Source organism: Aquarana catesbeiana, linkage group LG08, assembly GCF_042186555.1.
Source record: "Aquarana catesbeiana isolate 2022-GZ linkage group LG08, ASM4218655v1, whole genome shotgun sequence".
Classification (NCBI taxonomy): Eukaryota; Metazoa; Chordata; class Amphibia; order Anura; family Ranidae; genus Aquarana; species Aquarana catesbeiana.
The window spans coordinates 305368934-305441022 of NC_133331.1; the positions used below are offsets into that span (position 1 = coordinate 305368934).

At 47.9% G+C, this 72089-nt stretch overlaps 3 protein-coding genes across 5 annotated transcripts; all 3 read right to left on the minus strand.

The window, feature by feature from the left end:
* Window positions 1–8568: 8568 nt before the first annotated feature.
* LOC141106893 (uncharacterized) lies at window positions 8569–14030 on the minus strand. The gene is made up of 7 exons (XM_073597822.1): window positions 13342–14030; window positions 12967–13072; window positions 12753–12850; window positions 12488–12637; window positions 12131–12369; window positions 11265–11320; window positions 8569–11091 (listed from the first exon to the last, which is right to left on the minus strand). The coding sequence occupies exons 2-7, from the start codon at window positions 13049–13051 to the stop codon at window positions 9464–9466; spliced, it is 2256 nt and encodes a 751-aa protein (XP_073453923.1). The 5' UTR covers window positions 13052–13072; window positions 13342–14030; the 3' UTR covers window positions 8569–9463.
* A 6236-nt stretch (window positions 14031–20266) lies between these two features.
* On the minus strand, window positions 20267–42519 carry LOC141105177 (uncharacterized). The gene is made up of 9 exons (XM_073595068.1): window positions 42449–42519; window positions 41862–41967; window positions 41648–41745; window positions 41381–41519; window positions 41049–41146; window positions 40785–40934; window positions 40518–40659; window positions 38314–39885; window positions 20267–22172 (listed from the first exon to the last, which is right to left on the minus strand). Exons 2-9 carry the CDS (start codon window positions 41944–41946, stop codon window positions 20977–20979), a joined length of 3480 nt encoding a protein of 1159 aa, XP_073451169.1. The 5' UTR covers window positions 41947–41967; window positions 42449–42519; the 3' UTR covers window positions 20267–20976.
* Window positions 42520–50355: 7836 nt separating this feature from the next.
* Window positions 50356–55480, minus strand: LOC141105094 (uncharacterized). Of its 3 annotated transcripts, none has more exons than XM_073594945.1 (5): window positions 55334–55480; window positions 54689–54786; window positions 54427–54576; window positions 54160–54301; window positions 50356–52085 (listed from the first exon to the last, which is right to left on the minus strand). In XM_073594945.1, the coding sequence occupies exons 3-5, from the start codon at window positions 54496–54498 to the stop codon at window positions 50518–50520; spliced, it is 1782 nt and encodes a 593-aa protein (XP_073451046.1). In that variant the 5' UTR covers window positions 54499–54576; window positions 54689–54786; window positions 55334–55480; the 3' UTR covers window positions 50356–50517. The 3 variants fall into 3 exon arrangements, with proteins under 3 accessions (XP_073451046.1, XP_073451044.1, XP_073451043.1); XM_073594943.1 differs by having other exon boundaries at window positions 54520–54576; window positions 54903–55408; XM_073594942.1 differs by having other exon boundaries at window positions 54903–55408.
* Window positions 55481–72089: the final 16609 nt, after the last annotated feature.

Below are 72089 nucleotides of genomic sequence, written 5' to 3' on the forward strand. Positions count from 1 at the left end.
CATACGTCAAACAGTAAGAGATGGTTTTCCATCCGCAGAACCCTTGGGAGTAGTAGGTGGCTGGGAGGAGGCAGTTCCGGATACTATAATCCTCAGTGACCCCGAGGAGTCTGCTTCTCATGATGCCTCTGCAAATTTGCAGTGCATGGGCTCCCTCATGCTTCAAATCCTACGAAAGGACCCAAGAATACGTGCAGTAAAAGAGAAGGATCACTATTGGTTGGCAACCCTCCTTGACCACCGTTACAAGGGAAAAGTCTCAGAATTCATCCTGTCCCCAGATCTTTTGAGGACACCTTAAAGAGGAGTTTATCTAATGCTTTTCCTAAATCTGGTAGGTTACAGTGTTGTGGAAAACGTAGGTTTTAGGCTTCTGTTGGTCAAGAAAGGAGCGGTGGAGAAGGCGGCCGCCTAAGTGATGCATTTCACAATTTTTTTTTTAGTCCTCACCACCCAAGGCTGTCAGCTTTCACATCCCATCGGCAGCATCTACATCACGTGGTGGACGGTTATCTAGGGACGAAAACAGAGATGGAGAGCTTTCCAGTCGATTATCCACTGGCTTACTGGGTCATTAGAATAGACCACTGGCCAGAACTTGCCCAGTATGCAATTGAGCTTCTGGGCTGCCTTGCATCCAGCGTGCTTTCCGACTGGGCATTCAGTGCTGCCGGAGGTTTTGTTACTGATAATAGAACGCGTCTGTCCACAGACTCGGTGGACCGTCTGACATTTATCAAATGATTTAGTCCTTGATTACCAGCAGCTATGAAGCCTCTGATGTCGATGTTGTTGATTAAGTGTTTTTGGGATGTGAAACCTCTGCAGGACTTCTAGGCTGCTTAGCGTTGTGGGTGTCGATTTCATCTGGAAGAATTTTGTTGGTATAGGTTTCATAGGCACAATTAACACCCAAAGAAAGACCAATTTTTCTGCACCTGTTTGACAGGTGCATATTATTTTAATTTTTGACAGCAAGGCCAATTCTTGCTTTCATCAAGAGTACCTCTATAGGGTTACGGTGTGAAGGCACCAATGACACCCAAAGACCAATTTTTCCGCCACTGTTACTTCTATCCAAAGTCCGTGGAAGAGACACCAGAATTTATCCAAAAAAAATCTGTATTCTTGTTCCCAGTGCACTCCATTGTAGCCTCATCATACAGATTGGCTCTGCAAGCTGTTGCTTACAAAATAAAGAAAGCTTGCATGGAACATGTCATTTTTTGGGCTTTATAAATGCAATTATTGCTGCAGCAGCTTCTATACACAGTACAGATGTGCCACTTTACAGGTAGACTAAGGGGACCCCCCAGGCACTATATTGAAAGGAATTTTTCATTTTTATGCTTTCACTTTAAGCATCAATAAATCGCTGCTCATTTAAAAATGAAATTTTTTACAAACTTTTTTTTCATTGATACATGTCCTCCAGAGCAGTACCAGGACCCTTATGCCCAACTACCTGCATATGAGCCTTCAAAATGGGCACTTTTGATTTTTCAAGTTTGGGTCCCATAGACTTCCATGGGGTTCATTCTTCAGTTCCGAAATTTCACAATGTTTGAAAGTTCTGGTGCGAACCAAACTGGGGGTCGTTCTGCCCATCCCTAGTCCTTAACAACCATAACTCAATTGCTGACAGCAGGATACCCCACCCGGGAACACCCATGTTTATCTGGCATTCGGCAAGTGACGGGACATGAGACAGGTTGTGTTTTTCGTACAGGTCGGCGTTCATTGTGATTGACATTGGAGGGGCATTTGTTTTTTGGAGGTTTTTTAAAAAAGGACTTGTCGAAAACTGTCTGTTTTTTTTTTCCACTTTGCGTATTTTTTTTCTCATATTCATTCACAAGGGGGGGGGGGGCTTGTTATAGGGGGCTTACAGATTCTGATAAGTAACTCCCACAACCACTGGGGCAGAGTTGTGGGAAGAGGCCCTTGTTCTCATCAACTTGGGGACAAGGTGCTTCCCCAAAGCACCTCCCCTTGTTGAGGGCATGTGGCCTAGTATGGTTCAGGAGGGGGGCACTTGCTCACCCCACCATCTTTTCTGGCCTGCATTCTTGAATAAAGGGTCTGGTATGGATTTTGGGGGGATCCCACTAAATTTTTTTAAAAAATGGGGGCTTGGGTTTCCCCTTAAAATACATACCAGAGATAAGGGTCTGGTATGGAGTTTGGGGAGGACCCCGCGCCATTTTTTTCACACATTTTGGTGTTGGGGTTCTTCTCAAAATCCATACCAAACCTATAGGGCCTGGTACCCCCCCCCCCCACCCCTGGTGTTTTGCTCAAAGCCTGCTGACAGCGGGGTAACCCACTGACAGAAAATGAGTCATGTTGTTAAGGAGCAGCACAGATATACGGAGGGCACCCACACATATGACATCCTGAGGACACATCCACTGGGAGATGGTTGGATATTCATCCGCCTGTTGTACAGCCTTTATCATACAGGCTCCAACGACCGCCTGCCCTGAGTAGATCCGCCCAATACAGATTGGATCTGGCGTCCATGAAATATTTTATTTGACCCTGGTGCCTTGAGTGCTGCTTGAACACAGAGTCATTCCACTGGAACCTATACATTTGTAAAACATCTTCAACTCTCAAATCCCTGATGAAGGTATCAGAATACTGGAAACGCGTCAGATATTGGGGTACATCACCCCTTGGAGAGTATTTATAACACGATCATTATTCATCTGTATGTCTTTGGTTCTGTTTCTGTATGGAATGTATATTTTTACATGTTGTAGACATTTGTACGTCTTTTTTACTGTATACCATTAAAAATATATTTTTTAACTCAAGAGTTGGTGGTCTGTCAAAGTCCCAATAAGGGGGGTATCTTTCTCTGGTTTATCCAAATGAAACAAATGCATTCATTATAACTGTTTGTTGGATTCATTGCCATTTGTTTCTATGTCCATTTGGAAATTTAGACACAAATACAAATACATTTTCGCCCGAAGAACGAATCTGAACAAACCGAATCGCACATATCTACAGTGTATACAATTTATTCTTGATTTTTACAATGTATATGGTTTTCATTTTTTTCATTTATAAAGTATAATAAAAGTATAATATGTTTTCTTTTACATTTTTATTCGGACATGTCATATATTTTATTGGTTTCTTGTTTCTTTTCTTGTACAAGGGGTTGGTAGTCAAAGTCTGCTTTTCTTTCTTTTTGGTTTATAACCACGGATAATGACCATAAAATGATGGAGCCTATGAATGTGATCACGAGCAGGATAGCCAAGATGGCAGCACTGAGAATATTATACAATGCTTTGAAAAAGTATTCATATCCCCTGAAATTTTCTACATTTTGTCATGTTACAACCAAAAACGTAAATTTATTTTATTGGGATTTTATGTGATAGACCAACACCAAGTAGTACATAATTGTTAAGTGGAAGAAAAATTATAAAGGGTTTTCAGCATTTGTTACAAATAAATATGTGAAAAGTGTGGCGTGCATTTGTATTCAGCCCCCCTGAGTCAATACCTTGTAGAATCTCCTTTCGCTGCAAGTCTTTTTGGGGATGTCTCTATCAGCTTTGCACATCTAGAGAGGGACATTTTTGCCCATTCTTCCTCACAAAATATCTCAAGCTCTGTCAGATTGGATGGAGAGCGTCTGTGAACAGCAATTTTCAAGGCCTGTCACAGATTCTCAATTGGATTCAGGTCTGGACAGTGACTGGGCCATTCTAACACATGAATATGCTTTGATGTAAACCATTCCATTGTAGCTCTGGCTGTATGTTTGGGGTCGTTGTCCTGCTGGAAGGTGAACCTCCACCCCAGTCTCACGTCTTTTGCAGACTCTAACAGTTTTTCTTCTAAGATTGCCCTGTATTTGGCTCCATCCATCTTCCCATCAACTCTGACCAGCTTCCCTGTCCCTGCTAAAAAAAAGCATCCCCACAACATGATGCTGCCACCACCATGTTTCACAGTAGGGATGCTGTGTTCAGGGTGATGTGCAGTGTTACTTTTTCGCCACACATAGCGTTTTGCTTTTAGGCCAAAAGGTTCAATGTTGGTCTCCTCTGACCAGAGCACCCTCTTCCACGTTTGCTGTGTCCCCCACATGGCTTCTCACGGCTTTCTTTCAACAATGGCTTCCATAAAGGGCAGATTTGTGGAGAGCACGTCCAATAGTTGTCCTGTGGACAGATTCTCCCACCTGAGATGTAGATCTCTGCAGCTCCTCCAGAGTTACCATGGGCCTCTTGGCTGCTTCTCTGATGAATGCTCTCCTTGCCCGGCCGGTCAGTTTAGGTGGACGGCCATGTCTTGGTAGGTTTGCAGTTGTGTCATACTCTTTCCATTTTCGGATGATGGATTGAACAGTGCTCAGTGAGATGTTTAAAACTTGGGATTCTTTTTTGTAATCTAACCCTGCTTAAAACTTCTCCACAACTTTATCCCTGACCTGTCTGGTGCGTTCCTTGGCCTTCATGATGCTGTTTGTACACTAAGGTTCTCCAACAAATTTGCGAGGGCTTCACAGAACAGCTGTATTTATACTGAAATTAAATTACGCACAGGTGGACTCTATTTACTAATTAGGTGACTTCTGGAGGCAATTGGATACCCCTAACTAGATTTTAGTTAGGGGTATCAGAGTAAAGGGGGGTGAATACAAATGCCCCCCCCCCCCACTTTTCACATTTTTGTAAAATATTTTGAAAACCATTTATCATTTTCCTTTCACTTCAATTATGTGCCATTTTGTGTTGGTCTATCACATAAAATCCCAATAAAATACATTTACGTTTTTGGTTGTAAGATGACAAAATTCGGAATATTTCAAGGGGTATGAATACTTTTTCAAGGCACTGTATATGGCATTTGCAGTGGCTCCGTGTATACTTCCCCGCTGACACATGTGTAGAACTGGAACTTCTGGACTCTCCATCTCAATAATAAAACACCAATGGGTGAATCTCTATGAACTTATCACATTCCGATCATCTAAGAATTATGATCATTTCTAAAAAAAAATTGGACTGAGAACAAAACATGGAGCTTTCTTGTTTATTTTAAAAACTCATGATAAATGAATAACGTACAATAAAATTAAGCTCTAGGGGTCTATTTATCAATGATTTCACCCAAGATTCACCCAACTTACACCAACAATTTACACACTTTTAAACATAATTGAAGCGGAACTAAACCCTCCTATCGTTTTCAGCCAAGGAAGCCGCCATCTTGGCCTTTGATCTTTAACTACCACCATGGTGCTGCCTATGTGATCAGTTAGGACACCAGAACTTTGATGGTTTGACATATGGTTGAGAAAACAACCAATGTGACAGTTAGCACTCCTGGCACTACCTGGAAATGGAACTGTTTTTGCAACCGTTAAATAGATGGGTTTAGTTCCACTTTAATATTAATTAATTTACAAAGTCATTTACAACTCACAAATATCACCCTAAACATCCATTTTGCTCCTCCCAAGACCTCCTTCTCTCTAATTCCCTTGTCATCTCCTCCCGTGTTCTTCTCTAGGACTTCTCCCATCCTCTGGAACACCCTACCCCCCCAACCTTTACACGCACATGAACTTTAATGGCATCCCAGTCTTAGTCTGTAGGGTTCAATATTGAGTTGGCCTACCCTTTGCAGCTATAACAGCTTCAACTCTTCTGGGAAGGTGGTCCACAAGGTTTAGGAGTGTGTCTATGGGAATGTTTGACCATTCTTCCAGAAGCCCATTTGAAAGGTCAGGCACTGATGTTGGAAGACAAAAAACAGAAAAGAGAGGGCGCACCGGCCTTGTGCATTATCTTTAAAAAGGTTTATTAAAACAGAAAACGTAAAAGTACTACTCACAAGGGTAGATAAAAATCACGCATAACAGTCAAATGATGGTAGCAGTCTCCAGACCTATGGACAAGACGTGCAGACCGCTGCTGGCTGACACGTTTCTAAGGTAGTACCTTCTTCTTCAGAGCCTCATTGATGTTGGAAGAGAGAGAAGGCCTGGCTCGCAGTCTCCGCTCTATTTCATCCCAAAGGTGTTCTATCTGGTTGAGGTCAGGACTCTGCGCAGGTCATTCAAGTTCATCCAACCCAAACTCGCTCCTCCGTGTCTTTATGGACCTTAGTTCCAGTGAAGGGAACTCTTAAGGTGTCAGCATACCAAAACATTTTGGACAATTTCATGCTCTCAACTTTGTGGGAACAGTTTGGGGATGTCCCATTCCTGTTCCAACATGACTGCGCACCAGTGCAAAAAGCAAGGTCCATAAAGACATGGATGAGCGAGTTTTGGGTGGAGGAACTTGACTGGACTTGGACGAGAAGGCCTGACTCGCAGTCTCTGCTCTAATTCATCGCAAAAGTGTTCTATTGGGTTGAGGTCAGGACTCTGTGCAGGCCAGTCAAGTTCCTCCACCCCAAACTCGCTCATCCATGTCTTTATGGACCTTGATTTGTGCACTGATCCAAATAATTTGGTGGAGGGGGGATTATGGTGTGGGGGCTTGGCCCCTTAGTTCCAGTGAAGATAACTCTTAAGGCGTCAGCATACCAAGACATTTTGGACAATTTCATGCTCACAACTTAGTGGGAACAGTTTGGGGATGGCCCCTTCCTGTTCCAACATGACTGCCCACCAGTGCACAAGGCAAGGTCCATAAAGACATAAATGGGTGAGTTTGGGGTGGCTGAAATTGATTGGCCTGAGTCCCGAGTCCAGACCTCAACCCGTTGAAACACCTTTGGGACGAATTAGAGCGGAGACTGCGAGCCAGGCCCAGCTCAGAAATGCGCTTCTGGAAGAATGGTCAAACATTCCCATAGACACACTCCTAAACCTTGGGGACAGCCTTCCCAGAAGAGTTGAAGCTGTTATAGCTGCAATGGGTGGGCCAACTCAATATTGAACCCTACGGACTAAGACTAGGATGCCATTAAAGTTCACGTGCGTGTAAAGGCAGGCGTCCCAATACTTTTGACAACATAGTGTACAGTTGCAATAAAACGTATGTGAACCCTTTTGGAATGATATGGATTTCTGCACAAATTGGTCATAAAATGTGATCTGATCTTCATCTAAGTCACAACAACAGACAATCACAGTCTGCTTAAACTAATAACACACAAAGAATTAAATGTTACCATGTTTTTATTGAACACACCATGTAAACATTCACAGTGCAGGTGGAAAAAGTATGTGAACCCTTGGATTTAATAACTGGTTGAACCTCCTTTGGCAGCAATAACTTCAACCAAACGTTTCCTGTAGTTGCAGATCAGACGTGCACAACGGTCAGGAGTAATTCTTGACCATTCCTCTTTACAGGACTGTTTCAGTTCAGCAATATTTTTGGGATGTCTGGTGTGAATCGCTTTCTTGAGGTCATGCCACAGCATCTCAATCGGGTTGAGGTCAGGACTCTGACTGGGCCACTCCAGAAGGCGTATTTTCTTCTGTTTAAGCCATTCTGTTGTTGATTTACTTCTATGCTTTGGGTCGTTGTCCTGTTGCAACACCCATCTTCTATCGAGCCTCAGCTGGGGGACAGATGGCCTTAAGTTCTCCTGCAAAATGTCTTGATAAACTTGGGAATTCATTTTTCCTTCGATGATAGCAATCCGTCCAGGCCCTGACGCAGCAAAGCAGCCCCAAACCATGATGCCCCCACCACCATACTTCACAGTTGGGATGAGGTTTTGATGTTGGTGTGCTGTGCCTCTTTTTCTCCACACATAGTGTTGTGTGTTTCTTCCAAACAACTCAACTTTGGTTTAATCTGTCCACAGAATATGTTGCCAGTACTGCTGTGGAACATCCAGGTGCTCTTGTGCAAACTGTAAACGTGCAGCAATGTTTTTTTGGACAACAGTGGCTTCCTCTGTGGTATCCTCCGATGAAATCCATTCTTGTTTAGTGTTTTATGTATCATAGATGATGTTAGCATATGCCATAGACTTTTGTAAGTCTTTAGCTGACACTCTAGGATTCTTCTTCACCTCATTGAGCAGTCTGCGCTGTGCTCTTGCAGTCATCTTTACAGGACGCCCACTCCTAGGGAGAGCAGCAGCAGTGCTGAACTTTCTCCATTTATAGACAATTTGTCTTACTGTGGACTGATGAACAGCAAGGCTTTTGGAGATACTTTTATAACCCTTTCCAGCTTTATGCAAGTCAACAATTCCTAATCGTAGGTCTTCTGAGAGCCCTTTTGTGCGAGGCATCATTCACATCAGGCAATGCTTCTTGTGAAAAGCAAACCCAGAACTGGTGTGTGTTTTTATAGGGCAGGGCAGCTGTAACCAACACCTCCAATCTCATCTCATTGATTGGACTTCAGTTGGCTGACACCTCACTCCAATTAGCTCTTGGAGATCTCATTAGTCTAGGGGTTCACATACTTTTTCCACCTGCACTGTGAATGTTTACACGGTGTGTTCAAAAAAAACATGGTAACATTTAAATTCTTTGTGTGTTATTAGTTTAAGCAGACTGTGATTGTCTATTGTTGTGACTTAGATGTAGATCAGATCACATTTTATGACCAATTTGTGCAGAAATCCATATCATTCCAAAAGGGTTCACATGCTTTTTATTGCAACTGTATATTTCCATCCCCCTTGGTGGGAGTGGAGATGAGAGCACAAAGCCGTGTTCTCAGTCTGAGATGTTTCTCGGGGCTGCAGTTCTTCTGAGATCCACAAGGTGGTGATCTCACTTCTACCAAGACAGGAAGTCTCTATGGAAGACAGGAAGTGAAGGCAGGAGACCCAATACTTTTGGTGATATAGTGTGTGTGAGCTTTTTTCCAACCGACCACCAATAGGCAATTTTCATGGTGCTGTCGGTGTAAATATTGGACTAGCTCAGTACTATTTCATATGAGATCCGTGTTCCTATAATTTATTCCTTATGGGTTTATACCGATCACACCGCACCCCTAAAAACTAAAACATTCTTACTATACCCCCCAATGTACTGTGATGTGCTTTGTACACCACTTGGGACTATCTGACCCCCTCCCTAGGAGAATCTGAGGCTCGTAGGGTAACATTTGTTCTCTTGGTATGTCCCATCATCAGAGTCTCCAAGAAATAGAAGACAAGGGAAGACTCGCTCCATCAAACTCCACCTAGAAATGAAATATCACTTTTCCCGGGATGTGCCCCTTTGAAGAACAATTTCTTGTCCTCCAGATGTTCTATGAACTCAACAGTTCCACCTGGAAAAGTCATCGTCCATTTGTCATAAGAATCAGCAGGTGGGTTCTCTCTGATGTCTCAGATTTTTTTTATCTGTATACCATTTCCCGCACTCTAAATGCCATGAGGCCGCTCTGCGGTGTGTCTTCTCTGGTGTTTCTGAAGGTTTCCTTTATGATTGAAAAATTTCCTGAACATGAATACGGACGCTCACCCGTGTGAATTCTCTGGTGTTGCACGAGGTGTCCTTTCACACTGAAACATTTCCCGCACTCTGATCATGAATAGGGACGCTCACCAGTGTGAATTCTCCGGTGTTCAACAAGGCCTCCTGTATAAGAGAAAGATTTCCCGCACTCTGGACATGCATAAGGGCGTTCACCTGTGTGACTTCTCCGGTGTTCAACAATTGCTCCTTCCTGAGCGAAAGATCCGGACCTGTGTGAATTTTCTTGTGTGTAACAAGGCTTCTTTTATGAATGAAGGATTTCCCGCACTCTGAACATAGATAAGGACGCTCACCCGTGTGAATTCTCTGATGTTCAACAAGTGCTACTTCCTGAGCGAAAGATTTCCCGCACTCTGAACATGGATAAGGACGCTCGCCCGTGTGATTTCTCTGGTGTACAATAAGTCTTTCTTTTTTAAAGAAACCTTTCCCGCACTCCAAACAAGGGAAAGGACGCTCGCTGCTGTGAGTTTTTTGGTGTTCAGTAAGGTTTCCTTTTTTAAGGAAACGTTTCCCGCACTCTGAGCAAGAGAAAGGACGCTCACCCGTGTGAATTTTCAGGTGTTCAACCAGTTCTCCTTTACGAGTAAAACTTTTCCCGCACTCTGAACATGAAAAAGGACGCTCACCCGTGTGAATTACCTGATGTCTAAGAAGGGTTTTTTTTGCAATGAAACATTTTCCGCACTCTGAACATAAATAAGGACGCTCACCTGTGTGAGTTCTCTGGTGTATAATAAGGATTTCTTTTTTAAGAAAACCTTTCCCGCACTCAGAACAAGAGAAAGGACACTTACCTGTGTGAATTCTATCATGTACATTAAGTGCTTCTTTTTTAAGGAAACTTTTCTCGCACTCTAAACAAGAGAAAGGACGCTCCCCTGTGTGAGTTCTCTGGTGTATAATAAGGGTTTCTTTTTTAAGGAAACCTTTCCCGCACTCTGAACAAGAGAAAGGACGCTCACCCGTGTGAATTCTTTGATGGGAAACCAGGACTGATTTCCGAATGAAACTTTTCTTGCACTCTGGACATGAAAACGGACGCTCGCCTGTGTGAATTTTCTGGTGTACAATAAAATGTTGTTTCTGAGTGAAACATTTCCCGCACTCTGAACATGAATAGGGACGCTCACCAGTGTGAATTCTCTGGTGTCTAAGAAGGTTTTCTTTTTTAGGGAAACCTTTCCCGCACTCCGAACAAGAGAAAGGACGCTCACCCGTGTGAATTTTCTGGTGCCTGCGAAGGTTTTTGTGTTCAGTGAAAGATTTCCCGCACTCTGAACATGAAAATGAACGCTCTCCTGTGTGAACCCTATTATGGCTTGAAGATGATTCCTGGAGATTGGATGGATCTGTTGGTCTGTCAGCACTGTGAGAACTTGGATGGACATCTGAAGTCATAGTATGGGATTTATCAGAAGGTTCCTCAGGATTAGAAGGACCCATTGATCTTAGATGGACATCTGAAGTCATAGTATGGGATTTCTCAGAAGGTTCCTCAGGATTAGAAGGATCTGTGGATCTTGTCAACCAGTAAGTGTTCACTTTCGGAGAATATTGTGGAATGTCAGTATCTTCTGCCTTACAATCTGGAGATATAATAAGATGTCCCTCCGATGTATTTATATTCCAGAAACACCGTCCATCTGCTGGAAAGCAATATTTAATATAAGTCATATCTGTTCTCATACATCCTGTATTCAGAAGTCATATGTATACACTGGGCAAGATGGTCAGAAGAGAGAAAACAAACTACAAGGGTGAAAAGAAAATGTGAAAAAACTAATTAAACCATTTAACCAACAAATGCCAGTTCGATTGCCTGAGTAATCTTTTAGGTAAGGAAAACTCCAACTACGACGGCCCATGTTTGAGAGCCTCTCAATAAGTACAACAGGGTCACATGCAGCCCTCAAGTTCTACATTGTCTCTGATACATCAGTTGGATAAAGATAAGAGATTGTAGATAAAGTCTTTACATGGTGTACAGTATCTCCTCCTCATTTGTTGGGAACATGACGTTATATTGAGGAATGGAGATGGACCTTTCATATGGTGTACAGTATCTCCTCCTCATTTGTTGGGAACATGACGTTATATTGAGGAATGGAGATGGACCTTTCATATGGTGTACAGTATCTCCTCCTCATTTGTTGGGAACGTGATGTTATATTGAGGAATGGAGATGGACCTTTCATATGGTGTACAGTATCTCCTCCTCATTTGTTGGGAACATGACATTATATTGAGGAATGGAGATGGACCTTTCATATGGTGTACAGTATCTCCTCCTCATTTGTTGGGAACATGACGTTATATTGAGGAACGGAGATGGACCTTTCATATGGTGTACAGTATCTCCTCCTCATTTGTTGGGAACATGACGTTATATTGAGGAATGGAGATGGACCTTTCATATGGTGTACAGTATCTCCTCCTCATTTGTTGGGAACATGACGTCATATTGAGGAATGGAGATGGACCTTTCATAGTCTTCCACAGGAACTTGTTCTAGCAGACTGGAAGAGCTTCTAAAGTTTGTAAGAATCATTGTAGAATGTTGATCTGGGGAATTATCTGCCTTTTGGAACAAAGAAGGAACTCTTAACTTAATGAATTATGGAAACACTTTATGTGGCTTTTCTGTCCTCCTCTGGATCAACTGTCACTTTGGATTTTATTTTTTACTCAGTGGACATATGGTATATTTCAATCCATGTAACTACATGTCTTATGCTTAGATAAGTAGAATGTGAACTTTCTGCATTTAGTGTTTGTGACTTACTTGTGTCCATATTTAGAGAAGATTCCTCCTGTTTACTTCCCATAATCATCTCCCCCTCCTCCATAGACTGCTGATCTCCACTCACCAACCTCTCTTCTTCTTCCTCTTTATGCTCAACTTTGATGTCTTTCCGTTCTTCATTCTAAATTCCAGAGATGATAAAATATAACATCTTGAAAAACTGCTGCCAATAATAAGAGAGGTCATAGAAGAATGTCCACTTATAGAATTATTTTTTAGTTTTTTCCATTCCCATCTACCTGATCATTCTCTGTATAGTGGTGACCTTCCCATGTAGAATTCTGGGAATACAGAGGACAACCCTCCTCCATAGACCTCTGATGTCTGGTCACCAACGTCTCTTCTTCTTCCTTTTTAACTTCAACTTTAATATCTTTTAGCTTTTCACCCTAAACCCCAAAAATGAAAGAATACATTTGTAATAAAGGAGCAAGAGATGACATATAGGAATGTTACCCCATACTGCAAATCTACTTTTAGTTCTACATGCTCAGTCCCACCTACCTGATCATGCTGGGGGATGGTGTGACCTTCCTGTGTGAAATCCCGGGAATACAGAGGACGGGGACATCTCTCTGGTGGGTTCCCATTACTGGATCCATCTGTAGGAAACACACACACTTACTGAATACATTGTTTCTATGTGTTTATCAGATGATGGGGGATCTAGGTGGACCCTCCGTCCTGCTCTCTCCTTTACAATAAAGTCTCCTCTTACCCGGTGATGTGAGGGGCGGCTGATTCTCCATCATGACGTCCTTGTAGAGATCCTTGTGTCCTTCTAAATACTCCCACTCCTCCATGGAGAAATAGACAGTGACCTCCTGACACCTCAGAAAAATCAGGAGATATAATTAGGATGTATCAGTTCTATAAACCAGAGGCTCTGGATGGACAGTTGGATAAATGGTTCTATATTTAGGATGTATCTGGTCTATAAACCAGAGGCTCTGGATGGACAGTTGGATAAATGGTTCTATATTTAGGATGTATCTGGTCTATAAAGCGTAACAGACGTCACAATCACTATGAAGGAAGAGGAGGGACATGACGGAGGGTTACTGGGTGTAAATATAAAATAATATCTTATTACCTCCTCTGTTGCCAGTTCCAGGAATGTCTCCTCTCTACTTCCCTCCAATTCCGCTTTTACTGGGAATGTCCTGTTTACTCTTCAAAAATACTTCCTGTCCGTAGATTATGTAACTTCCTGTCTGTACCTTACATCACTTCCTGTCTGTAGTTACCTCACTTCCTGTCTGTGTGATCCAAGTGAGATCACCACCTTGTGTTGAATATAAATACTGCAGTCTACGTTACGTTTCATCATTGTACCCGCTGCCTACTGGTCCATTCCTCTATCATGTTGCTGTGTTTAATGAAGAGCCACAGGTTTTCAGAGAAGAAAATGTTCCGGTGTTTAGTGCAGAGCAACAGGATCACAGTAAAAAGAACATGGAAATGCAACTGTGATGTCTATGGATGTGATATCATAGAATGTGTTTCATTTTCATCCACCAGATATTTAGGTGTCTCCGGCGTCGGATGAGGTGGCACTGCGGAGCACCTTTGATCGGAGCACAGATAAAATAGGTTTGGGATGGTTTGGCAAAAAACGTTTATTCATACCTCCCAACATTTTGAGATGGGAATGAGGTTTTTTTTTTTTTTTTTTTTTTATGTCATACTGTAGAGTATACTATTTGCTATCATTTGAGCCCAGTCTTGCCACACAGAGTTAATCCATCTCTGAGCAATCCTCTTTTATTGTTCAGTGAGAAAATTCTTGACAAAATGAGGAAAACTTTGTCAAATACGTCCCCTTGCTGTGAGTGACAGGTGATTTACATATCTCATGCACCAGCCTAAGTAAAACACAGGCAGTATTTTATAATTCCCTCCCCCCACTCCTTTCTTCTGCTGCTCTGCCAGGATTGGCTGTTCCACATAATCTCAGCCCTGGCTGCAGACATTCCACTGGTCTGATGGGGGGGGGGGGGGTTGCTGACATTACCGACCTTTCTTCCGCTCTCCATCCTGACAGAGCCCGCTGGAATGGAGGGGAGTCGGCTGCGGGGGATGAGGGGGGTGGGGGAGGAAGACGCAACGGGCGGATAAGGACAGGAGGGGGGCCAGAGAAGAAGGGGAGGTGGTGGTGGTGGAGAGAACAGGACACAAGGGACAGTCGGGGGTGATCAGTGCAGCGGAGGGACAGCCGTGAGCACCGATCTCCCTGCACGGCGTTTGATCAGCTGCTTCTCCTTCTCTGCCTCCTTAGGGGGATCCGTGCTCACAGCTGTCCCCGCCGCACCGATCATCCCTGACTGTCACTGGACATGAGCGCGCTCCTCATCTCCTGTGCGCGCACTTTTCACTCCGGCCAGGCGTGAGTGGAGAGGTGGGCGGGGAGTCTGGTGATGTCATGACTCCGCCCGCGGAGCGCCGTACAACGGACCCGCCCACTGAATCCGGCATTTTTGGGGGCTGCAAACAGACAGATGGGAGACATTTGAAAGGTAAGGATACATGCAGGAGGCAAAAGATGGTAGTGAGTTTACATCCACTTTAACTAAAAAAAGGTTAATTAAATCCACAAGGGCTTTTTTTTAACCACAACTATTACTTTATATTGGCTTTTAAAACTTACAAATGCAGCAATTTAGAAATTGGATGAAAGGTTTAGCACTGGGGAACACTTTTTGAAAGATAAAAAGTGCATTTTATATACAACTATATAGATCAGACCAAAATGAGGGACAGTGTTCTAAATCAGGGACAGTTGGGAGCTATGCAGAGGCCCCTCCACACTACAGAGCCCCCTCCACAGTACAGATCCCCCTCCACAGTACAGATCCCCCTCCACAGTACAGATCCCCTCCACAGTACAGATCTCCCCTCCACAGTAAAGAGCCCCCCTCCACAGTACAGATCCCCCTCCACAGTACAGACCCCCCCTCCACAGTAAAGAGCCCCCCTCCACAGTACAGATCCCCCTCCATAGTAAAGACCCCCCTCCACAGTACAGATCCCCCCTCCACAGTACAGAGCCCCCTCCACAGTACAGATCCCCCCTCCACGGTAGAGATTCCCCTCCACAGTAGAGATTCCCCCTCCACAGTACAGATCCCCCCTCCACAGTACAGATCCCCCCCTCCACAGTACAGATCCCCCCTCCACAGTACAGATCCCCCCTCCACAGTAAAGATCCCCCTCCACAGTACAGAGCCCCCTCCACAGTATAGAGCTCCCCTCCACAGTACAGAGCCCCCCTCCACAGCAGAGAGCCCCCCTCCACAGAACAGATCCCCCTCCACAGCACAGATCCCCCTCCACAGTACAGACCCCCCCTCCACAGTACAGATCCCCCTTCCACAGCACAGATCCCCCTCCACAGTACAGAGCCCCCTCCACAGTACAGAGACCCCTTTCACAGTACAGAGCCCCCTCCACAGTATAGATCCCCCCTCCACAGTACAGAGCCCCCTCCACAGTACAGAGACCCTTTCCACAGTACAGAGCCCCCCTCCACAGTACAGAGCCCCCTTCACAGTACAGAGCCCCCCTCCATAGTACAGATCCATCCCTCCACAGTACTGAGCCCCCTCTACAGTACAGAGCCCCCCTCCACAGTACAGAGCCCCCTCCACAGTACAGAGACCCTTTCCACAGTACAGAGCCCCCCTCCACAGTACAGAGCCCCCTTCACAGTACAGAGCCCCCCTCCACAGTACAGGGCCCCCTCCACAGTACAGAGCCCCCTCCACAGTACAGATCCCCCTTCCACAGTACAGAGCCCCCCTCCACAGTACAGAGCCCCCTCCACAGTACAGAGCCCCCCTCCACAGTACAGATCCCCCTTCCACAGTACAGGGCCCCCTCCACAGTACAGAGCCCCCCTCCACAGTACAGAGCCCCCCTCCACAGTACAGAACCCCCTCCACAGTACCGAGCCCCCCTCCACAGTACAGAGCCCCCTCCACAGTACAGATCCCCCTTCCACAGTACAGATCTCCCCTCCACAGTACAGAGCCCCCTCCACAGTACAGATCCCCCTTCCACAGTACAGAGCCCCCCTCCACAGTACAGAGCCCCCCTCCACAGTACAGAGCCCCCCTCCACAGTACAGAGCCCCCCTCCACAGTACAGAGCCCCCTCCACAGTACAGAGCCCCCCTCCACAGTACAGATCCCCCTTCCACAGTACAGGGCCCCCTCCACAGTACAGAGCCCCCCTCCACAGTACAGAGCCCCCCTCCACAGTACAGAACCCCCTCCACAGTACCGAGCCCCCCTCCACAGTACAGAGCCCCCTCCACAGTACAGATCCCCCTTCCACAGTACAGATCTCCCCTCCACAGTACAGAGCCCCCTCCACAGTACAGATCCCCCTTCCACAGTACAGAGCCCCCCTCCACAGTACAGAGCCCCCCTCCACAGTACAGAGCCCCCCTCCACAGTACAGAGCCCCCCTCCACAGTACAGATCCCCCTTCCACAGTACAGAGCCCCCTCCACAGTACAGATCCCCCTTCCACAGTACAGAGCCCCCCTCCACAGTACAGATCCCCCTCCACAGTACAGAGCCCCCCTCCACAGTACAAAGCCCCCTCCACAGTACAGAGCCCCCCTCCACAGTACAGATCCCCCCTCCACAGTACCGAGCCCCCTCCACAGTACAGAGCCCCCCCCACAGTACCGAGCCCCCTCCACAGTACAGAGCCCCCTCCACAGTACAGAGCCCCCCTCCACAGTACAGAGCCCCCCTCCAGAGTACAAGCCCCCCTCCACAGTACAGAGCCCCCTCCACAGAACAGAGCCCCCCTCCACAGTACAGAGCCCCCCTCCACAGTACAGAGCCCCCCTCCACAGTACAGAGCCCCCCCTCCACAGTACAGAGCCCCCCAATGGGGGTGGACAGAGAGCTCAGGAGAGAAAGCATTAACAGTGCAATTCAGATTGAGACACACACAGATCACTTCCCATTCTCAGCACACACTGTCCTTATCTCCCGCTGCAGAGTCCTGTACAGATGAAGCAGACAGAAGGAGTGGTGCTCTGTGTCAGGGACAATGTAAAAAAAATAAAATAAATATGACATTTTTTTAAAGCACCCTCATCCCTCTGTGCTCGCGCACAGAAGCGAATGCATATTTAGGTCCCGCTCGCCTTAAGTAAACTGTGTTTGCACCACACATGTGAGGTCTTGCTGCGAAGGTCAGAGCGAGATCAATAATTCTAGCACCAGACCTCCTCTGTAACTCTAAACTGGTAACCTGTACACATTCTTAAAGGATCGCCTATGGAGACTTTTAAGTACCGTAATTTGTCACCATTCTATGAGCGTGCCCAATTTTAAACCGTGACGTGTCAGGTATCCATTTACTCAGCGTAACTTCCAAAAAAAATTTGGTATTATATTGTGTTTTTCTTTCTTTTTTCAATTCAGTTTATTATTTTCCCCAAAAATTGAGTTTAAAAAACCGTGTGACATAAAAAATTGCAACGATAGCCATTTTATTCTCTAGGGGAGGGGCGCCCAACCTTTTGAGGAGCGAGGGAAACTTTAGCGACTTGGTAATCGGTCGCGGGCCATAATGAGCAGAGCGGACAAGTGACAGGTCCATGTCCACTCTGCATATGCAGAGCAGACACAGCCCGCACTACTCTGTGTGCCCTCCGATCCGATCCCCCCAGACAGAAGGGGACAGATCCCCTAGGTGGGTGTAAATGGACACAAGTCTGTTTACATCTGGTGCTCTATTGCGGTGAAGGTAGGTTCTATTTGGGTCCACCTGAAAAACAGACAAGCGGACCCCGATCGGGCTGATTGCGTGAAAGGGGCCTAAGGCTGCTGTCACACTGATGCACTGCGATTTATCTGCACCTCAAATGATCTCAATCTTCACTTCTTATGGGGCGTACACGCGGTCGACTTTTCGGCTGCAAAAGTCCGACGGACACTGACGGACCAAATCCGGCGGACAATCCGATCATGTGTGGGCTTCCCCGGACTTTCAGCGGACTTTTCCAGTCGCAAATATGATGGACTTTAGATTTGGAACTTGCTTCAAATCTTTACGTCGTAACTCCGCTGGACCCAGAAATCCGCTCGTCTGTGTGCTAGTCTGACAGGCAAAAACCCACGCTAGGGCAGCTATTGGCTACCGGCTATCAACTTCCTTATTTGAGTCCGGTGTATGTCATCACGTATGAATCTGTCGGACTTTGGTGAGATCGTATGTAGGCAAGTCCGTTCATTAGAAAGTCTGCCGCAAGTCCGCCAAAAGTCCTTCGAAAGTTTGTCGGACGGGCTGTCGGACTTTTGTAGCTGAAAAGTCCAACCGTGTGTAAGCCCCATTACTCTGGATTCCTGCAAGTAACACTGGCTGCTGCTGTCCCCCAGGCGGGTATGGCTGGTGGCTGTTGCTAGCTGTTCTCCAGGGCTGGTACTGCTGGTGGGTACTGCTGGTGGGTCCTGCTGGCTGGTACCACTGGTGGGTACTGTTGGCGGGTACTACTAGTGGGTACTGCAGGTGGGTCCTGCTGGCTGGTACTGCTGGTGGGTACTGTTGGTGGGTACTGCTAGTGGGTACTGCTGGTGGGTTCTGCTGGCTGGTACCGCTGGTGGGTACTGTTGGTGGGTACTACTAGTGGGTACTGCAGGTGGGTCCTGCTGGCTGGTACTGCTGGTGGGTACTTCTAGTGGGTACTGCTGGTGGGTCCTGCTGACTGGTACTGCAGGTGGATCCTGCTGGCTGGTACCGCTGGTGGGTACTGTTTGTGGGTACTACTAGTGGGTACTGCTGGTAGGTCCTGCTGACTGGTACTGCAGGTGGCTCTTGCTGGCTGATACTGCTGGTGGGTACTGTTGGCGGGTACTACTAGTGGGTACTGCTGGTAGGTCCTGCTCACTGGTACTGCAGGTGGCTCTTGCTGGCTGATACTGCTGGTGGGTACTGTTGGCGGGTACTACTAGTGGGTACTGCTGGTAGGTCCTGCTCACTGGTACTGCAGGTGGGTCCTGCTGGCTGGTACTGCTGGTGGGTACTGTTGGCGGGTACTGTTAGTGGGTACTGTTTATGGGTACTACTAGTGGGTACTGCTGGTAGGTCCTGCTGACTGGTACTGCAGGTGGGTCCTGCTGGCTGGTACTGCTGGTGGGTACTGTTGGCGTGTACTGCTGGTTGGTACTGTTGGCGGGTACTACTAGTGGGTACTGCTGTTGGGTCCTGCTGGCTGGTACTGCTGGTGGGTCTTTATGGCTGATACTGCAGGTGGGTCCTGCTGGCTGGTACTGCTGGTGGGTACTGTTGGCGGGTACTGCTGGCTGGTTTCCAACCCACCATTCCCGAGCATCAATGTGACAGGAGCCAGCACTGGAGGAAGCATGCAGCTGCAGTAGAGAGCAGAGCCGATGCTTCCTGTATCGCTCCTGTCACAGGCAGAGTACATTTGGTATCACCCTGTCTGTGACAGGAGCCGGCGCTATACTGGAAGCATCGGCTCTGATCCCTCTAGTGCCGGCTTCTTTCGTTATACTGATGCTCGGGGATGGCGGGTTGGGGACCCGCGATCTGGGCTTGCCGACCCGCCATAGCAAAGCAGGAGGTGGCGGGCCAGATCAGAGGGCGCCGTGGGCAAGCGGTCGGGCGCCCCTGCAATAGGGTCTCTGCCTTAAAAAAAAAAAAATATATATATATATATATATATCTATATATATAGATATATATATATCTATATATAATTTTTGGGGGTTATAGGTCATTTTCTAGGAAAAAATACTGATTTAAACACAAAAAGTGGCAGAAAAGGCCTGGTCTTCAAGTGGCTAATACATGTAATAATACAGTATTGTATGTGAAACTGCAACTACTCCATTTTACCTCCTATATTTTTATTTTAAGATTAATATCATTTTTTTATTTACAAAGGACTCATTTTCTTTATTATCGCACACTGATTATATTTCATGTCGAATACAAGAGGTGAAAAACTATAATGGAAAAAAGCAACACAAGGACAGCGTTTTAAAATGTATATTTTTCACAAAAGTATGAAAAGACGAACTGAAAACTGATGCATAAAATAATTAAGTAAGTATAGTAACTCTTTAAATATATTTGGATTTGCTTTCAAATGATTAGTAATATATACACAGGACCCATTGATTAAATATCCGTCATGTTGTGTGGGTGTTATTAGGCACACCAAGGAACATGTCCCATTCTAGTAAATTTATAGACATCATCGTAAATTATTCTTGCAAGAAAATCCATGAAATAAAGTAACAAATCTCCCTATTTGTATCATTTAGGGATCGAAACTTCCTCTTCTCACCGGGGATTCCGCACTTGTGCCCGGTAAGTGCTCAGTGTATAAAGTAGAGCCCAGATCTGAGTCCTCAGCCCTGACCAGCCGATCACAGCACAGATTTATACCACAGACTGGAACTTTCACTTTCACTTTCACTGACTGAGGATTCTACCACCAGGAATGAATGTACTAGGAGAGGATATTAGGAAATCATCGGATCCAGTCTCTTTCGGAGTTTTACACTGCGATGCTGAAAAGTCCCCACCACACATTGTTCCCTCAATAATAACCACATTCTGGATGAGACGTTCTTCTATGATCAGGGTCTACATCCCCACCACACATTGTTCCCTCAATAATAACCACATCCTGGATGAGGCATTCTTCTATGATCAGAGTGTTGCACAAGGTGTCCTTTCACACTGAAACATTTTCCGCACTCTGAACATGAATAGGGACGCTCACCAGTGTGATTTCTCCGGTGTTTAACAAGGCCTCCTGTATAAGAGAAAGATTTCCCGCACTCTGGACATGCATAAGGGCGTTCACCTGTGTGACTTCTCCGATGTTCAACAATTGCTCCTTCTTGAGCGAAAGATCCGGACCTGTGTGAAGTCTCTGGTGTTGCACAAGGTGTTCTTTCGCATTGAAACATTTCCCGCACTCTGAACATGAATTAGGACGCTCACCCGTGTGAATTTTCTGGTGTTTAACAAGGTCTCTTTTATGAATGTAGAATTTCCCGCACTCTGAACATGGATAAGGACGCTCCCCTGTGTGAATTTTCTGATGTATAAGAAGTGCTCCTTCCTGAGCGAAAGATTTCTCGCACTCTGAACATGGATAAGGGCGCTCGCCCGTGTGATTTCTCTGGTGTACAATAAGTCTTTCTTTTTTAAAGAAACCTTTCCCGCACTCCAAACAAGGGAAAGGACGCTCACTGCTGTGAGTTCTCTGGTGTTCAGTAAGATTTCCTTTTTTAAGGAAACGTTTCCCGCACTCTGGGCAAGAGAAAGGACGCTCACCCGTGTGAATTTTTAGGTGTACAGCAAGTTCTCCTTTACGAGTAAAACTTTTCCCACACTCTGAACATGAAAAAGGACGCTCACCCGTGTGAATTATCTGATGTCTAAGAAGGTTTTTTTTTTCGATGAAACATTTCCCGCACTCTGAACATAAATAAGGATGCTCACCTGTGTGAGTTCTGTGGTGTATAATAAGGGTTGCTTTTTTAAGGAAACCTTTCCCGCACTCTGAACAAGAGAAAGGACGCTCGCCCGTGTGAATTCTCTGATGTGAAACCAGGACTGCTTTCCGAATGAAACTTTTCTTGCACTCTGGACATGAAAACGGACGCTCGCCTGTGTGAATTCTCTGGTGTACAATAAGTTGTTGTTTCTGACTGAAACATTTCCCACACTCTGAACATGGATAGGGACGCTCACCAGTGTGAATTCTCTGGTGCCTAAGAAGGTTATTGTTAGCAGTGAAACATTTCCCGCACTCTGAACATGGATAGGGACGCTCTCCAGTGTGAATTCTTTGGTGCATAAGAAGGTTTTTTTTTTTAGTGAAAGATTTCCCGCACTTTGAACATGACAATGAACGCTCTCCTGTGTGAACCCCCTTATGGCTTGAAGAAGATATCTGGGGATTGGATGGATCTGGTGATCTGTGAGAACTTGGATGGACATCTGAAGTCATAGTATGGGATTTATCAGAAGGTTCCTCAAGATTTGAAGGACCCATTGATCTTAGATGGACATCTGAAGTCATAGTATGGGATTTCTCAAAAGGTTCCTCAGGATTTGAAGGACCCATTGATCTTAGATGGACATCTGAAGTCATAGTATGGGATTTCTCAAAAGGTTCCTCAGGATTTGAAGGACCCATTGATCTTAGATGGACATCTGAAGTCATAGTATGGGATTTTTCAGAAGGTTCCTCTGGATTAGAAGGATCTGTGGATCTTGTCAACCAGTAAGTGTTCACTTTCGGAGAATATTTTGGAATGTCCGTATCTTCTGCCTTACAATCTGGAGATATAATAAGATGTCCCTCCGATGTATTTATATTCCAAAAAAAAGGTCCATCTGCTGGAAAGCAATATTTAATATAAGTCATATCTGTTCTCATACATCTTGTATTCAGAAGTCATATGTATACACTGGGCAAGATGGTCAGAGAGCAAAAACATACTACAAGGGTGAAAAGAAAATGTGAAAAAAAACTAAACTAAATAATGTAACCAACAAATGCCAGTTCGATTGCCTGAGTAATCATCTAGGTAAGGAAAACTCCAACTATGTTGGCCCATGTTTGAGAGCCACACAATAAGTACAACAGGGCCACATGCAGCCCTCAAGTTCTACATTGTCTCTGATACATCAGTTGGATAAAGATAAGGAATTGTAGATAAAGTCTTTACGTGGTGTACAGTATCTCCTCCTCATTTGTTGGGAACATGACATTATATTGAGGAATAGAGATGGACCTTTCATATGGTGTACAGTATCTCCTCCTCATTTGTTGGGAACATGACGTTATATTGAGGAATAGAGATTGACCTTTCATATGGTGTACAGTATCTCCTCCTCATTTGTTGGGAACATGACGTTATGTTGAGGAATGGAGATGAACCTTTCATATGGTGTACAGTATCTGCATCTCATTTGTTGGGAACATGACGTTATATTGAGGAATGGAGATAGACCTTTCATATGGTGTACAGTATCTCCTCCTCATTTGTTGGGAACGTGACATTATATTGAGGAATGGAGATGGACCTTTCATATGGTGTACAGTATCTCCTCCTCATTTGTTGGGAACATGACATTATATTGAGGAATGGAGATGGACCTTTCATAGTCTTCCACAGGATTTTGTTCTAGCCAACTGAAAGAGCTTCTAATATTTGTAAGAATCATTGTAGAATGTTGATCTGGGGAATTATCTGCCTTTTGGATCAAAGAAGGAACTCTTTTAACTTAATGAATTATGGAAACACTTTATGTGGCTTTTCTGCCCTCCTCTGGATCAACTGCCACTTTGGATTTTTTTTACTCAGTGAACATATGGTATATTTCAATCCATGTAACTACATGTCTTATGCTTGTGTATCACCCTCTACCAATAGGTAGTTGCTAGTAATAGGTTTTTACTAGGAACTGTCAACACAGGCAAATTTAGGCAGGCCTATGCTGCAAGCTAGGCCTGTCTGTTTTGATCTAGGGGCAGGGAGTGGTTAGTGTAGCAGTGGGTGTGACCACCTGTGCTCCAGTTCTGAGGCACCTCCCCTGCTTCCAGGGAGAATGTTCTGGAAGAGGGGCTAGGCTTAAATCTGGAGTGGCAGGCAGCTCATGTGGGAGCCCTGACCAATCTCCAACTGGTATTGGCAGGGGGTGGGCCTCCTATATAAGCTGAGGTAACATGCTCAACAATACTAGACAGCAGCAGGAGGGCACCCCCATCTAGGGGGGGGGTGCCGATTGCAGGAGGAGGCCCGGGGAGAGCTGTGAAGGAACTTTGCCTCTACACGGTTATTGGCATTGTCTTTATCATCACATGGTGGTTGATAAAGAATTCCTGGAGCAGAGGGGCAGGTGAAGCTGTTGGAATGTATGTCCTGTCAAGTTCTCCATCAAGGACTCAGGGCAGTGGAAGGTCGGTGAGTGTTACTACTGTGGAGGGCTGGATGTGCCAGGAAGTCTGTGAGGGAACTTTGCCTTTACACGTTCATTAGCAAAGTCTTCATCATTTACACGGTGAATGATGAGGAGTCCTGGATCAGAGGAGAGACTGTGGGGATCTGTGTCAAATCGATGTGGCCTGACGGCACAGGATTTGCAAGATAGGCTGGCTGGGAACAGTAGTCCACTATCCAAAAGAATGCTTTTAAACTACTAGGCCTCCAGGGAGAGGTGCTGCAGGCCTCTGGCTTAGTAGCAGCGAGCAACCAGAGCCTGCTTAAGGACTTATTCAGAGTGGGTCCTTCTTGCTCACAGAAGAGGATGTGACATTACTTCACTTCAGGATAAGTTATGTGCAGGAGGAAAGAAGTTTGTGCAGGAGGGGAGAAGTTCTGGGAACATCACTCTTACATGGTCAAGAGTGATGTCCTCATTCTTTACACGGTAATGGATGGGGAACGCCTGGAAGTCTGCGGGAGTTAAGCAGAGGAGGAGCAACAGTCTGCATGGTGATGCAGGAGGAAAATATAGCAAAAATAAATGCATATGATCTCTTCTGGCTCTAACTATGTGCGAATGTGTAATCCTTAAAATATGATGGCAATTGAACTATCCTATGGGCATCCCATATACCCTTTTCCCCAACCAAGTTGTACCCCCCCCCCAATAAATGAAGACAAAACCAGCAAAAAAGACTGTTCATTGTCTCTGCAAGTGATGTATGGGAGTCTGGCAGTGGGGTGAATTGGTGGTTTGTCTGTTACTAGTGGCAACTACACCGCTACACTTAGATAAGTAGAATGTGAACTTTCTGCATTTAGTGTTTGTGACTTACTTGTGTCCATATGTAGAGAGAATTCCTCCGGTTTACTTTTCATAATCATCTCCCCCTCCTCCATAGACTGCCGATCTCCACTCACCAACCTCTCTTCTTCTTCCTCTTTATGCTCAACTTTGATGTCTTTTCGTTCTTCATTCTAAAATCCAGAGATGATACAATATAACATCTGGAAACACTGCTGTCAATGATAAGAGATGACATAGAAGAATGTCCTCTTATAGAATTATTTTTGAGTTTTTCGCCCAGTCCCAGCTACAGTACCTGATCATTCTCTGTATAGTGGTGACCTTCCCATGTAGAATTCTGAGAATACAGAGGACAACCCACTTCCATAGACTGCTGATCTCCACTCACCAACGTCTCTTCTTCTTCCTCTTTAACCTCAACTTTAATGTCTTTTAGTTTTTCACCCTAAACTCCAAAAATGAAAGAATACATTTGTAAAAAGAAGCAAGAGATGACATATAGGAATGTTACCCCATACCGCAAATATATTTTTAGGTCTACATGCTCAGTCCCACCTACCTGATGATGGTGGGGGATGGTGTGACCTTCCTGTGTGGAATACCGGGAATACAGAGGACGGGGACATCTCTCTGGTGGGTTCCCATTACTGGATCTATCTGTAGGAAACACACACACTGACTGAATACATTGTTTCTATGTGTTTATCAGATGATGGGGGATCTAGGTGGATCCTCCGTACTGCTCTCTCCTTTACAATAAAGTCTCCTCTTACCCGGTGATGTGAGGGGCGGCTGATTGTCCATCATGACGTCCTTGTAGAGATCCTTGTGTCCTTCTAAACACTCCCACTCCTCCATGGAGAAATAGACAGTGACATCCTGACACCTCACAAAAATCAGGAGATATAATTAGGATATATCTGGTCTATAAACCAGAGGCTCTGGATGGACAGTTGGATAAATGGTTCTATATTTAGGTTGGAGATGTACTATAAACAGACACCACAGTCACTATGGAGGAAGAGGAAGGACATGACGGGGGGGTTCCCGGGTATGAATAGAAAATAATATCTTATTACCTCTGCCAGCTCTAACGTCTCCTCACCTCCTTCTCCAGACTGACCTCTGACCCGGAACTTCCTGTCTGTAATGCTTCAAGTCTGTTCTTTATTTGGTATCATCTCGCTGCTCGCCGTTCTCCGAACAATAAGTGAGATCACCACCTTGTGGAAGTTTTAAGAACTGCAGCCTATATATATATATATATATATATATATATATATATATATATATATATATATATATATATATATATATATATATATATATATTTATTTTATAAATTGACAGCTTCTTTTTGGTGCATTCTTAATTTTTGGCATATTTTACTCTAGAGTGAATACTTGACAAATGAAAAGTTATAATAACAAATATAAATAAATAAAATATATGTGAATGAAAATGTGGCCCTGAGATAAATAGTGTTTTTTTATTTTTATTCCCCCCTACTTAAATAATAAATATGTCTGTTCCTATAATGGGTTATTCTGATAACATTAATGGTTATATTAGGAATAATATTAGCTATAATAATATGAAAAGGCAAACCGAAAAAGCATAAGCATACATATGTTTTATATATATGTGCACTATATTGCCAAAAGTATTGGGACACCTGCCTTTACACACACACATGAACTTTAATGTCATGTCCACAAGGTTTAGGAGTGTATCTACCCACCCTTTGCAGCTATAACAGCTTCAACTCTTCTGGGAAGGCTGTCCACAAGGTTTAGGAGTGTGTCTATGGGAATGTTTGACCATTCTTCCAGAAGCGCATTTGTGAGGCCAGGCACTGATGTTGGACGAGAAGGTCTGGCTCGCAGTTTCCGCTCTAATTCATCCCAAAGGTGTTCTATCGGTTGAGGTCAGGACTCTGTGCAGGCCAGTCAAGTTCCTCCATCACAAACTCGCTCATCCATGTCTTTTCAATACATGTTGTTATACTTACGGTTTCATCTGTATGACGGGCTTCAGGAACTGGAGCTCCTCGTAGTGACAGTAAATACGACCCTTTGTCTTCCCACCAGAACCACTTCGTATCTTTACTTGCTTTTTATGTTCTCTTCTAAAATTATCTATCATGGTCTTCCACCTTATTTTCAGTAGTCCTACTGAAAGAAATAAAATTAATTGTTCTTTTTTAACAACTTCATGACCGCCCACCGCAGTTGTACTGTGGTAGGTTGGCTCTCTTGCACGAACCGCCGTCATTGTACGTCGGCTCACGCAGGCGCAGTTGCGGTAGTGTGTCGGTGGGTCAGGAGGCCTCGATATCCCAAACTAATACTCACAGTTTGGGTGTAATATTTCCGCCTCTGTCTGTTTTCGTACTGAAGAATAACTTAAAAAATGTGATGCTGGCTGTTTCCATCTTGCTTGTGGGAATGTGAAGCCCACAAGCATTGATTTCTGGGATGCGGTGAATGCTGTTCATTCACAGCTTGTTCACGCGCATGATCATTGTTTCCGCACTGAATCTTGGGAAGCCTGACACTAAAAACCCGCTTTAAGTGGCTAATTACAGATATCTTGCCACAGGAAATACCTATACATCACTACAATATGAATTCCGAACAGGAATATAGACAATTGGTGAAATTGTGAAGCTAACTTGTGATGCTATCTGGAATCTAAAAAATACATTCATGCCTATTCCAAATAAAGAGAAATTAAATGATGTTGCCCAGCAGTTCTGGAACAAAACCAACTTTCTAAACTGCCTGGGAGCAATTGATGGAAAACACATTAGGCTAATAAAACCTCGTCACAGTGGTAGCCAATAATATACCTACAAGAAGTTTTTTTTCTGTTGTGCTAATTGCTGTGGTTGATGCAGACTATACATTTTTCTTTATTGATGTAGGAGCATTTGGGAGCTCTGCAGACTCTACTGTTTTCCAGAATTCTAAACTTGGAAAGCGCCTTGTAGCTAATCGACTTGACTTTCCGGAAAACTGACCATTACCTGGGACAGAAAATCCAGATATGCCTTTTGTTTTCGTTGCTGATGAGGCATTCGCTATCAATGAACATCTAATGAAGTCCTACTCACAGAGGAATCTTGACACCTGGAAGAGAATCTTCAATTACTCTCTCTTTCGGGCATGTAGGCTAGTTGAATGTTCCTTTGGCATTCTTGCCAACAAATGGCAATTTGGTAATGAATAAGCACAGCGTCGCTGTGTGAAATACATCTACCTGTTCTTGTTTGCCTGTCCTGTGGTGTTATTCATGTTATGGATTTTACAATAAAGAGATTCATCACTACCTCGGTGTGCAGCCATGCATTCCTTTTATCCATATTGCATGGCCGGCGAGCCCAGGCTAGCACCCCTGGGAGGAGTCCATTCCCCAGCCTACCTGGTTCCATCACTCATCAGGAGCGGCATTTTCTTTTCCTATTCCTTAAACCTATCAACCTAAAGGCTGAAAATGCATGCAAATTAATTAAGGCAGCATGTGTGTTGCATAATGTGGTATGAGATAGAGATGGCGTAAATTTTGAGGACACATTGGCACACAATTTGGAACCTGCTGATTTCCCTCATGTCCGTGGTCCAACAGTGGGTTTCAGAATTAGGGATGAGTTGGCAGACTATGTTATGAGCCCTGCTGGTGCAGTAAGTTGGCAAGGAGATGTGATTTAAAACTTGCACATATCAAATAAAAATAATCATTGCTATGTTTCATTGACCATTTTCATGTTGTTTTCATGCATATATTTTGACCGATAATTGCATATTGTTAGCGATTTTGGATATTTTTTTCTTGCTGTTTTAATTAAAGACATTAGATAACTGTTTACTTTGAGGTTTTTCTGCCTTTATTTGAGGTTACACTAATAATAATAATAATAATATGAATAATAATGATTACAATGATTACGGTTTGAGGGATTGGGACTAGTGGGACTGGTATTATGGTTCAGTTTGCGGAATTGGGACTAGTTTAACTGGGATTAGGTTATGGTTAGGGGATTGGGACTAATGAGACTGGGATTAGGTTAGAGGATTGGGACTAGATTGGCTGGGATTTAGGGTTAGAGGATTGGGACTAGTTTGGCTGGGATTAGGGTTAGGGGATTGGGACTAGTTTGACTGAGATAGAGATTAGGGTTAGGGGATTGGGACTAGTTTGGGATTAGGGTTAGGTTTAGGGAATTTGGACTAGTGGGACTGGGATTATGGTTAGGGTTAGGGGATTGGGACTATTTTGACTGGGATTATGGTTAGGGGATTGGGACTAGTTTGACTGGGGTTATGGTTACGGGATTGGGACTAGTTTGACTGGGATTAGGGTTAGGGTATTGGGACTGGGATTAGGGTTAGGTATTAGTTTGAATGGGATTAGGGTTAGGGGATTGGAACTAGTGGGACTGGGATTAGGGTTGGGTTAGGGGATTGGGACTATTGGGACTGGAATTAGGGTTAGGGGATTGGGACTAGTTTGACTGGAATTAGGGTTAGCAGATTGGGACTAGTTTCACTGGGATTAGGGTTGGGTTAGGGGATTGGGACTAGTGGGACTGGGATTAGGGTTAGGGGATTGGGACTAGTTTGACTGGAATTAGGGTTAGTGGATTGGGACTAGTTTGACTGGGATTAGGGTTAGGGGATTTGGACTAATGGGACTGGGATTAGGGTTAGGGGATTGGGGCTAGTTTGACTGGGATTAGGGTTAGCAGATTGGGACTAGTTTCACTGGCATTAGGGTTGGGTTAGGGGATTGGGACTAGTGGGACTGGGATTAGGGGATTGGGACTAGTTTGAATGGAATTAGGGTTAGTGGATTGGGACTAGTTTGACTGGGATTAGGGTTAGGGGATTGGGACTAGTGGGACTGGGATTAGGGTTAGGAGATTGGGACTAGTGGGACTGGGATTAGGGTTAGGGGATTGGGACTAGTTTGACTGGGATTAGGGGATTGGGACTAGTGGGACTGGGATTAGGGTTAGGGGATTGGGACTAGTGGGACTGGGATTATGGTTAGGGGATTGGGACTTCTTTGACTGGGATTAGGGTTAGGGGATTGGGACTAGTGAGACTGGGATTAGGGGATTGGGAGTAGTTTGAGTGGAATTAGGGTTAGCGGATTGGGAATAGTTTGACTGCGATTAGGGTTAGGTTTGGTGAGGTGGGACTAGTGGGGCTGGGATTAGGGTTAGGGGATTGGGACTTTTTTGACTGGGATTAGGGTTAAGGTTAGGGGATTGGGACTAGTTTGACTGGGATTAGGATTGGGTTAGAGGATTGGGACTAGTAAGACTGGTATTAGGGTTAGGAGATTGGGACAAATTTGACTGGAATTAGGGTTAGCGGATTGGTACTAGTTTGACTGGGATTAGGGTTAGGTGATTGGGACTAGTGGGACTGGGATTAGGGTTAGGGGATTGGGACTAGTTTGACTGGGATTAGGATTAGGGGATTGGGACTAGTTTTACTGGGATTAGGGGATTGGGACTAGTTTGACTGGGATTAGGGTTGGGTTAGGGGATTGGGACTAGCGGGACTGTGATTAGGGTTAGGGGATTGGGATTAGGGTTAGGAGATTGGGACTAGTTTGACTGGGATTAGGGTTTGGTTAGGGGATTGGGACTAGTGGGACTGGGATTAGGGTTAGGGGATTGGGACTAGTGGGACTGGGATTAGGGTTAGCGGATTGGGACTAGTTTGACTGGGATTAGGGTTAGGGGATTGGGACTAGTGGGACTGGGGTTAGGGGATTGGGACTAGTGGGACTGGAATTAGGGTTAGGGGATTGGAACTAGTGGGACTGGAATTAGGGTTAGGGGATTGGGACTAATTTGACTGGGATTAGGTTAGAGGATTGGGACTAGATTGGCTGGGATTTAGGGTTAGAGGATTGTGACTAGTTTGGCTGGGATTAGGGTTAGGGGATTGGGACTAGTTTGACTGGGATAGGGGTTAGGGTTAGGGGATTGGGACTAGTTTGGGATTAGGGTTAGGTTTGGGGAATTTGGACTAGTGGGACTGAGATTATGGTTAGGATTAGGGGATTGGGACTATTTTGACTGGGATTATGGTTAGGGTTAGGGGATTGGGACTAGTTTGACTGGGGTTAGGGTTATGGGATTGGGACTAGTTTGACTGGGATTAGGGTTAGGGACTAGTTTGAATTGGATTAGGGTTAGGGGATTGGAACTAGTGGGACTGGGATTAGGGTTGGGTTAGGGGATTGGGACTAGTGGGATGGAATTAGGGTTAGAGGATTGGGACTAGTTTGACTGGAATTAGGATTAGCAGATTGGGACTAGTTTGACTGGAATTAGGGTTAGCAGATTGGGACTAGTTTGACCGGGATTAGGGTTGGGCTAGGGGATTGGGACTAGTGGGACTGGGATTAGGGTTAGGGGATTGGGATTAGGGTTAGGAGATTGGGACTAGTTTGACTGGGATTAGGGTTAGGGGATTGGGACTAGTGGGACTGGGATTAGGGTTAGCTGATTGGGACTAGTTTGACTGGGATTAGGGTTAGGGGATTGGGACTAGTGGGACTGGAATTAGGGTTAGGGGATTGGGACTAGTTTGACTGGAATTAGGGTTAGAGGATTGGGACTAGTTTGGCTGGGATTAGGGTTAGGGGATTGGGACTAGTTTGACTGGGATAGGGGTTAGGGGATTGGGACTAGTTTGGGATTAGGGTTAGGTTTGGGCAATTTGGACTAGTGGGACTGGGATTATGGTTAGGGTATTGGGACTAGTTTGACTGGAATTAGGGTTAGCAGATTGGGACTAGTTTGACTGGGATTAGGGTTGGGTTAGGGGATTGGGACTAGTAGGACTGGGATTAGGGTTAGGGGATTGGGACTAGTTTGACTGGAATTAGGGTTAGTGGATTGGGACTATTTTAACTGGGATTAGGGGATTGGGACTAGTGGGACTGGGATTAGGGTTAGGGGATTGGGACTGATGGGACCGAGATTAGAGGTTAGGTGATTGGGACTAGTTTGACTGGGATTAGGGTTGGGTTTGGTGAGTTGGGACTAGTGGGACTGGGATTATAGTTAGGGTTAGGGGATTGGGACTTCTTTGACTGGGATTATGGTTAGGGCATTGGGACTAGTGAGACGGGGATTAGGGTTAGGGGATTGGGACTAGTTTGACTGGAATTAGGGTTAGCGGATTGGGAATAGTTTGACTGCGATTAGGGTTAGGTTTGGTGAGTTGGGACTAGTGGGGCTGGGATTATGGTTACGGTGAGGGGACTTTTTTGACTGGGATTATGATTAGTGTTAGGGGATTGGGACTAGTTTGACTGGGATTAGGATTGGGTTGGAGGACTGGGACTAGTGGGACTGGGATTACGGTTAGGGGATTGGGACAAGTTTGACTGGAATTAGGGTTAGCGGATCGGTACTAGTTTGACTGGGATTGGAGTTAGGTGATTGGGGCTAGTGGGACTGGGATTAGGGTTAGGGGATTGGGACTAGTTTGACTGGGATTAGGATTAGGGGATTGGGACTAGTTTGACTGGGATTAGGAGATTGGGACTAGTTTACTGGGTGAAAGTGCATTAGGATAGTTCATTTTTAGTTTTTAAGTTTACTAATTAGAAGAGAAACACTTTGACAGCAGTTGTACTACAGCCTGATAAGATAATATTCCTTAAAGATAATAAATAATCATTGTCAAGAATAAGTGATAAAAACATCCTATACTGATGGTTTTAAAATAATTATGTGGAATATGGGAAAGTTATGTACTTTAATTTAGTTTGACAGGGTCAAAAAGGTCTGCTTGTGCCCTCATTAAAACTGTTAAAATACATTGAATAAGAAGAACACTGATGTGTATGTATGTATGTATTGATAATTAAACAATATTGAATAAAGTAGTTAGCTTTGTGTATGTATGTGTATTAGGGATGAGCCGAACACCCCCCTGTTCGGTTCGCACCAGAACTTGTGAACAGGCAAAAAATTTGTTCGAACACGCGAACACCGTTAAAGTCTATGGGACACGAACATGAATAATCAAAAGTGCTCATTTTAAAGGCTTATATGCAAGTTATTGTCATAAAAAGTGTTTGGGGACCCGGGGGGTGTACCTGGGGGGTGTCTATAGTATGCCTGTAAAGGGGCGCATGTTTCCCGTGTTTAGAACAGTCTGACAGCAAAATGACATTTCAAAGGAAAAAAGTCATTTAAAACTACTCGCAGCTATTGCATTGCCAGTCCGACAATACACATAAAAGTTCATTGATAAAAACGGCATGGGAATTCCCCACAGCCCACAGGGGAACCCCGAACCAAAATTTAAAAAAAAATTACGTGGGGGGTCCCCCTAAATTCCATATCAGGCCCTTCAGGTCTGGTATGGATATTAAGGGGAACCCTGGCCAAAATTTAAAAAAAATGGCGTGGGGTCCCCCTCAAAATCTAAACCAGACCCTACAGGTCTGGTATGGATTTTAAGGGGAACCCAGTGCCAAAATTTTCAAAAAAATGGCGTGGGGCTTGAAATGGCTTACCATTTCACACAGGGGGGGGCCGGGATCTGGGGGTCCCCTTGTTAAAGGGGGCTTCCAGATTCTGATAAGCCCCCCGCCCGCAGACCCCCACACCCACCGGGCAAGTGTTGTGGGGATGAGGCCCTTGTCCCCATCAACATGGGGACAAGGTGTTTTAGGGGGCTACCCCAAAGCACCCTACCAATGTTGAGGGCATGTGGCCTGGTACGATTCAGGAGGGGGGGCCACTCGCTCGTCCCCCCCCTCTTATCCTGTGGCCTGCCAGGTTGCGTGCTCATATAAGGGTCTGGTATGGATTTTTGGGGGGACCCCATGCCATTTTTTTTACTTTTGGCGCGGGGTTCCCCTTAAAATCCATACCAGACCTGAAGGGTCTGGTATAGATTTTGAGGGGGACCCCACGCCATTTTTTTGTTAGTTCCATATAGTTTAGTGTGTGAATGTTTGACAATTCTTCCAGAAGCGCATTTGTGAGGTCAGGCACTGATGTTGGATGAGAAGGCCTGGCTCGCAGTGTCTGCTCTAATTCATCCCAAAGCTGTTCTGTCGTGTTGAGGTCAGGACTCTGTGCAGGCCAGTCAAGTTCAGCCACCCCAAACTCACTCATCTATGTCTTTATGGACCTTGCTTTGTGCACTGGTACGCAGTCATGTTGGAATAGGAAGGGGCCATCCCCAAACTGTTCCCACAAAGTTGGGAGCATGAAATTGTCCAAAATGTCTTGGTATGCTGACGCCTTAAGAGTTCCCTTCACTAGAACTAAGGGGCCAAGTCCAACCCCTGAAAAACAACCCCCACACCATAATTCCCCATCCACCAAATAATTGGGACCAGTGCACAAAGCAAGGTCCATAAAGTGCCCAGAGACCTGCTCCACACTCTCTTCCTCCTGGGCCTTGTGTATGATGGACCTCTCTGTACAGGGAGGGTGAGGTCTAGGCCAACCACGGGGGGTACAACATTCCAACCCGGCCGAGAAGGACCTAGCACTGCTTGCTGTTCATTAGACATCTATCCAGCTTAAACTCAGTGCAATGATCCATATCATTTGGTGGAGGGGGGATTATGGTGTGGGGTTGTTTTTCAGGGGCTGGGCTTGGCCCCTTAGTTCCAGTGAAGAGAACACTTAAGGTGTCAGCATATCAAGACATTTTGGACAATTTCATGCTCTCAACTTTGTGGGAACAGTTTGGGGATGGGCCATTCCTGTTCCAACATGACTGCCCACCAGTGCACAAATCAAGGTCCATAAATACATATATGAGCGAGTTTGGGGTGGAGGAACTTGACTGGACAAGAAGGCCTGGCTCACTGTCTCCGCTCTAATTCATCCCAAAGGTGTTCTATGGGGTTAAGGTCAAGACTCTGTGCAGGCCAATCAAGTTCCTTCACCCCAAACTCGCTCATCCGTGTCTTTATGGACCTTGCTTTGTGCATTGATCCAAATCATTTGGTGATGGGGGGATTATGGTGTGGGGATGCTTTTCAGGGTTGGGCTTGGCCCCTTAGTTCCAATGAAGGGAACTCTTACGGCGTCAGCATACCAAGACATTTTGGACAATTTCATGCTCCCAACTTTGTGGGAACAGTTTGGGGATGGCCCCTTTGTGTTCCATCATGACTGCCCACCAGTGCACAAAGCAAGGTCCATAAAGACATGGATGAGCAAGTTTGGGGTGGAGGAACTTGACTGGACTTGGACGAGAAGGCCTGGCTCGCAGTCTCCACTTTAATTCATCCCAAAGGTGTTCTAACGGGTTAAGGTCAGGACTCTGTGAGTTCCCATCACTGGAACTAAGGGGCCAAGCCCAACCTCTGAAAAACAACCTCACACCATAATCCCCCCTCTACCAAATGATTTGGACCAGAGCACAAAGCAAGGTCCATAAAGACATGGATGAGAAAGTTTGGGGTGGAGGAACTTGACTGGCCTGCACAGAGTCCTGACCTCAACCCGATAGAACACCTTTGGGATAAATTAGAGCATAGACTGCGAGCAAGGCCTTCTCGTCCAACATCAGTGCTGACCTCACAAATGCGTTCCTGGAAGAATGGTCAAACATTCCCATAGACACACTCCTAAACCTTGTGGACATCCTTCCCAGAAGAGTTGAAGCTGTTATAGCTGCAAAGGGTGGGCCAACTCAATATTGAACCCTACGGACTAAGACTGGGATGCCGTTAAAGTTCATGTGCGTGCAAACTGCAAAGGCAGGCATCCTAATACTTTTGGCAAAATAAGATATATTTCTATCCCCCTTGGTGGGAGTTGAGATGAGAGCACAAAGCCGTGTTCTCAGTCTGAGATGTTTCTCAGGGCTGCAGTTCTTCTGAGCTCCACAAGGTGGTGATCTCACTTCTACCAAGACAGGAAGTCTCTATGGAAGACAGGAAGTGAAGGCAGGAGACCCAATACTTTTGGTGATATAGTGTATGTGAGCTTTTCTCCAACTGACCACCAATGGGCAATTTTCATGGTGCTGTCGGTGTAAAAATGGGACTAGCTCAGTACTATTTCATATGGGATCCGTGTTCCTATAGTTTATTCCTTGTAGCGATGTAGTTACCGCTAGTAACAAACAATCCACCAAATCACCCCGCTGTCAGACTCCCATACATCACGTCCAGAGACAATGAACAGCCTTTTGCTGGTTTTGTTTTTGTTGTTTTATTGGGGGGGGGGGGGGGTACAACTTGGATAAGGGATAGGAATAAGGGATGCCCATAGAACATATCATTGCCATCATATTTTAAGATTTTAGCACATTAGAATAAAGTTAGAGCCAGAAGATTAGATGTGCATTTAAACTGAGTATGAATCTCCTCCTGCATCTCCATGCAGACTGTTGCTCCTCCTCTGCTCAACTTCCGCGGACTATTCTTTCTATGAATTCCCCATCCATCACCGCGTGAAGGATGAAGATATCGCTTTTGACCGTGTAAAAATGATGGTCTTAGAACTCTTTCTCCTCCTGCCCAAAACTTTCCTCCTGCACCGACTTGTAGTTACTGAATTAAAGTCATGCCACATCTTCTTCTATTGAGTAATAGGGCCCCACTCTGAATAAGCCCCTAGACAGGCTCTGATTGCTTGCTCCTACTAGGCCTGAGGCCTGCAGTACCTCTCCCCGGAGGCCTAGTAGTTTAAAAGCATGTCTATGGATGGTGGACTACTGTTCCCAGCCAGCCCAACTTGCAAATCCTGTGCCCTCAGGCCGCACCGACTTGACACAGATCCCCACAGTCTCTCCTCTGATCCAGGACTCCCCATCATTCACTGTGTGACTGATGAAGACTTTGCTGATGACCGTGTAGAAGCAAAGTTCCCTCACAGACTTCCTGGCACATCCAGCCCTCCACTGTGGTAACACTCACCGACCTTCCACTGCCCTGAGTCCTTGATGAGGAACTTGACCGAACCATGCGTTCCGACAGCTTCACCTGCCCCTCTGCTCCAGGATTTCTTTACCACCGATGGTGGCGATAAAGACATTGCCAATGACCGTGTAGAGGCAAAGTTCCTTCACAGCTCTCCCTGGGCCTCTTCCTGCGATCAATACACCCCCCCCCAGATGGGGGTGTCCTACTGCTGCTGCCTAGCATTCCATTCCTCACTTCACCCAGCCAACTTCCCCCCTTTAGTGGCATATCACCTTAGCTTATATAGGAGGACCGCCCCCTGCCAATACCATTTGGGGATTGGTCAGGGCTCCCTCATGAGCAGCCTGCCACTCCAGTTCCAGCCCCTCTTCCAGAATCTTCTCCCTGGAAGCAGGGGAGGCGCCTCAGAACTGGAGCACAGGTGGCCACACCCACTGCTACTCTGACCAATCCCAGCCCCCAGATCGAAACAGACAGGCTTAGCTTGCAGCATAGGCCTGCCTAAATTTGCCTGTGCTGACTGTCCCTAGAAAAAAAAAAAAAACACTACTAGCGCCTACCTATTGGTAGAGGGTGCTACATCCTTATGGGTTTATACCGATCACACCGCACCCCTAAAAACTAAAACATTCTTACTATACCCCCCAATGTACTGTGATGTGCTTTGTACACCACTTGGGACTATCTGACCCCCTCCCTAGGAGAATCTGAGGCTCGTAGGGTAACATTTGTTCTCTTGGTATGTCCCATCATCAGAGTCTCCAAGAAATAGAAGAAGACAAGGGAAGACTCGCTCCATCAAACTCCAACTAGAAATGAAATATCACTTTTCCCGGGATGTGCCCCTTTGAAGAACATTTTCTTGTCCTCCAGATGTTCTATGGACTCAACAGATCCACCTGGAAAAGTCATTGTCCATTTGTCATAAGAATCGGCAGGTGGGTTCTCTCTGATGTCTCAGATTTTTTTGATTTGTATACCATTTCCCGCACTCTGAATGCAACGAGGCCGCTCTGTGGTGTGTCTTCTCTGGTGTTTCAGAAGGTTTCCCTTATGACTGAAAAATGTCCCACACTCTGAACATGAATACGGACGCTCATCCGTGTGAATTCTCCAGTGTTGCACAAGGTGTCCTTTCATACTGAAACATTTCCCGCACTCTGAACATGAATAGGGACGCTCACCAGTGTGAATTCTCCTGTGTTTAACAAGGCCTCCTGTATAAGAGAAAGATTTCCCGCACTCTGGACATGCATAAGGGCGTTCACCTGTGTGACTTCTCCGATGTTCAACAATTGCTCCTTCCTGAGCGAAAGATCCGGACCTGTGTGAAGTCTCTGGTGTTGTACAAGATTATCTTTCGCATTGAAACATTTCCCGCACTCTGAACATGAATAGGGACGCTCACCCGTGTGGATTTTCTGGTGTTTAACAAGGTCTCTTTTATTAATGTAGGATTTCCCGCACTCTGAACATGGATAAGGGCGCTCACCTGTGTGAATTTTCTGATGTGTAAGAAGTGCTCCTTCCTGAGTGAAAGATTTCCCGCACTCTGAACATGGATAAGGACGCTCACCTGTGTGATTTCTGTTGTGTACAATAAGTCTTTCCTTGTTAAAGAAACCTTTCCCGCACACCAAACAAGGGAAAGGACGCTCACTGGTGTGAATTTTCTGGTGTTTAGTAAGATTTCCCTTTTTAATGAAACGTTTCCCACACTCTGAGCAAGAGAAAGGACGCTCGCCCGTGTGAATTTTCAGGTGTACAGCAAGTTCTGCTTTACGAGTAAAACTTTTCCCGCACTCTGGACATGAAAAAGGACGCTCACCCGTGTGAATTACCTGATGTCTAAGAAGATTTTTTTTTTCAAGGAAACACTTCCCGCACTCTGAACATACATAAGGATTTTCACCTGTGTGGGTTCTGTGGTGTATAATAAGGGATGCTTTTTTAAGGAAACCTTTCCCGCACTCTGAACAAGAGAAAGGACGCTCACCGGTGTGAATTCTATGATGGGAATCCAGGGCTGCTTTCCGAATGAAACTTTTCTCGCACTCTGAACATGGATAGGGACGCTCACCTGTGTGAATTCTCTGGTGTACATTAAGTTGATCTTTCTGAGTGAAACATTTCCCACACTCTGAACATGAATAGGGACGCTCACCAGTGTGAATTCTTTGGTGCCTAAGAAGGTTTTCTTTTTTAAGGAAATCTTTCCCGCACTCCGAACAAGAGAAAGGACGTTCACCTGTGTGAATTCTCTGGTGCATAAGAAGGTTTTTGTTTGCAGTGAAAGATTTCCCGCACTCTGAACATGACAATGAACGTTCTCCTGTGTGAACCCTCTTATGGCTTAAAGAAGATATCTGGGGATTAGATGGATCTGTTGATCTGTCAGCACTGTGGGAACTTGGATGGACATCTGAAGTCATAGTATGAGATTTATCAGAAGGTTCCTCAGGATTAGAAGGATCCATTGATCTTAGATGGACATCTGAAGTCATAGTATGGGATTTCTCAGAAGGTTCCTCAGGATTAGAAGGATCCATTGATCTTAGATGGACATGTGAAGTCATAGTATGGGATTTATCAGAAGGTTCCTCAGGATTAGAAGGATCTATTGATCTTAGATGGACATCTGAAGTCATAGTATGGGATTTCTCAGAAGGTTCCTCAGGATTAGAAGGATCCATTGATCTTAGATGGACATCTGAAGTCATAGTATGGGATTTATCAGAAGGTTCCTCAGGATTAGAAGGATCTGTGGATCTTGTCAACCAGTAAGTGTTCACTTTAGGAGAATATTGTGGAATGTCAGTATCTTCTGCCTTACAATCTGGAGATATAATAAGATGTCCCTCCGATGTATTTATATTCCAGAAACACCGTCCATCTGCTGGAAACCAATATTTAATATATAAGTCATATCTGTTCTCATACATCTTGTATTCAGAAGTCATATGTATACACTGGGCAAGATGGTCAGAGAGAGAAAACATACTACAAGGGTGAATAGAAAATGTAAAAAAAAAAATAAACTATTTAACCAACAAATGCCAGTTCGGTTGCCGGAGTAATCATCTAGGTAAGGAAAACTCCAACAACAGCGGCCCATGTTAGAGAGCCTCACAATAAGTACAACAGGGTCACATGCAGCCCTCAAGTTCTACATTATCTCTGATACATCAGTTGGATAAAGATAAGAGATTGTAGATAAAGCCTTCACAGTATCTCCTCATTTGTTGGGAACATGACATTATATTGAGGAATGGAGATGGACCTTTCATATGGTGTACAGTATCTCCTCCTCATTTGTTGGGAACATGACATTATATTGAGGAATGGAGATGGACCTTTCATAGTCTTCCACAGGAACTTGTTCTAGCAGACTGGAAGAGCTTCTAATATTTGTAAGAATCATTGTAGAATGTTGATCTGGGGAATTATCTGCCTTTTGGAACAAAGAAGGAATTCTTTTAACTTAACGAATAGAATGTGAACTTTCTTCATTTAGTGTTTATGACTTACTTGTGTCCATATGTAGAGGGAATTCCTCCGGTTTACTTTTCATAATCATCTCCCCCTCCTCCATAGACTGCTGATCTCCACTCACCAACCTCTCTTCTTCTTCCTCTTTATGCTCAACTTTGATGTCTTTCTGTTCTTCATTCTAAATTCCAGAGATGATAAAATATCACATCTGGAAACATTGCTGCCAATAATAAGAGATGACATAGAAGAATGTCCTCTTATAAAATTATTTTTGAGTTTTTTGTCCAGTCCCATCTATAGTACCTGATCATTCTCTGTATAGTGGTGACCTTCCCATGTAGAATTCTGGGAATACAGGGGACAACCCTCTTCCATAGACTGCTGATCTCCACTCACCAACGTCTCTTCTTCTTCCTCTTTAACCTCAACTTTAACGCCTTTTAGTTTTTTACCCTAAACCCCAAAGATGAGAGAATACATTTGTAAAACAGAGCAAGAGATGACATATAGGAATGTTACCCCATATCGCAAATATATTTTTAGGTCTACATGCTCAGTCCCACCTACCTGATGATGGTGAGGGATGGTGTGACCTTCCTGTGTGGAATCCCGGGAATACAGAGGATGGGGACATCTCTCTGGTGGGTTCCCATTACTGGATCCATCTGTAGGAAACACACACACTGACTGAATACATTGTTTCTATGTGTTTATCAGATGATGGGGGATCTAGGTGGACCCTCCGTACTGCTCTCTCCTTTACAATAAAGTCTCCTCTTACCTGGTGATGTGAGGGGCGGCTGATTCTCAATCATAACGTCCTTGTAGAGATGGGTCTACAGATCTTTAAACATAAATCCATATACTTGAACAGTTTGCATTTAGTGGCCATCACTCACCTGATCTCATGTCTGGAGAATATTCCTCCTCTTTAACATTGCCCATCATCACAACCTCCTCCTTGAACTGCTGATCACCCATCACATACGTCTCTTCTTCCTCTTTAACCTCATCTTTTATATCCATAAGATTTTCATTCTGAACAAACAAAATGGCAGGGAATAATTTCTTTAAAATGTGAGCAGAAATAACCCTAAACCTAAAAGTGGAATATATTTTCATACAGTCAGATCACTTTTATGTTCTCAACATCCATCTTCACTCACCTGATGATGGTGGGGGATGGTGTGACCTTCCTGTATGAAATCCCAGGAATACAGAGGACAGGGACATCTCTCTGGTGGGTTCCCATTACTGGATCCATCTGTAGGAAACACACACACTGACTGAATACATTGTTTCTATGTGTTTATCAGATGATGGGGGATCTAGGTGGACCCTCCGTACTGCTCTCTCCTTTACAATAAAGTCTCCTCTTACCCGGGGATGTGAGGGGCGGCTGATTCTCCATCATGACGTCCTTGTAGAGATCCTTGTGTCCTTCTACATATTCCCACTCCTCCATGGAGAAATAGACAGTGACATCCTAACACCTCAGAAAAATCAGGAGATATAATTAGGATGTATCAGGTCTATAAACCAGAGGCTCTGGATGGACAGTTGGATAAATGGTTCTATGTTTAGGATGTATCTGGTCTATAAACCAGAGGCTCCGGATGGACAATTGGATAAATGGTTCTATATTTAGGATCTATCTGGTCTATAAACGTTGGATAAATGGCTCTATATTTAGGATGTATCCGGTCTATAAACCAGAGGCTCTGGATGGACAGTTGGATAAATGGTTCTATATTTAGGATGTATCAGGTCTATAAACGTTGGATAAATGGTTCTATATTCAGGATGTATCAGGTCTATAAACCAGAGGCTCTGGATGGACAGTTGGATAAATGGCTCTATATTTAGGTTGGAGACGTACTATAAATAGACATCACAGTCACTATGGAGAAAGAGGACGGACATGACGGGGGGTTCCCGGGTATAAATAGAAAATAATATCTTATTACCTCTGCCAGCTCTAACGTCTCCTCACCTCCTTCTCCAGACTGACCTCTGACCCGGAACTTCCTGTCTGTAACGCTTCAAGTCTGTTCTTTATTTGGTATCCTCTCGCTGCTCGGCGTTCCCCAAACTATAAGTGAGATCACCACCTTGTGAAAGCTTTTAGAACTGCAGCCTATATATATATATATATATTTATTAAAAAAAAAAAAAAAAAAAAAAATATATATATATATATATATATATATATATATATATATATATATTTACTATGTGTGTGTGTGTGTGTATATATATATATATATATATATATATATATATATATATATATATATATATTATATTACCAAAAGTATTGGGACCTTCTTTACACACACATGAACTTTAATGGCATCCCAGTCTTATGCCCCGTACACACGGTCGGATTTTCCGATGGAAAATGTCCGATCGGAACCTGTTGTCGGAAATTCCGACCATGTGTGGGCTCCATCGGACATTTTCCATCGGATTTTCTGACACACAAAGTTGGAGAGCAGGAGATAAAATTTTCCGACAACAAAATCCGTTGTCGGAAATTCCGATCGTGTGTACACAAATCCGACGGACAAAGTGCCACGCATGCTCAGAATAAATAAAGAGATGAAAGCTATTGGCTACTGCCCCGTTTATAGTCCCGACGTACGTGTTTTACGTCACCGCGTTCAGAACGATCGGATTTTCCGACAACTTTGTGTGACCGTGTGTATGCAAGACAAGTTTGAGCCAACATCCGTCGGAAAAAATCCTAGGATTTTGTTGTCGGAATGTCCGATCAATGTCCGACCGTGTGTACGGGGCAGTAGTCTGTAGGGTTCAATATTGAGTTGGCCCACCCTTTGCAGATATAACAGCTTCAACTCTTATGGGAAGGCCGTCCACAAGGTTTAGGAGTGTGTCTATGGGAATGTTTGACCATTCTTCCAGAAGAGCATTTGTGAGGTCAGGGACTGATGTTGGACGAGAAGACCTGGCTCACAGTCTCCGCTCTAATTCATCCCAAAGGAGTTCTATCGGGATGAGGTCAGGACTCTGTGCAGTCCAGTCAAGTTCCTCCTGCCCAAACTTTCTCATCCATGTCTTTATGGACCTTGCTTTATGCACTGGTGTGCAGTCATGTTGGAACAGGAAGGGGCCATCCCCAAACTGTTCCCACAAAGTTGGGAGCATGAAATTGTCCAAAATGTCTTGGTATGCTGAGGCCTTCCTTCATTGGAACTAAGGGGCCAAGTCCAACCACTGAAAAACAACTCCACACCATAATCCCCCCTCCAAAGCAAGGTCCATATAGACATGGATGAGCGAGTTTGGGGTGTAGGAACTTGACTGGCCTACACAGAGTCCTGACCTCAACCCGATAGAACAACTTTTGAATGAATTAGAGCGGAGACTGCGACCGAGGCCTTCTCGTCCAACATCAGTGTCTGACCTCACAAATGCTCTTTTGGAAGAACGGTCACACATTCCAATAGGCACACTCCTAAACCTTGTGGACAGCCTTCCCAGATAAGTTGAAGCTGTTATAGCTGCAATGGGCGGGCCAACTCAATATTGAACCCCCACAGACTAAGGCCCCATGGAAACTATTATGCCGCGTACACACGAGAGGACTTTAGGGCATACTTGGTCCAGCGGATCAGAGTCCGCCAAACAATCCGATCGTGTGTAGGCTCCAGCAGACTTTTTTTCCCAAAAGTCCGCCGTACCTAGATTTGAAACATGTTTCAAATCTTAGTCCGCCGGACTCCGTTCCTGACGGAAAGTCCGTTCGTCTGTATGCTGGTCCGACGGACAGGGTATTGCATCTCGCGCTCGCTGCAATAGAAAAACCAAATTTTCCTATTGCGGCGAGCGCGGGGCATACCAAGCCCTTAGGTCTGGTATGGATTTTAAGGGGAACCCTTACGCAGAAAAAACGGCGTGGGGTCCCCCCCAAAATCCATACCAGACCCCGATTCGAGCACGCAGCCCGGCCGGTCAGGAAAGGGGGTGGGGACGAGCGAGCGCCCCCCCTCCTGAACCGTACCAGGCCGCATGCCCTCAACATGGGGGGTGGGTGCTTTAGGGGAGGGGGCGCCCTGCGGGGCCCCTCCACCCCAAAGCACCTTGTCCCCATGTTGATGAGGACAAGGGCCTCTTCCCGACAACCCTGGCCGTTGGTTGTCGGGGTCTGCGTGCGGGGGGGCTTATCGGAATCCGGTAGCCCCCTATAATAAGAGGGCCCCCAGATCCCGGCCCCCCACCCTATGTGAATCAACATGGGGTCAAGGTGCTTTTGGGTGGGGAGGCCCCGCAGGGTGCCCCCCTCCCCCAAAGCACCCACCCCCTATGTTGAGGGCATGTGGCCTGGTATGGTTAAGGAGGGGGGGGGCGCTCACTCGTCCCCACCCCCTTTCCTGACCGGCCGGGCTACGTGCTCGGATATAGGTCTGGTGTGGATTTTGGGGGGACCCCACGCCGTTTTTTCGGCGTGGGGGGTTCCCCTTAAAATCCATGCCAGACCTAAGGGCCTGGGATGCCCCACGACGGGGCTCGCAAGGTGTCAATCTCGCCGATAAAAGCGGCGAGATTCACTTCCTTTTCTAGTCCCGTCATACCCGAGTCACGTTCAAAATGAACGGACTTGTCCGTGTGTGGGCAAGTCCGTTCATTCTGAAAGTCCGCCGTAACTCCGGCGAAAGTCCGTCGGAAAGAGGGGCGGACCTAGCCTGCCGGAAAGTCCGGTCGTGTGTAGGCAAGCCCGTCCGTTCAGAAAGTCCGGCGGTAGTCCGGCAGGAAGACCGTCGGACCAAGTCTGCCAGGAAGTCCGCTCGTGTGTACGCGGCATTAGATTTTCTGCAGACTTTTGTCTTCAGATTTACCAAAACCATATAATATGGAGGTCAAACCTTAGGAGTTTCAATCTGTATGCAATCAGGCAGGCCCTTTCTCTACAAGGTCTTGGTAAATCTGCAGAAAATCGAATAGTGTGTATGGGGGTCTAAGACTGGGATGCCATTAAAGTTCATGTCCGTGTAAAGGCAGGCGTCCCAATACTTTTGATAATATAGTGTATATCTCTGGTATATCCAGGCAGCCTGGTCACTTTTCATCTGTTTTTGGAAGGACGGAGCCATTGCATTGCCCATGTGAATTTACTTTAATTCAGGCAATCCTTTTGTGCCGTGTGACGGGCTGATGTTGTCCACCTCCTAGAGAACCACTTACTAGTTTTCCCAATTGGATATTTTATATGGATGTCGCACTACAAGAGGACTCCTCACCAGACCTTTATTAATACTTGTGATATAATTTCCAATATACACTAACATGGCAGTAGAGGTACCTGTGTATTAGACATGTGCGCGCGGGAAACTTTGCTTTGTTTAATTTCGGAATGTATTTGTTAGGTTGATAATTTTGTTTTTGTTGTGTCGGTCTGGTTCGTTTTTTAGGATTTGTTTCATTTCTTCGGGATTTGTTTCATTTCTTCAGGATTTATTTTATTTCTTTGGGATTCATTTCGTATATTCGTTATACTGAGTGGATTAGAAAAGTCTTCCAACCCACCTGATAGAACTTCAGATGGACCCGAATTCATTGTGAAAAGTCATGGTTGTTTATGAGCGGGCGACCGCTGCGTCCTTAACAACCATAACTCATCTGCCGACGGCGGGATTACCCCACCCGGGAACACCCATGTTTACCTGGCATTCGGCGAGTGACGGGACACAGGACCGGTTGTGTTTGGCAGGTGGCCTTTTTTTTTTTTTTGGTACAGGTCGGTGTTCATCGTGATTGACGTTGGAGGGACATTTTTTTTCACTTTGCACATTTTTTGTTCATACTCATTCACAAGGAGAGGGGGCTTACAGATTCCGATAAGTCACCCCCACAACCACTGGGGCAGGGTTGTCGGGAAGAGGCCCTTGTTCTCATCAACTTGGGGACAAGGCGCTTTGGGGGGGAAGCCCCCTTCCTCAAAACACCTCCCCGCTTTGAGGGCACGTGGCCTAGTATGGTTCAGGAGGGGGGGCACTTGCTCGCCCCCCCTTTTTTTGGTCTGCATGCTGGGATAAAGGGCCTGGTATGGATTTTGGGGGGGACCTCATGTCATTTTTTTTAAAAATGGGGGTTTGGGTTTTCCCTTAAAATACATACTAGAGCAAATGGTCTGGTATGGAGTTTGGGGAGGATCACAAGACATTTCTTTCCACACATTTTGGTGTTGGGGTTCTTCTCAAAATCCATACCAAACCTGAAGGGCCTGGAACCCTCCACTGGTGTTTTTCTCACATTTTGCTGACAGTGGGGAGAACCCCACGCAATTTTTTTCACACATTTTGGTGTTGGGGTTCTTCTCAAAATCCATACCAAATCTGATGGGCCTGGAACCCCCCCCCCCAGCCCCCACTGGTGTTTTGCTCACATTCTGCTGACAGTGGGGAAACCCGCTGACAGCTAATGGTTGTTAAGGATGTGGCGGCCGCCTGCTCCTTAACAACCCCAGTTATTCAAATTAAACATTGCCATTTGTTTCTATGTTTCTATGTCCACTTGGAAATGTAGACACTTCCGAATCCACGAAAAATACATTTTCGCCCGAAAAACGAATCTGAACAAACCGAATCGCACATATCTACAGTGTATACAATTTATTCTTGGCCAAGATTGTTACAATGTATATGGTTTTCATTTTTTTTTCATGAATAAAGTATAAATATGTTTTCTTTTACATTTTTATTCGGATTATTATTATTATATATTTTATTGGTTTCTTTTTTTTTTTTTCTTGTAAAAGGGGTTGGTAATCAAAGTCTGCTTTTCCTTCTTTTTGGTTTATAACCAGGGATAATGACTATAAAATTAAGGAGCCTATGAATGTGATCACGAGCAGGATAGCCAAGATGTCAGCAACGGGAATATTATATAGGAATTCCTTCCAATTGCACAATTATGTGCCTCTTTGTGTTGGTCTATCACATAAAATCCATTCACGTTTTTGGTTGTAAAATGACAAAATGTGGAAAATTTCAAGGGGTATGAATACTTTTTCAAGGCACTGTATATGGCATTTGCAGTGGCTCCATGTATACTTCCGCTGACACCTGTGCAGAACTGGAACTTCTGGACTCTCCATTTCATTAATAAAACACCCATGGGTGAATCTCTATGAACTGATCACATTCCGATCATCTAAGAATTATGATCATTTCTAAAAAAAAAAAATTGGAATGAGAAAAAAATATTGTAAAATGTGGAGCTTTCTTGTTTATTTTAAAAACTCATGAGAAATGAATAACATACAAAAAATGAAGCTTTAGGGGTCTATTTATCAATGATTTCACCCAAGATTCACCCAACTTATCCCAACAATTCACACATTTTTAAACATAATTGAAGCGGAACTAAACCCTCCTATCGTTTTCAGTCAAGGAAGCCGCCATCTTGGCCTTTGATCTTCAACTACCACCATGGTGCTGCCTATGTGATCAGTTAGGACACCAGACATTTGATGGTTTGACATATGGTTGAGAGAACAACCAATGTGACAGTTAGCACTCCTGACACCTCCCGGGAATGTAACTGTTTTTGCAACCATTAAATGGATGAGTTTAGTTCCACTTTAATATTATAAATTTACAAAGTCATTTACAACTCACAAATATCACCCTAAACATCTACTTTGCTCCTCCTAAGACCTCTTTCTCTCTAACTTCCTTGTCAACTCCTCCCGTGTTCTTCTCTAGGACTTCCCCCATCCTCTGGAACACCCTACCCCCAACTTTTACACGCACATGAACTTTAATGGCATCCCAGTCTTAGTCTGTAGGGTTCAATATTGAGTTGGTCCACCCTATGCAGCTATAACAGCTTCAACTCTTCTGGGAAGGATGTCCACAAGGTTTAGGAGTGTGTCTATGGGAATGTTTGACCATTCTTCCAGAAGCGCATTTGTGAGGTCAGGTACTGATGTTGGGTTCAGAAGGCCTCAACTTTAATTCATCCCAAAGCTGTTCTATCGGGTTGAGGTCAGGACTCTGCAGGCCAGTCAAGTTTGTCCACCCCAAACTCTCTCATCCATGTCTTTATGGAACTTGAGCCTGGCCCCTTAGTTCCAAGAAAGGGAACCTCCTAAGGCGTCAGCATAACAAGACATTTTGGACAATTTCATGCTCCCAACTTTGTGGGAACAGTTTGGGGATGGCCCCTTCCTGTTCCAACATGACTGCCCACCAGTGCACAAAGCAAGGTCCATAAAGACATGGATGAGTGAGTTTGGGTGGAGGAACTTGACTCAAACCGATAGGACACCTTTAGGATGAATTAGAGAGGAGCCAGGCCTTCTCTTCCAACATCAGTGCCTGACCTCACAAATGCGCTTCTGGAAGAATGGTCAAACATTCCCATAGACACACTCCTAAACCTCGTGGACGGCCTTCCCAGAAGAGTTGAAGCTGTTATAGCTGAAAAGGGTGGGCCAACCCAATATTGAACCCTACAGACTAATGCCCCGTACACACGGTCGGACTTTGTTCGGACATTCCGACAACAAAATCCTAGGATTTTTTCCGACGGATGTTGGCTCAAACTTGTCTTGCATACACACGGTCACACAAAGTTGTCGGAAAATCCGACCGTTCTAAACGCGGTGACGTAAACGCGGTGACGTAAACACGTACGTCGGGACTATAAACGGGGCAGTGGCCAATAGCTTTCATCTCTTTATTTATTCTGAGCATGCGTGGCACTTTGTCCGTCGGATTTGTGTACACACGATCGGAATTTGTTGTCGGAAAATTTTATAGCAAGCTCTCAAACTTTGTGTGTCGGAAAATCCGATGGAAAATGTGTGATGGAGCCCACACACGGTCGGAATTTCCGACAACAAGGTCCTATCACACATTTTCCGTCGGAAAATCCGACCGTGTGTGGGGGGCATTAGAATGGGATGTCGTTAAAGTTCATGTGTGTGTAAAGGCAGGTGTCCCAATACTTTTGACAATATAGTGTATACAGTGGAACCTCGGATTGCGAGTAATGCAGTTAACGAGCGTTTCACAATACAAGCAATTATTTTTTTTAAATCCTGACTCGGTTTGTGAGTGTTGTCTCGCAAAAAGAGCAGGATTCAAGCCTCTGCGGTGTGCAGTACCGCATTTGGCCAGAGGTGCGGGGACACCGGTAAAACTTGGAGCCGTTCAGAAATGCTCGGAAACACTCGGAAATACTCCGTTCCTGAGTGTTTCTGAGCTTTTCTGAGTGCACCTCTGGCCACATGCGGTATTGCATGCAATAGAAGTCAATGTGGAACAAATTAGCTTTCTTTCCATTGACTTCTATGAGGAAACTCGCCCGTGTCTTCCCACGGCTCTTTTGACAGAAGCGGCACAGCGCCCTACAGTGGACTAATCGGAAACTACATCCCCGGCTTTTCATCTACATTTATCGGAGAACGTAGCTTTCTTTTCTCCCTCTTTTCCACCGGGCCTTTGTGCTTTGGTGGAACATACTATAACAGGCAAGTGTGTTGCATTGAGAGTGGAGAGGAAAGGATCAAAGCCGTGATGAATGGATGAGAACTTTTTGGGCAAAATTGTGACGCTGTATACAGATCTACAAACAGATAATAACCAATAATGATGCCTGTTTTAATATTCAATAAGGTGAGAGTTCTGAGAGCCTGATGTTACCTGGAGACTTTCTATGAGGACTTTTATGAACTTTGGCCAATCTGTTTATTTATTTTAACACTGAGTCACTTTATGCAGTTTTACGGCCAGGATTGAGCCCTTCACTAGTTCACTTTATGAACCTGAACCCCCACTGCATGGATATAGAGCACCTAATATTCTGATATTTCATTTTTATTGATTATTGAGACATTTCACCCACCGTATTTTATTCACTTTATTATTATTATGCACTTTACAATTTTTGCAGTGTCTTCTCTGGTGTTTCAGAAGGTTTCCTTTATGATTGAAAAGTTTTCTGCACTCTGAACATGAAGAAGGACGCTCATCCGTGTGAATTCTCTGGTGTTGCACAAGGTTTCCTTTCACACTGAAACATTTCCCGCACTCTGAACATAAATAGGGACGCTCACCAGTGTGAATTCTCCGGTGTTTAACAAGGCCTCCTGTATAAGAGAAAGATTTCCCGCACTCTGGACATGCATAAGGGCGTTCACCTGTGTGACTTCTCCGATGTTCAACAATTGCTCCTTCCTGAGGGAAAGATCCGGACCTGTGTGAAGTCTCTGGTGTTTAACAAGGTTTCCTTTCACACCGAAACATTTCCCGCACTCTGAACATGAATAAGGACGCTCACCCGTGTGAATTTTCTGGTGTACAACAAGGACTCTTTTATGAATGAAGGATTGCCCGCACTCCGAACATGAATAAGGGCGCACACCTGTGTGAATTTTCTGATGTTCAACAAGTGCTTCTTTTTTAAAGAAACTTTTCCCGCACTCTGAACAAGAGAAAGGGCGCTCACCTGTGTGGGTTCTGTGGTGTATAATAAGGTTTTCTTTTTTAAGGAAACCTTTCCCGCACTCTGAACAAGAGAAAGGACGCTCACCGGTGTGAATTCTTTGATGGGAAACCAGGGATGCTTTCCGAATGAAACTTTTCTTGCACTCTGCACATGAAAACGGACGCTCGCCTGTGTGAATTCTCTGGTGTACAATAAGTTGTTGTTTCTGAGCAAAACATTTCCCGCACTCTGAACATGGATAGGGACGCTCACCAGTGTGAATTCTCTGGTGTCTAAGAAGGTTTTCTTTTTTAAGGAAACCTTTACCGCACTCCGAACAAGAGAAAGGACGTTCACCCGTGTGAATTCTCTGGTGCATACGAAGGTTTTTGTTTTCAGTGAAAGACTTCCCACACTCTGTACATGACAATGAACACTCTCCTGTGTGAACCTTCTTATGGCTTAAAGAAGATTTCTGGGGATTAGATGGATCTGTTGGTCTGTTAGCACTGTGAGAACTTGGATGGACATCTGAAGTCATAGTATGGGATTTATCAGAAGGTTCCTCAGGATTAGAAGGATCCATTGATCTTAGATGGACATCTGAAGTCATAGTATGGGATTTATCAGAAGGTTCCTCAGGATTAGAAGGACCCATTGATCTTAGATGGACAGCTGAAGTCATAGTATGGGATTTATCAGAAGGTTCCCCAGGATTAGAAGGACCCATTGATCTTAGATGGACAGCTGAAGTCATAGTATGGGATTTATCAGAAGGTTCCCCAGGATTAGAAGGACCCATTGATCTTAGATGGACATCTGAAGTCATAGTATGGGATTTATCAGAAGGTTCCTCAGGATTAGAAGGATCCATTGATCTTAGATGGACATCTGAAGTCATAGTATGAGATTTATCAGAAGGTTCCCCAGGATTAGAAGGACCCATTGATCTTAGATGAACATCTGAAGTCATAGTATGGGATTTCTCAGAAGGTTCCTTAGGATTAGAAGGATCTGTGGATCTTGTCAACCAGTAAGTGTTCACTTTCTGAGAATATTGTGGAATGTCAGTATCTTCTGCCTTACAATCTGGAGATATAATAAAATGTCCCTCCGATGTATTTATATTCCAGAAACACCGTCCATCTGCTGGAAAGCAATATTTAATATAAGTCATATCTGTTCTCATACATCTTGTATTCAGAAGTCATATGTATACACTGGGCAAGATGGTCAGAAGAGAGACAAAATACTACAAGGGTGAAAAGAATATGTGAAAAAAACTAAATTAAACCATTTAACGAACAAATGGCAGTTCGGTTGCCGGAGTAATCATCTAGGTAATGAAAACTCCAACTACGGCAGCCCATGTTTGAGAGCCTCACAATAAGTACAACAGGGTCACATGCAGCCCTCAAGTCCTACATTGTCTCTGATACATCAGTTGGGTAAAGATAAGAAATTGTAGATAAAAATATAAAACAAAATCTTGCAGCGCTAAAAGTCCATGAGTAGTAAACAAAATAATAATACAATGTGCAAGTGAAATCCAAAGAAGAAATGAAAGCGAATAATGTTCATATATTGGTGGAAAAAAAGAAATGGTGCGTAATCCAGCAATCAACAACGTACTCCAAAACCCAGTGTAAGATGGACTCTTACCAGAAAAGGAGGACTCTATCACCGAGTCAAAAATGCTCAGCCAAGTAAATGGTCATCAATCCGCTGTCACAAATCCGTCCAGGTGCAAGCGCTATTCAGGGGCATGTTCATGCCTCTGCCACCATGCCATATTTAACACGTACATGCCCCCGAGGACGTCAGTTGTGACGAAACATGTAGGACGGAGCCTATGTACTTGTCGTTGCCACGCTTCCTCTGTTGTGTACACCTATTGATCGATCTCCATGCATGATTCATTGCATGCATGAATGCTTTTAATTTTCCAAATGTGAGTACCTTTTATCCTATATGTGTGCAATAAACGAGTGGTTACGTTATTACACTATGGGAATGCTCTCCTTCATTTATGAGATACATCAATAGCCCTACATCCATTGCTTCTGATGGAATCATTTGAATAGCCTCTGCTCCTGGAAGGATCTGTGACAGCTGATTGATGTCCATTTACTTAGCTGAACGTTTTTGACTCCGTGACAGAGTCCTCCCTTTTTGGAGCACGTTGGTGATTGCTGGATTACGCTTTATTTCTTTTTTTTGCACCAATATATGAACATTATTAGCTTTCATTTCTTTGGATGTCACTTGCACATTGTATTATTGTTTGTTTACTACTCATGAACTTTTAACGCTGCAACATTTTGTTTTATATTTTTTGCACAGTGTACATGACTGTTTTTTATTAGCTGCTTGCTTATCACTTATTGGGATATATATTTATTTAATTCGTCAGCGTGTTTCCTCCCCCCCAATTGTAGATAAGGCCTTTAGGTGGTATACAGTAACTCCTCCTCATTTGTTGGGAACATGACATTATATTGAGGAATGGAGATGGACCTTTCATATGGTGTACAGTATCTCCTCCTCATTTGTTGGGAACATGACATTATATTGAGGAATGGAGATGGACCTTTCATATGGTGTACAGTATCTCCTCCTCATTTGTTGGGAACATGACATTATATTGAGGAATGGAGATGGACCTTTCATATGGTGTACAGTATCTCCTCCTCATTTGTTGGGAACATGACATTATATTGAGGAATAGAGATGGACCTTTCATATGGTGTACAGTATCTCCACCTCATTTGTTGGGAACATGACATTATATTGAGGAATGGAGATGGACCTTTCATATGATGTACAGTATCTCCTCCTCATTTGTTGGGAACATGACGTTATATTGAGGAATGGAGATGGATCTTTCATATGGTGTACAGTATCTCCTCCTCATTTGTTGGGAACATGACATTATATTGAGGAATGGAGATGGACCTTTCATATGGTGTACAGTATCTCCTCCTCATTTGTTGGGAACATGACGTTATATTGAGGAATGGAGATGTGTGTTTTCAATAAACAGTTCACGCTCAAGCTGTGTAACTGAGCTAGTCTCGTCTGGTTCTTAGTTACAATATATGGGCTGTAATATCTGATATCTGAAGGTCCAGACTGGAGGAAGCGGTATATGGCGAAAGCACTCAAGCGGAGTGTGGGACCTTTCGTTACAGTGAACTTTCTTAATTTAGTGTTTATGACTTACTTGTGTCCAAATGTAGAGAGAATTCCTCCGGTTTACTTCCCATAATCATCTCCCCCTCCTCCATAGACTGCTGATCTCCACTCACCAACCTCTCTTCTTCTTCCTCTTTATGCTCAACTTTGATGTCTTTCAGTTCTTCATTCTAAAATCCAGAGATGATAAAATATCACATCTGGAAACACTGCTGCCAATAATAAGAGATGACATAGAAGAATGTCCTCTTATAGAATTATTTTTGAGTTTTTCGCCCAGTCCCATCTACAGTACCTGATCATTCTCTGTATAGTGGGGACCTTCCCATGTAGAATTCTGGGAATACAGAGGACAACCCTCCTCCATAGACTGCTGATCTCCACTCACCAATGTCTCTTCATCTTCCTCTTTAACCTCAACTTGAATGCCTTTTAGTTTTTTACCCTAAACCCCAAAGATGAAAGAATACATTTGTAAAAAGAAGCAAGAGATGACATATAGGAATGTTACCCCATACCGCATATATTTTTAGGTCTACATGCTCAGTCCCACTTACCTGATCAAGCTGGGGGATGGTTTGATCTTCTTGTGTGAAATCCCGGGAATACAGAGGACGGGGACATCTCTCTGGTGGGTTCCCATTACTGGATCCATCTGTAGGAAACACACACACTGACTGAATACATTGTTTCTATGTGTTTATCAGATGATGGGGGATCTAGGTGGACCCTCCGTACTGCTCTCTCCTTTACAATAAAGTCTCCTCTTACCCGGTGATGTGAGGGGCGGCTGATTGTCCATCATGACGTCCTTGTAGAGATCTTTGTGTCCTTCTAAAAACTCCCACTCCTCCATGGAGAAATAGACAGTGACCTCTTGACACCTCACACAAATCAGGAGATATAATTAGGATGTATCCGGTCTATAAACCAGAGGCTCTGGGTGGACAGTTGGATAAATGGTTCTATATTTAGGATGTATCTGGTCTATAAACCAGAGGCTCTGGGTGGACAGTTGGATAAATGGTTCTATATTTAGGATGTATCCGGTCTATAAACCAGAGGCTCTGGATCGACAGTTGGATAAATGGTTCTATATTTAGGTTGTAGACGTACTATAAACAGATGTCTGTCACTATGGAGAAGGAGGACGGACATGACGGGGGGTTACTGGGTATAAATAGAAAATAATATCTTATTACCTCTGCCAGCTCTAACGTTTCCTCTCCTCCTTCTCCAGACTGACCTCTGACCCGGAACTTCCTGTCTGTAGCGCTTCCATTCTGTTCTTTGTTTGGTATCCTCTCGCTGCTCAGCGTTCCCCGAACAATAAGTGAGATCACCACCTTGTGGAAGTTTTTAGAACTGCAGCCTATATTTTTTTTAAATAAATTGACAGCTTCTTTTTGGTGCATTCTTACTTTTTTGCATATTTTAGTCTTGAGTGGATACTTGACAAATGAAAACTTATAATAAAAAATATAAATAAATAAAATATATGTGAATTAATATGCATTACTGAAATAAATAGGGTTTGTTTTTTATTCCCACCCTGCTTAAATAATAAATATGTCTGTTCCTATAATGGGTTATTCTGATAATATTAATGGTGATATTAGGAAAAATATTAGCTATAATAATATGAAGAGGCATACAAAAAATCCCTATGTTTTTCTAAATATGTATATATGAGTTTTAGCAAGACTCATGTTTGGTTTACATAGAAGTAAGATTTTGTCAGTTATTTGTGGTTAAGCCATCTCCCGGAACAAGGTTCCTGTTTCTGTGAAGACATATGTCCTTATCTGTAGGCAAACATCTGTTTCTCACTTACAGGAGACTTTATCTTGTGGTTTGTGGTTTAAGACAGAGCCTAAGAATAGGTTTCCTGTCCTAACTGTAAAATATGTTATTGAGAATATGCATGATCAGAATGGAAACAGATGTTTGCTAGAGATGATTTGTATCTTATTCTGATAACATACGGGAAGTCCCTCCTAGCCCCTACCTATTTCCTTCTACATCTACATAAATACTCTGCATTTTGTGTTCAATAAACCAGAGACACTCTGATCAACACTCAACAAACTCTCCATTGTGTAATCATTGAGTCTCTCTCAGATCTGACGGGTCACTGAAAAGTTCTTCCTGCATTACCTAAAGAGTACACCTGGGTGGTTATATTACCTGTTTCCTCTTCAAAAGCAAGGTCCATAAAGACATGGATGAGCGAGTTTGGGGTGGAGGAACTTGACTGGCCTGCACAGAGTCCTATCCTCAACCCAATAGAACACCTTTTGGATGAATTAGAGCGGAGAGTGCGAGCGAGGCCTTCTCGTCCAACATCAATGCCTGACCTCACAAATGCTCTGCTGGAAGAATGGTCAAACATTCCCCTAGACACACTCCTAAACCTTGTGGATGATCTTCCCAGAAGAGTTAAAGCTGTTATAGCTGCAATGGGCGGGCCAACTCAATATTGAACCCCCACAGACTAAGGCCCCATAGACACTATTAGATTTTCTGCAGACTTTTGTCTTCAGATTGACCAAAACCATATAATATGGAGGTCAAACCTTAAGAGTTTGACAATTTGTATGCAATCAGGCAGGCCCATGCACTACATGGTTTTGGTAAATCTGAAGAAAATCAAATAGTGTGTATGGGGGTCTAAGACTGGGATGCCATTAAAGTTCATGTGCGTGTAAAGGCAGGTGTCCTAATACTTTTGACAATATCGTGTATATCTCTATTATATCCAGACAGCCTGGTCACTTTTCATCTGTTTTTGGAAGGACGGAGCCATTGCATTGCCCATGGGAATTTACTTTAATTCAGGCAATCCTTTTGTGCCGTGTGACTGCTGATGTTGTCCTCCTGCTAGAGAACCACTTACTAGTTTTCCCAATTGGATATTTTATATGGATGTCGCACTACAAGAGGACTCCTCTCCAGACCTTTATTAATACTTGTGATATAATTTCCAATATACAGTAACATGGCGGTAGAGGTACCTGTGTATTAGACATGAGCGCGCTGGGAAACTGCTTTGTTTAATTTCGGAATGTATTTGTTATTAGGTTGATAATTTAGTTTATTAGTTTTTGTTGTGTCGATCCGGTTCTTCGTTTTTCGGGATTTGTTTCATTTCTTCGGGATTAGCTCCGTATATTGGTTATACTGGGTGGATTCTAAAAGTTTTCGAACCCGCCTGGAATAACTTCAGATGGACCCGAATTCATTGTAAAAAGTTTTGCTTGTTTAGGAGCGGGTGACCACTGCGTCCTTAACAACCATAATCAGGGCCACCATCAGGGGTTACAGGCAGTACTCATGTGAGGGGCCCGAGTGTCCCTAGGGGCCCGGCCGGCCAGGACCCGCTCCCTGCTACAGCAGAACATGAAGTTCATCTTGTACCAGCTCCGTCGCTAATCTGCGTGCCGCCTACTTTCACCTGCCGCTTCCAAGTCCCTCCCACCTCGGTGGCTGTGGCGGAGCATTTTGTAAGTATTCTGCACACAGTGATGAAATTTAACAAGCCCGCTACCCGAGCACCAGCCAACGCCGTCTTTCAGACTGGCATCGTCCCCAGCAGCAGGTGATCGTGGCCAGCGCTCGCTCCTCATCCATTCCCTGCTGTGGCTGAGCCTGCTGGCTGCCGCTGGGTTTGCTTGCAATGTGATTGGCTGGTTTAGGGGCAGGGGGAGTGGCCAGCTCGTCGACACAGCAATAACAGGTGCATGCAGATAGATCCGAGAGTGCAGCATGGAGGGTAAGTTGCAAAAATGTAATGTGTGCTGCTGACTGTGCCCCCGATGCCCCCCGTGCTGCCTGTAGATTTTATTTGGACTTTATTTATCTCCTTCTTGGATCGGACATCCTGAGGCTGACAAGCTGGTATAATTGAGTTGCATTGTGAAAATGGATGACTCTGGGTGGGGATGAGAGTTACATTTTGGGGAGCCTCTTCACTATGTAACTCTCATCCCCACCCAGAGTCATCCATTTTCACAATGCAACTCAATCATCTTCATCCCCACCCAGCACCATCGATCCCTCCAGTCTCCACAACGCATTGCCACCCATGCCCAGCACCATCCATCCCTCCAGTCTCCACAACGCATCGCCACCCACACCCAGCACCATCCATCCCTCCAGTCTCCACAATGCATCGCCACCCACGCCCAGCACCATCCATCCCTCCAGTCTCCACAACACATCGCCACCCATGCCCAGCACCATCCATCCCTCCAGTCTCCACAATACATCGCCACTCACGCCCAGCACCATCCATCCCTCCAGCCTTCACAACACATCATCACCGACGCCCAGCACCATCCATCCCTCCAGTCTCCACAACACATCACCACCCACACCCAGCACCATCCATCCCTCCAGGCTCCACAACGCATCGTCACCCACGCCCAGCACCATCCATCCCTCCAGTCTCCACAACGCATCCCCACACACGCCCAGCACCATCCATCCCTCCAGTCTTCACAACGCATCGCCACCCACCCAACACCATCCAACCCCTCCAGTCTCCACAACGCATTGCCACCCACGCCCAGCACCATCCATCCCTTCAGTCTCCACAATACATCGCCACCCACGCCCAGCACCATCCATCCCTCCAGTCTCCACAACACATCGCCACCCAGCCCAGCACCATCCATTCCTCCAGTCTCCACAATGCATCGCCACCCACGCCCAGCACCATCCATCCCTCCAGTCTCCACAACCCATCGCCACCCACGCCCAGCACCATCCATCCCTCCAGTCTCCACAACGCATCGCCACCCACGCCCAGCACCATCCATCCCTCCAGTCTCCACAACGCATCGCCACGCGCGCCCAGCACCATTCATCCCTCCAGTCTCCACAACACATCGCCACCCATACCCAGCACCATCCATCCCTCCAGTCTCCACAACACATCGCCACCCACGCCCAGCACCATCCATTCCTCCAGTCTCCACAATACATGGCCACCCACGCCCAGCACCATCCATCCCTTCAGTCTCCACAATGCATCACCACCCACGCCCAGCACCATCCATCCCTCCAGTCTCCACAATGCATCGCCACCCACGCCCAGCACCATCCATCCCTCCAGTCTCCACAACCCATCGCCACCCACGCCCAGCACCATCCATCCCTCCAGTCTCCACAACGCATCACCACCCACGCCCAGCACCATCCATCCCTCCAGTCTCCACAACGCATCGCCACGCACGCCCAGCACCATTCATCCCTCCAGTCTCCACAACACATCGCCACCCATGCCCAGCACCATCCATCCCTCCAGTCTCCACAAGGCATCGCCACCCATGCCCAGCACCATCCATCCCTCCAGTCTCCACAACGCATCGCCACCCACGCCCAGCACCATCCATCCCTCCAGTCCCCACAATGCATCGCCACCCACGCTCAGCACCATCCATCCCTCCAGTCTCCACAACGCATCGCCACCCACGCCCAGCACCATCCATCCCTCCAGTCTCCACAACACACCACCACCCACGCACAGCGCCATCCATCCCTCCAGTCTCCACAATGCATCGCCACCCACACCCAGCACCATTCATCCCTCCAGTCTCCACAACACATCTCCACCCATGCCCAGCACCATCCATCCCTCCAGTCTCCACAACACATCGCCACCCACGCCCAGCACCATCCATTCCTCCAGTCTCCACAATACATCGCCACCCATGCCCAGCACCATCCATCCCTCCAGTCTCCACAACGCATCGCCACCCACACCCAGCACCATCCATCCCTCCAGTCTCCACAATGCATCGCCACCCACGCCCAGCACCATCCATCCCTCCAGTCTCCACAACACATCGCCACCCATGCCCAGCACCATCCATCCCTCCAGTCTCCACAATACATCGCCACTCACGCCCAGCACCATCCATCCCTCCAGCCTTCACAACACATCATCACCGACGCCCAGCACCATCCATCCCTCCAGTCTCCACAACACATCACCACCCACACCCAGCACCATCCATCCCTCCAGGCTCCACAACGCATCGTCACCCACGCCCAGCACCATCCATCCCTCCAGTCTCCACAACGCATCCCCACCCACGCCCAGCACCATCCATCCCTCCAGTCTTCACAACGCATCGCCACCCACCCAACACCATCCAACCCCTCCAGTCTTCACAACGCATTGCCACCCACGCCCAGCACCATCCATCCCTTCAGTCTCCACAATACATCGCCACCCACGCCCAGCACCATCCATCCCTCCAGTCTCCACAATGCATCGCCACCCACGCTCAGCACCATCCATCCCTCCAGTCTCCACAACACATCACCACCCACGGCCAGCACCATCCATCCCTCCAGTCTCCACAACGCATCACCACCAACGGCCAGCACCATCCATCCCTCCAGTCTCCACAACGCATCGCCACCCACACCCAGCACCATCCATCCCTCCAGTCTCCACAACGCATCGCCACCCACGCCCAGCACCATTTATCCCTCCAGTCTCCACAACGCATCGCCACCCACGCCCAGCACCATCCATCCCTCCAGTCTCCACAATACATCGCCACCCACGCCCAGCACCATCCATCCCTCCAGTCTTGACAACGCATCGCCACCCACGCCCAGCACCATCCATCCCTCCAGTCTCCACAACACATCGCCACCCACGCCCAGCACCATCCATTCCTCCAGTCTCCACAATACTTCGCCACCCACGCCCAGCACCATCCATCCCTCCAATCTCCACAATGCATCGCCACCCACGCCCAGCACCATCCATCCCTCCAGTCTCCACAACGCATCCCCACCCACGTCCAGCACCATCCATCCCTCCAGTCTCCACAACCCATCGCCACCCACGCCCAGCACCATCCATCCCTCCAGTCTCCACAACGCATCGCCACCAACACCCAGCACCATCCATCTCTCTAGTCTCCACAACACATCGCCACCCACGTCCAGCACCATCCATCCCTCCAGTCCCCACAACGCATCGCCACCCACGCTCAGCACCATCCATCCCTCCAGTCTCCACAACGCATCGCCACCCACGCCCAGCACCATCCATCCCTCCAGTCTCCACAACACACCACCACCCACGCCCAGCACCATCCATCCCTCCAGTCTCCACAACGCATCGCCACCCACGCCCAGCACCATTCATCCCTCCAGTCTCCACAACACATCGCCACCCATGCCCAGCACCATCCATCCCTCCAGTCTCCACAACACATCGCCACCCAGCCCAGCACCATCCATTCCTCCAGTCTCCACAATACATCGCCACCCACGCCCAGCACCATCCATCCCTCCAGTCTCCACAACGCATCGCCATCCACGCCCAGCACCATCCATCCCTCCAGTCTCCACAACACACCACCACCCACGCCCAGCACCATCCATCCCTCCAGTCTCAACAACGCATCGCCACCCACGCCCAGCACCATTCATCCCTCCAGTCTCCACAACACATCGCCACCCATGCCCAGCACCATCCATCCCTCCAGTCTCCACAACACATCGCCACCCACGCCCAGCACCATCCATTCCTCCAGTCTCCACAATACATTGCCACCCACGCCCAGCACCATCCATCCCTTCAGTCTCCACAATGCATCACCACCCACGCCCAGCACCATCCATCCCTCCAGTCTCCACAATGCATCGCCACCCACGCCCAGCACCATCCATCCCTCCAGTCTCCACAACCCATCGCCACCCACGCCCAGCACCATCCATCCCTCCAGTCTCCACAACGCATCGCCACCCACGCCCAGCACCATCCATCCCTCCAGTCTCCACAACGCATCGCCACGCGCGCCCAGCACCATTCATCCCTCCAGTCTCCACAACACATCGCCACCCATGCCCAGCACCATCCATCCCTCCAGTCTCCACAACACATCGCCACCCACGCCCAGCACCATCCATTCCTCCAGTCTCCACAATACATGGCCACCCACGCCCAGCACCATCCATCCCTTCAGTCTCCACAATGCATCACCACCCACGCCCAGCACCATCCATCCCTCCAGTCTCCACAATGCATCGCCACCCACGCCCAGCACCATCCATCCCTCCAGTCTCCACAACCCATCGCCACCCACGCCCAGCACCATCCATCCCTCCAGTCTCCACAACGCATCACCACCCACGCCCAGCACCATCCATCCCTCCAGTCTCCACAACGCATCGCCACGCACGCCCAGCACCATTCATCCCTCCAGTCTCCACAACACATCGCCACCCATGCCCAGCACCATCCATCCCTCCAGTCTCCACAAGGCATCGCCACCCATGCCCAGCACCATCCATCCCTCCAGTCTCCACAACGCATCGCCACCCACGCCCAGCACCATCCATCCCTCCAGTCCCCACAATGCATCGCCACCCACGCTCAGCACCATCCATCCCTCCAGTCTCCACAACGCATCGCCACCCACGCCCAGCACCATCCATCCCTCCAGTCTCCACAACACACCACCACCCACGCACAGCGCCATCCATCCCTCCAGTCTCCACAACGCATCGCCACCCACACCCAGCACCATTCATCCCTCCAGTCTCCACAACACATCTCCACCCATGCCCAGCACCATCCATCCCTCCAGTCTCCACAACACATCGCCACCCACGCCCAGCACCATCCATTCCTCCAGTCTCCACAATACATCGCCACCCACGCCCAGCATCATCCATCCCTCCAGTCTCCACAACGCATCGTCACCCACGCCCAGCACCATCCATCCCTCCAGTCTCCACAACGCATCGCCACCCACGCCCAGCACCATCCATCCCTCCAGTCTCCACAACGCATCGCCACCCACGCTCAGCACCATCCATCCCTCCAGTCTTCACAACGCATCGCCACCCACGCCCAGCACCATCCATCCCTCCAGTCTCCACAACGCATTGCCACCCACGCCCAGCACCATCCCTCCAGTCTCCACAACGCATCGCCACCCACGCCCAGCACCATCCATCCCTCCAGTCTCCACAACACATCGCCACCCACGCCCAGCACCATTCATCCCTCCTGTCTCCACAACACATCGCCACCCATGCCCAGCACCATCCATCCCTCCAGTCTCCACAATGCATCGCCACCCACGCCCAGCACCATCCATCCCTCCAGTCTCCACAACACACCACCACCCACGCCCAGCACCATCCATCCCTCCAGTCTCCACAACGCATCGCCACCCACGCCCAGCACCATCCATCCCTCCAGTCTCCACAACGCATCGCCACCCACGCTCAGCTCCATCCATCCCTCCAGTCTTCACAACGCATCGCCACCCACGCCCAGCACCATCCATCCCTCCAGTCTCCACAACGCATCGCCACCCACGCCCAGCACCATCCCTCCAGTCTCCACAACGCATCGCCACCCACGCCCAGCACCATCCATCCCTCCAGTCTCCACAACGCATCGCCACCCACGCTCAGCACCATCCATCCCTCCAGTCTTCACAACGCATCGCCACCCACGCCCAGCACCATCCATCCCTCCAGTCTCCACAACGCATCGCCACCCACGCCCAGCACCATCCCTCCAGTCTCCACAACGCATCGCCACCCACGGCCAGCACCATCCATCCCTCCAGTCTCCACAACACATCGCCACCCATGCCCAGCACCATCCATCCCTCCAGTATCCACAACGCATCGCCACCCACGCCCAGCACCATCCATCCCTCCAGTATCCACAACGCATCGCCACCCACGCCCAGCACCATCTATCCCTCCAGTCTCCATAATGCATCGCCACCCACGCCCAGCACCATCCATCCCTCCAGTCTCCACAACGCATCGCCACCCACGCCCAGCACCATCCATCCCTCCAGTCTCCACAACACACCACCACCCACGCCCAGCACCATCCATCCCTCTAGTCTCCACAACGCATCGCCACCCACGCCCAGCACCATTCATCCCTTCAGTCTCCACAACTCATCGCCACCCATGCCCAGAACCATCCATCCCTCCAGTCTCCACAATGCATCGCCACCCACGCCCAGCACCATCCATCCCTCCAGTCTCCACAATGCATCACCACCCATGCCCAGCACCATCCATCCCTCCAGTCCCCACAACGCATCGCCACCCACGCTCAGCACCATCCATCCCTCCAGTCTCCACAACGCATCGCCACCCACGCCCAGCACCATTCATCCCTCCAGTCTCCACAACACATCGCCACCCATGCCCAGCACCATCTATCCCTCCAGTCTCCACAACGCATCGCCACCCATGCCCAGCACCATCCATCCCTCCAGTCTCCACAACACATCGCCACCCACGCCCAGCACCATCCATTCCTCCAGTCTCCACAATACATCGCCACCCACGCCCAGCACCATCCATCCCTCCAGTCTCCACAACGCATCGCCACCCACGCCCAGCACCATCCATCCCTCCAGTCTCCACAACGCATCGCCACCCACGCCCAGCACCATCCATCCCTCCAGTCTCCACAACGCATAGCCACCCACGCTCAGCACCATCCATCCCTCCAGTCTTCACAACGCATCGCCACCCACGCCCAGCACCATCCATCCCTCCAGTCTCCACAACGCATCGCCACCCACGCCCAGCACCATCCCTTCAGTCTCCACAATGCATCGCCACCCACGCCCAGCACCATCCATCCCTCCAGTCTCCACAACACATCGCCACCCACGCCCAGCACCATTCATCCCTCCAGTCTCCACAACACATCGCCACCCATGCCCAGCACCATCCATCTCTCCAGTCTCCACAATGCATCGCCACCCACGCCCAGCACCATTCATCCCTCCAGTCTCCACAACACATCGCCACCCATGCCCAGCACCATCCATCCCTCCAGTCCCCACAATGCATCGCCACCCACGCTCAGCACCATCCATCCCTCCAGTCTCCACAACGCATCGCCACCCACGCCCAGCACCATCCATCCCTCCAGTCTCCACAACACACCACCACCCACGCCCAGCGCCATCCATCCCTCCAGTCTCCACAACGCATCGCCACCCACACCCAGCACCATTCATCCCTCCAGTCTCCACAACACATCTCCACCCATGCCCAGCACCATCCATCCCTCCAGTCTCCACAACACATCGCCACCCACGCCCAGCACCATCCATTCCTCCAGTCTCCACAATACATCGCCACCCACGCCCAGCATCATCCATCCCTCCAGTCTCCACAACGCATCGTCACCCACGCCCAGCACCATCCATCCCTCCAGTCTCCACAACGCATTGCCACCCACGCCCAGCACCATCCATCCCTCCAGTCTCCACAACGCATCGCCACCCACGCTCAGCACCATCCATCCCTCCAGTCTTCACAACGCATCGCCACCCACGCCCAGCACCATCCATCCCTCCAGTCTCCACAACGCATCGCCACCCACGCCCAGCACCATCCCTCCAGTCTCCACAACGCATCGCCACCCACGCCCAGCACCATCCATCCCTCCAGTCTCCACAACACATCGCCACCCACGCCCAGCACCATTCATCCCTCCTGTCTCCACAACACATCGCCACCCATGCCCAGCACCATCCATCCCTCCAGTCTCCACAATGCATCGCCACCCATGCCCAGCACCATCCATCCCTCCAGTCTCCACAACACACCACCACCCACGCCCAGCACCATCCATCCCTCCAGTCTCCACAACGCATCGCCACCCACGCCCAGCACCATCCATCCCTCCAGTCTCCACAACGCATCGCCACCCACGCTCAGCACCATCCATCCCTCCAGTCTTCACAACGCATCGCCACCCACGCCCAGCACCATCCATCCCTCCAGTCTCCACAACGCATCGCCACCCACGCCCAGCACCATCCCTCCAGTCTCCACAACGCATCGCCACCCACGCCCAGCACCATCCATCCCTCCAGTCTCCACAACGCATCGCCACCCACGCTCAGCACCATCCATCCCTCCAGTCTTCACAACGCATCGCCACCCACGCCCAGCACCATCCATCCCTCCAGTCTCCACAACGCATCGCCACCCACGCCCAGCACCATCCCTCCAGTCTCCACAACGCATCGCCACCCACGGCCAGCACCATCCATCCCTCCAGTCTCCACAACACATCGCCACCCACGCCCAGCACCATTCATCCCTCCAGTCTCCATTACACATCGCCACCCATGCCCAGCACCATCCATCCCTCCAGTATCCACAACGCATCGCCACCCACGCCCAGCACCATCCATCCCTCCAGTATCCACAACGCATCGCCACCCACGCCCAGCACCATCTATCCCTCCAGTCTCCACAATGCATCGCCACCCACGCCCAGCACCATCCATCCCTCCAGTCTCCACAACGCATCGCCACCCACGCCCAGCACCATCCATCCCTCCAGTCTCCACAACACACCACCACCCACGCCCAGCACCATCCATCCCTCTAGTCTCCACAACGCATTGCCACCCACGCCCAGCACCATTCATCCCTTCAGTCTCCACAACTCATCGCCACCCATGCCCAGCACCATCCATCCCTCCAGTCTCCACAATGCATCGCCACCCACGCCCAGCACCATCCATCCCTCCAGTCTCCACAATGCATCACCACCCATGCCCAGCACCATCCATCCCTCCAGTCCCCACAACGCATCGCCACCCACGCTCAGCACCATCCATCCCTCCAGTCTCCACAACGCATCGCCACCCACGCCCAGCACCATGCATCCCTCCAGTCTCCACAACACATCGCCACCCATGCCCAGCACCATCTATCCCTCCAGTCTCCACAACGCATCGCCACCCATGCCCAGCACCATCCATCCCTCCAGTCTCCACAACACATCGCCACCCACGCCCAGCACCATCCATTCCTCCAGTCTCCACAATACATCGCCACCCACGCCCAGCACCATCCATCCCTCCAGTCTCCACAACGCATCGCCACCCACGCCCAGCACCATCCATCCCTCCAGTCTCCACAACGCATCGCCACCCACGCCCAGCACCATCCATCCCTCCAGTCTCCACAACGCATAGCCACCCACGCTCAGCACCATCCATCCCTCCAGTCTTCACAACGCATCGCCACCCACGCCCAGCACCATCCATCCCTGCAGTCTCCACAACGCATCGCCACCCACGCCCAGCACCATCCCTCCAGTCTCCACAATGCATCGCCACCCACGCCCAGCACCATCCATCCCTCCAGTCTCCACAACACATCGCCACCCACGCCCAGCACCATTCATCCCTCCAGTCTCCACAACACATCGCCACCCATGCCCAGCACCATCCATCTCTCCAGTCTCCACAATGCATCGCCACCCACGCCCAGCACCATCCATCCCACCAGTCTCCACAACGCATCGCCACCCACGCCCAGCACCATCTATCCCTCCAGTCTCCACAACGCATCGCCACCCATGCCCAGCACCATCCATCCCTCTAGTCTCCACAACACATCGCCACCCACGCCCAGCACCATCCATCCCTCCAGTCTCCACAACGCATCGCCACCCACGCTCAGCACCATCCATCCCTCCAGTCTCCACAACGCATCGCCACCCACGCCCAGCACCATCCATCCCTCCAGTCTCCACAACGCATCGCCACCCACGCCCAGCACCATCCCTCCAGTCTCCACAACGCATCGCCACCCACGCCCAGCACAATCCATCCCTCCAGTCTCCACAACACATCGCCACCCACGCCCAGCACCATCCATCCCTCCAGTCCCCACAACGCATCGCCACCCACGCCCAGCACCATCCATTCCTCCAGTCTCCACAATACATCGCCACCCACGCCCAGCACCATCCATCCCTCCAGTCTCCAGAATGCATCGCCACCCACGCCCAGCACCATCCATCCCTCCAGTCTCCACAACACATCCCCACCCACGTCCAGCACCATCCATCCCTCTAGTCTCCACAACCCATCGCCACCCACGCCCAGCACCATCCATCCCTCCAGTCTCCACAACGCATCGCCACCCACACCCAGCACCATCCATCTCTCTAGTCTCCACAACACATCACCACCCACGTCCAGCACCATCCATCCCTCCAGTCCCCACAACGCATCGCCACCCACGCTCAGCACCATCCATCCCTCCAGTCTCCACAACACATCGCCACCCACGCCCAGCACCATCCATCCCTCCAGTCTCCACAACGCATCCCCACCCACGCCCAGCACCATCCATCCATCCAGTCTCCACAACGCACCACCACCCACGCCCAGCACCATTCATCCCTCCAGTCTCCACAACACATCGCCACCCATGCCCAGCACCATCCATCCCTCCAGTCTCCACAATGCATCGCCACCCACGCCCAGCACCATCCATCCCTCCAGTCTCCACAACGCATCACCACCCACGCCTAGCACCATCCATCCCTCCAGTCCCCACAACGCATCACCACCCACGCTCAGCACCATCCATCCCTCCAGTCTCCACAACGCATCGCCACCCACGCCCAGCACCATCCATCCCTCCAGTCTCCACAACACACCACCACCCACGCCCAGCACCATCCATCCCTCCAGTCTCCACAATGCATCGCCACCCTCGCCCAGCACCATTCATCCCTCCAGTCTCCACAACACATCGCCACCCATGCCCAGCACCATCCATCCCTCCAGTCTCCACAACACATCGCCACCCACGCCCAGCACCATCCATTCCTCCAGTCTCCACAACACATCGCCACCCACGCCCACCACCATCCATCCCTCCAGTCTCCACAACGCATCGCCACCCATGCCCAGCACCATCCATCCCTCCAGTCTCCACAATGCATCGCCACCCACGCCCAGCACCATCCATCCCTCCAGTCTCCACAACGCATCGCCACGCACCATCCATCCCTCCAGTCTTCACAACGCATCGCCTCCCACGCCCAGCACCATCCATCCCTCCAGTCTCCACAACGCATCGCCACCCACGCCCAGCACCATCCCTCCAGTCTCCACAACGCATCGCCACCCACGCCCAGCACCATCCATCCCTCCAGTCTCCACAACGCATCGCCACCTACGCCCAGCACCATCCATCCCTCCAGTCTCCACAACGCATCGCCACCCACGCCCAGCACCATCCCTCCAGTCTCCACAACACATCGCCACCCACGCCCTGCACCATCCATCCCTCCAGTCTCCACAACACATCGCCACCCACGCCCAGCACCATCCATCCCTCCAGTCCCCACAACGCATCGCCACCCACGCCCAGCACCATCCATTCCTCCAGTCTCCACAATACATCGCCACCCACGCCCAGCACCATCCATCCCTCCAGTCTCCACAATGCATCGCCACCCATGCCCAGCACCATCCATCCCTCCAGTCTCCACAACGCATCCCCACCCACGTCCAGCACCATCCATCCCTCCAGTCTCCACAACCCATCGACACCCACGCCCAGCACCATCCATCCCTCCAGTCTCCACAATGCATCGCCACCCACACCCAGCACCATCCATCTCTCTAGTCTCCACAACACATCACCACCCACGTCCAGCACCATCCATCCCTCCAGTCCCCACAACGCATCACCACCCACGCTCAGCACCATCCATCCCTCCAGTCTCCACAACGCATCGCCACCCACGCCCAGCACCATCCATCCCTCCAGTCTCCACAACGCATCCCCACCCACGCCCAGCACCATCCATCCCTCCAGTCTCCACAACGCACCACCACCCACGCCCAGCACCATCCATCCCTCCAGTCTCCACAATGCATCGCCACCCACGCCCAGCACCATTCATCCATCCAGTCTCCACAACACATCGCCACCCATGCCCAGCACCATCCATCCCTCCAGTCTCCACAATGCATTGCCACCCACGCCCAGCACCATCCATCCCTCCACTCTCCACAACGCATCGCCACCCACGCCCAGCACCATCCATCCCTCCAGTCTCCACAACACATCCCCACCCACGCCCAGCACCATCCATCCCTCCAGTCTCCACAACACATCACCACCCACGTCCAGCACCATCCATCCCTCCAGTCCCCACAACGCATCGCCACCCACGCTCAGCACCATCCATCCCTCCAGTCTCCACAACACATCGCCACCCACGCCCAGCACCATCCATCCCTCCAGTCTCCACAACGCATCCCCACTCACGCCCAGCACCATCCATCCCTCCAGTCTCCACAACGCACCACCACCCATGCCCAGCACCATCCATCCCTCCAGTCTCCACAACGCATCGCCACCCACGCCCAGCACCATTCATCCCTCCAGTCTCCACAACACATCGCCACCCATGCCCAGCACCATCCATCCCTCCAGTCTCCACAATGCATCGCCACCCACGCCCAGCACCATCCATCCCTCCAGTCTCCACAACGCATCACCACCCGCGCCCAGCACCATCCATCCCTCCAGTCTTCACAACACATCGCCACCCACAACGCATCGCCACCCACGCCCAACACCATCCATCCCTCCAGTCTCCACAACGCATCGCCACCCACGCCTAGCACCATCCATCCCTCCAGTCTCCACAACGCATCGCCTCCCACGCCCAGCACCATCCATCCCTCCAGTCTCCACAATACATCGCCACCCACGCCCAGCACCATCCATCCCTCAAGTTCCCACAACGCATCGCCACCCACGCTCAGCACCATCCATCCCTCCAGTCTCCACAACGCATCGCCACCCACGCCCAGCACCATCCATCCCTCCAGTCTCCACAACGCATCACCACCCACGCCCAGCACCATCCATCCCTCCAGTCTCCACAATGCATCGCCACCCATGCCATGCATCATCCATCCCTCCAGTCTCCACAACGCATCCCCACCCACGCCCAGCACCATCCATCCCTCCAGTCTCCACAACGCATCGCCACCCATGCCCAGCACCATCCATCCCTCCAGTCTCCACAACGCATCGCCACCCACGCCCAGCACCATCCATCCCTCCAGTCTCCACAACGCATCGCCACCCACGCTCAGCACCATCCATCCCTCCAGTCTCCACAACGCATCGCCACCCACGCCCAACACCATCCATCCCTCCAGTCTCCACAACGCATCGCCACCCACGCCCAGCACCATCCATCCCTCCAGTCTCCACAATGCATCGCCACTTACGCCCAGCACCATCCATCCCTCCAGTCTCCACAATGCATCGCCACACACGCCATGCATCATCCATCCCTCCAGTCTCCACAACGCATCGCCACCCACGCCCAGCACCATCCATCCCTCCAGTCTCCACAACGCATCGCCACCCACGCCCAGCACCATCCATCCCTCCAGTCTCCACAACGCATCGCCAGCCACGCCCAGCACCATCCATCCCTCTAGTCTCCACAACGCATTGCCACCCACGCCCAGCACCATCCATCCCTCCAGTCTCCACAACGCATCGCCACCCACGCCCAGCACCATCCATCCCTCCAGTCTCCACAACGCATCGCCACCCACGCCCAGCACCATCCATTCCTCTAGTCTCCACAACGCATTGCCACCCACGCCCAGCACCATTCATCCCTCCAGTCTCCACAACGCATCGCCACCCACGCCCAGCACCATCCATCCCTCCAGTCTCCACAACACATCACCACCCACGCCCAGCACCATCCATCCCTCCAGTCTCCACAACGCATCGCCACCCACGCCCAGCACCATCCATCCCTCCAGTCTCCACAACACATCGCCACCCACGCCCAGCACCATCCATCCCTCCCGTCTCCACAACGCATCGCCACCCATGCCCAGCACCATCCATCCCTCCAGTCTCCACAACGCATCGCCACCCACGCCCAACACCATCCATCCCTCCAGTCTCCACAACGCATCGCCACCCACGCCCAGCACCATCCATCCCTCCAGTCTCCACAACGCATCGCCACCCACGCCCTGCACCATCCATCCCTCCAGTCTCCACAACGCATCGCCACCCACGCCCAGCACCATCCATCTCTCCGGTCCCCACAATGCATCG

Coding starts and splice junctions, on each gene's coding strand:
- LOC141105094 (XM_073594942.1), bottom strand. CDS start 54,987: ATGGAGGAGTGGGAGTTTTTAGAAGGACACAAAGATCTCTACAAGGAC. Junction 54,787..54,902: donor GCCGCCCCTCACATCACCGG/GTAAGAGGAGAC, acceptor TGTTTCCTACAG/ATGGATCCAGTAATGGGAAC. Junction 52,086..54,159: donor CTCTCTACATTTGGACACAA/GTAAGTCATAAA, acceptor ATTGCTTTCCAG/CAGATGGACGGTGTTTCTGG.
- LOC141106893 (XM_073597822.1), bottom strand. CDS start 13,051: ATGGAGGAGTGGGAGTATTTAGAAGGACACAAGGATCTCTACAAGGAC. Junction 12,370..12,487: donor ACTATACAGAGAATGATCAG/GTAGATGGGAAT, acceptor TCTGGAATTTAG/AATGAAGAACGGAAAGACAT. Junction 11,321..12,130: donor ATATACCATATGTCCACTGA/GTAAAAAATAAA, acceptor ACTTATTGAGAG/GCTCTCAAACATGGGCCGTC.
- LOC141105177 (XM_073595068.1), bottom strand. CDS start 41,946: ATGGAGGAGTGGGAATATGTAGAAGGACACAAGGATCTCTACAAGGAC. Junction 41,746..41,861: donor GCCGCCCCTCACATCCCCGG/GTAAGAGGAGAC, acceptor TGTTTCCTACAG/ATGGATCCAGTAATGGGAAC. Junction 22,173..38,313: donor ACACCAGAGACTTCACACAG/GTCCGGATCTTT, acceptor GGGTTCACACAG/GAGAGCGTTCATTGTCATGT.